General features: G+C 39.8%; 1 protein-coding gene and 1 long non-coding RNA gene across 3 annotated transcripts in view; one reads left to right on the top strand and one right to left on the bottom strand.

Annotated features, from left to right (window-relative positions):
- Positions 1–4,373, bottom strand: part of AGR3 (anterior gradient 3, protein disulphide isomerase family member) — an 11,061-nt gene extending 6,688 nt beyond the window's left edge. The window contains exons 1-3 of one of the 2 annotated variants that reach the window (XM_026104981.2): positions 4,253–4,373; positions 4,038–4,160; positions 1,167–1,311 (exon numbers count right to left, since the gene is read on the bottom strand). In XM_026104981.2, the coding sequence (XP_025960766.1) occupies positions 1,167–1,272 (106 nt within the window). In that variant the 5' untranslated portion in view covers positions 1,273–1,311; positions 4,038–4,160; positions 4,253–4,373. Of the gene's footprint in view, positions 1–1,166; positions 1,312–4,037; positions 4,195–4,252 lie in introns of those variants that run through there. The other variant, XM_064506339.1, reaches the window with a different exon arrangement.
- A 9,194-nt stretch (positions 4,374–13,567) lies between these two features.
- On the top strand, positions 13,568–56,469 carry LOC112985967 (uncharacterized). Its single transcript, XR_003259874.2, has 5 exons — positions 13,568–13,813; positions 50,606–50,662; positions 51,556–51,812; positions 55,960–56,181; positions 56,281–56,469. It is a non-coding gene; the product is annotated as an uncharacterized LOC112985967 (long non-coding RNA).
- Positions 56,470–72,089: the final 15,620 nt, after the last annotated feature.

Genomic DNA, 72,089 nt, shown 5'->3' with positions numbered 1-72,089 from the left:
GGTAGTGATACACGAATCTCAAAAAGTGAACGGTTTAGTTGCTTTCACGCCTTCCACTCCCAAAGATGTCAGCCCTTGTGCAATAGGCTCCAGACTCCCGAGTGGTGTTTCCTTTTGCTAAGGCATCAGGTGAACTCCGTGCTGCAGGGCACAAAAGCTTCTGGACCCAGACTAGGTTGAGGTGTTATTTCTTCTGTGTTGTCTGGACAGTGCTTGGACCAGCCCTGGCTATGCCGATTTAGGATTAACCTTCTCATGGGACAATTGCTTGTGACGCAGCTAGGTCTTCTCCTCTCACAGGAGAGCGATTCTGACTGCAGATTTATTTATCTGGTTGATGGGGAGACTCTGGCCTGTTGACCCACAAGTTCCCAGCCTTGGCTGAAATCAGTTGCTGACATAAGTTGTAACACAAGAGAATCAGCTGGGGTCATTTTACAGCAGATTTAAATATTTCCCTTTGATCTGTGGAAATTACACATAACATGTTCAAAACTCTACAGTATCCTCAAAGGCCAGAAACCAGGACTAGAAAACTCACACTTGCTTCTTCTGATTTTTTTTTTTTTTTTGAAATAACACCACACTCATGGAATAACCAAAAACAAATTGCAGATCACGTTTCATAAATGTAGTTTCTTTCTGATTATTCTATGAGTGTCACATGATTTTGTCTTATGTATACAATATATATAAAAAACTAAAAAAAAAAAATCAGTTCAAACTGCTGTTCTCTGTAGACATGTGTCTGTAGAAAAACTGTTCCATAGAAACAGGAGTTATGAAATTGTGTTTCAGTACTTACAAGTTACCACATGAAATTATATTTTAACAGGTATATGTAAAAAAAAAAAAGCTTTTTCACTAATAGTTTTACAAGTGCCACCTTCTCTGGGAGACTCAGTTTAGGTTATTTTCTTCTTTTCAGTCACTGGGAGCCATGCAAGTTATGCAGGCTGTATGAAGCCTTCAGCCACATCCCTCAGGACAAACCAAAGGGGTGAAAAGTCATGGAATAAGATGATGTTCAATTTAGAGTGCCACGTAACACTAGAGAAACATGCCTCATATATAAATATATACATGCTTTCAGATATATTCTAAATAAAAACATTCAATGACCTATTGGGTGAGATAAGGAGGTTAACAAAGTAAAAACACAGGACCTCTTGACAATGTCTGGGGCGTTCTTTTTTCCTTTTTGACTGCCATTGCAAGGTTGGAAGAAACTGCAATTAGCAGGAGGGACAAGGCCAATGTTGAATGCAGCATTATTTCTTTAAGAAGATCTCTTGTAACACAGCAAGGAAACTGAAAAACAACACAACAGCCTTAGTTGCCTGGATTCGTCACCTGGTACAAAGTAAATCAACTTGTTAATGGTATTCTAACAACCTGTACTGCAGAGACGGTTTTGATTATTTCTATAAATGCCTGCCTTTGAGGACAGCGCAAAAGAGGGGTACGTAACCCTGTATCATGCAACACTGCTTTGAGCTGTCAAAAATAGACTTCAGGTGATGGTTCTCACTACTATAGATCAGGGACCAGACTTCATTTCAGTCTCATTTCTAGTCACCCACATCCAGAATTTGATTATCTTGAATGAATACAATAGTATAATACTGGAGCATGAATATAGCAAGATAGTACTACTAGTTGTTTGTTCTGTTAGTTTTTTGATTTCAGTAATACATAACAGCATGGGATTTTTTTTTATGGATAGTAGATTTTCTAGTCAAAAGGTATCTCATGATAGCCCCCTTAATAAAACAGAGGAAAAAAAAAACAAAAACCAAAAAAACAACTAGTGTTTGCCTTCTGTTGCAATCCACTTTAGGGCAGCAAATTCCTCCAGAATATTGAAGTTGTCATTCAGTTTTTAGCCTACAGTTTATGAACCAGAATGTGCAGAGAGCTAGACAGATGTGAAACAAATGTTTTGATTTCCAGGTGTTTCTCACAATGAAAAAAAAAATAATATTTTTCCAATTCTTCATAGCATTTGTAAATTAATTTTCAGCTCAAGTCCTCCTTTAAAAAACAATCCATCTGTGCTCCCAGGTGTTTCAATATTCTGAAGAGATTTGTTTCTCTTCACAACAAAGATCACTATAAGAAATGCAGTACCTCCTGGTCCTGATAAAAGTTAGAGCACAAAGCTTGCAGGAAAGGCATTACAAAAGTCACATTTTTTGAATCAATTAATTTCATTTAGGTCTTATCTCTTCCTGGTACAGTCATCTTTAGGCATTAAAGCTACAGTTTTCAGGTTGATTTAAACCTGCTGCTTTGAACTAAGTTAGGAAATACAATGCACATAGCCTGGGATATCACCCAGTCATCTTGTTGGTTCTTGTCTTACAAGACATTCCAATTTTCAGAGGCTAAGCCTTAAGAGTTAATAAGGTAACTTGTTGAGAAAGTCCTTTGACTTAAATGTACCCCACAACCACACCTGCGATATCACCCAGTCATCTTGTTGGTTCTTGTCTTACAAGACATTCCAATTTTCAGAGGCTAAGCCTTAAGAGTTAATAAGGTAACTTGTTGAGAAAGTCCTTTGACTTAAATGTACCCCACAACCACACCTGCTTTAGCCTGTATTGATTAAAAAAAAAACAAAAAACAAAAAAAACCAAAAAACAAAACAAAACAAAACACAAAACAAAAACAAAACAAAACAAACTGGAATTTAATAATGACATCCAGTATGGCATTACAGCCCTGAGCTCGTCCAAAAAAAGATGCTCCATCATTCTTAGGACAGACAGTCAGGAAATGTGTAAAAGCTTTTATCTTTGCTCTAATGGATCCCTCAGTGCCACTAACATTGTTTTTATCTGTTCCATTTTGGGTGAATAAATTCCAATACTACTTTCAATACCTGGCAAACTCAACAAAGAAAAGTTCTCATTCAAGAGGTGGAAGAAAATTTGCATCTTAAGAAGAAGGAATTTTTTTTAATTTTTTTTTTAAGTATCATGATTAAAATTCCTTATTTCTGAAGAAATTTCTCTAGGTTTCTTAAAATAAACTGTATAATCACTATAATATCTTCCCTTCTCAGTCTCATCCATAATGGTTCCCCTTTCCCACCCTGTGGCATCACAACTCTAGAGCTGCTATTTGTTTCACATTTTTCCCCCCTTAGGCTTCTATGGGTTAGCCATCATTGGTTCATTTTTTAAAAAGGAGTTTCCTTTGGAGTTTCCTTTGGAGCTTATTAAATCTGCCCCTTCATTTAACAATTGGGGATTATGGATGTCAAATGAGAAAATGTGATTTTTTCCAGTGTTTCATAAAGAGAAACTAAAATTTTTATGTTAGCTTGGGGGCTGAGGAAGTTTCATTTAAGTTTTCAACATATTTGTACAGACCACTAGCTTGATTCACCAAAAGTCTACCCCTAGAGCCTAGTACTATATTCTTGACAAATGAATATTTTTAACAACTCTCTGTGAAGATTAATAACTATGCCTAGTATCAGTTTACCTATCAAATATTAATAACAACATCTAGCACTTATATTAACACATTAAAACTCTATTTAAACATTAATAATTATGGCTTTAAAATCACACCAGATGTGTCACTATAAATCAAGTATGGAATGTGTAAATCACTCCTTTCTTTCAGGATGAATATCTTGGAAAAAAAATCAAAGTATAAATTTCTCTAAGTTACAGTATTATTTATATTAAGCTTAAATTATTTATCTTCATCCTATTGAAAGCCCACAGGCTTTTAGAAGGATAACTCATGGAGCCATAGCTGGGGGTAGTTTAAACTCAATATTCTGAATTTTTGATGTTGTATGATCCAATAGTTAATTGATTTAAAGGGGGGGGGGAAAAAAAAACAGCCAGCACCATAGAAACCACCTCCATCTCCCTGTCAGAACAAACAGTTTGCTAGTTAATCTCTAAGCATCTACCATTTGTCTTTTTCTTATCGCTAAGTGCATAACACATTTATCAGCCGAAGGCTCTTTGGTACGTTAAAAGAAAAGTAGAGAAGGAGAAATATTTGCTTACCAAGGCTGACCAGCTCTCCTGACGGAAGGTCCTTTTCCTGGTGGCTAGTTAAAAATGGGTGTGATTGAAACACAGAGCACCTGAGCTGCCCAGGTCTCTGTGCAGCAACAACAGCACATTCACCTGCAGAAATGAGAGGGACCTTTTCGTTGGAAACCAAACTCATGGGTTTCCACCCACCCCCCTCCTTTTCTGCCATCCCTCCAACTTTTTACTCTTGTGAGTTCTCATGCTTGTGCACTGGCTCCTTGGTTTTCTCTTCATCTTGGCTTGTATCAGGTGTCTTGTATGAGAACTGAAAATAAATAGTGGCCTATGTGTGTCTGCTGCTTCCCCCCTCAAATAGTTTGAGTCTGGCTTATGTCCAGTGAAAAAAGAAACCACGAATGAAAGCTGGAACTGTAGGTGCTTTTGTTCCCCGTGAATGGCTGGGTTCACTGGTGCTTGAAGATTAGGTATGAAGCTAACAGGAAGACATAAGGGTTACTTTGTGTAGAGGAATGTAATTAACAAATAAAAGTAACTTTTCAGAGTGGGAAATTCTTTTTTTTTTAAAGAATATCTTTTAAAACATCTGACTATTGTTTCTGTAAGTCCTGGTTTAAAAATGGTCTGATTCTTTGGATGTGATGTTTAATATAATTTTGATCTTCCTTGAATACTAAAGGAAAAGTCCTCTATTCACTGTCTTTGCATAAAGAAAGAATTATCTGGGTGACCTTTCCCCTTCTTGGATAGCTTTTGCACAGGAATCAGATACAATCTTCTTCTGGTTCTTCCTCTCTCATGTGTTTGGTTATATTGATTTTCTGGTTACAGTTTTTCCTCTTCTTTGTGTGAAGTCTGGGTTCTTATTTATTTTTGATGCTTTGATCTGTTGTTTGTTGTCACTGATATGCATAAGATTAAGGATGCACAGTTCTTGTGTTGTGTTTTTCATATCTATTCCAGAAGTCTTTCAGCTTGATCTGTAAAATTTGAGCATAAGATGTTTTTTTCTAGGTGGTATTTTCTCTGGAATTTTCTCCCTTGCTCCTCCCCAATATTTGCTGCTACAACAAATCAACTATTTTTGCACCAAAACGTGTGAAATATGGCTTTTTGTATTTTTAGTGCTGAGTTATCTTTAACTTTTTAATGGAGAGTAGAAACTTGCATTTCCAGTTAAAAAAAAAGAAGTATAGTAATTGTATTTAAGTCCATAATACTCTAAGCGCCTAGAAAGGTTGAAGAGGAAAGAAATGTGGTTTGGTTACAAAAGAAAGGCAGGCAAATATTTAAATCAAAGTGCTATATTGCATTTTCTCATTTAAATTTTGAACAAATAAAAAAGATTCTCTGAAATCAAACAAAGGATGATTTAAAGAACAGCCAACACCCATCTATCCATCCATCCATCCATCCAAGTTCTGGGTCATCACATAGAAACTCCACAGAAGCTCTAATCCTTCTTATTTCTCAACTGACTACAGATCATTTAACAATTAGAAAGTTATAAATTTTGCAAGTGGCTTGAAGTGTATAGCTGCCCAGCACTGAGATACTGTGTTCTTCACCACACAGGTTTCCTTTCTTACTCTTTTGAATGACTGGGTAGGGATTCAATCAAAGAGATTAAAATTAGTGTTGAGCTACCTGCAAATGCTCTTATTTGACAGGACAAGTACTCAGTAATTTGTCTTCTGTGATCCACTTTTGAAAATGAGGATTCCAGTCTGTGCCCACCTTGCCATGCAGAAGATGACAGGCCTAGCCAAACAGACCTTGTCAGGGTTTAATACTGGAGGAAAATCCTGGAAAAACTCTGTAAAACCGTGCTAGGTGCCTCCTCTCTACACATCTGGCCACTGCATGGTGGATGGGAGCTTGCCAGCTCCCTGCTTTCTCCTGCATGTGCCCAGCACTCGAATCTGAACCGAGCGCCAAGCGAGAGCTCGTACCAGTGGCAGGGCCTTCCCCCGCGGCCCAGCTGCCTCGCGGTTAGCTCACTGACCCATGCAGCGGCCCTCACCAGCCAAATATCGCATCTCTGCACGTGTTTCTGTGCTGGGACTCGGGCTTTTATTTGCTGCTGGCACAGTCTCCAGGGTAACGCAGAAGGAAAGCATTTTCATTTTTTTCTTTCTTGCTAAAAGATTCATTTTGGGCATACGGGTTACCAGCAGTTAACTGTACTTTTTATGCAGCTCTCCAGGTCAAAATTAGGAAATGTAAGAATTAGCTAAACATAGGGGTTAGGTCAGAAGAAAGCAACGAATAAAGCATATAAGGAGAATAACCTTTTAGAAAGAGAAAGATACTGGAGAATGAGCAGTGTTTGGACTCAGGTGCCACTGTTTTCATGCGAGTCTCACAGAGGTAGATTTAGATATGTATCAGCTCATTTACGAAACGTGAAACTGTCCTTTAAATTTTGCTCTACATAGGGCTGCACAAACAAAACCAATGCTAATTCAGAGGAAGAAAAAAAAAAGTCTGTTGCACCCTGTATCAGTTCCCTGATCTCATTCCTTGTGTGGCCTCCTGGGTGTTTGCTCTGGTGTAAGGTAAGGGATACCCTGACCTAAGAAACAGCAAGCTGGTGGGGTGGTAACAGGACCACCCCATGTGACGTTAGCGCTCATTTATGCATAAGGTTAATTTAAAGTGATCATGGACCACTTGCATAAGAGAAACACAATTTAGGGTTCATATAAAATTTTATTAAGTAAAAAGCCTACAGGAAATACTGTCTGGGTAAGGTGCACAAAATCTTCTGTGCCAAAAAGTAATACGGTGGCGAAATCTCTGTAGACAGAAAAGTGAATCAGCAAACTGGAGCGGCTTGCCAAGGCCCACAGCACGAATCAGTGATGGCCGCCTGCCGTTCAAAGGTGAGAGTGGAGGATGAGTATCCCTGCCGAAAGTCTAGCCGTTCTCCTACATCCGTGGGCTGTAAAGATCATTAGGGCTAGGTAGTCCAACATACCAAATGACTTTTCCAATGTTTTTTGCACAGGTAGAGCTTGCTTACATGAGCCACTCACAAGAGTGTAATGAGCTGCTCTGCGTCAGCTGAGTGCAAACTCTGTGGGCCACGAGCAACAATGCAGACAACATGGGGCTCTGTTACCACGAAAACCATGTCAGACTTGTTAACCTGCAGAAACTTATTTGTCTGAGCCCTTAAGGTGTGTATAAATCTGAATTCAGTGAGTGCATTGTGTGAGAATTCACAGTATAAGAATAAAGGACAAAAGAGAGAAGTCAGCATACAGGGAAATTTCTAGGGGAAAAAATCCCCCAGTGATACGTGTTTGCTCTGTGTGTTTTGTCATGGGCTATGGCTTCTCCTCACAAGGTTAAGTATAAAATCCCCTGAATAACAGCAGGCTCAAGAGAAGGAATCTCCATCACAAGGAAAAGTAAGTGTATTCGATTTAAATGAAAATGAAAATTTTTATTTTTGCTTTTAATTATCAAAAGTCTCCTTCTTCAGTACTTGCACAATTGAAATACTCATGTCTGGTACCTCCCCTCTGCTACTCCTGCCTCTCTGGATCCCTCAGGGACTGGTCTCCTACCATGCTCTGGGGAAGATACGAAAAGGATGGCGATGTGAAGCACACTGCTGATACAGTAGTAAGAAGGGGTATTAAGAAACTTCAGAAAGCCATTTTCTGTTCAAGCATCTATGATTTATACACTTTCTGTTGGGTCTATCAGTCAAATTATCCTAATTTTATAATCATTATAGCTCGAATAGAAAGGGCAGAGCAGGCCTAGTGAAATGTTTCTGAAGGGGCCTGATGGCCACACTGCTTCTTGCTCTGCTCAGTCATGTTAAACTCTGACCGCATTTCTTTAGCAGACAAAAAGAAATGGTTTGACCTGTTGTTTTGTAAGACCAGGAGTGTCAGTTTTCTCTTTTACAACAATGCAGACAAAAGGCTTTGGGTTTAAAAAGAGAAGCAAAAATGCATTAGCATCACTAATGGAAGAAAGAAAGGGCAGTGAAGGATTCAGGTTTCAATGACAAGTTATCCCTATACAAAAGATTTTCTATTCCTTTTCCAGTGTGAACTGTTCCACAAATGTCATAACATCAAGATAAGTGTGAATTTTTGATAGTGCTGTTGCTTCTTTTAGCTTAGACCATACAGTACTGAAGGCTGGGAATTAAATAAATGTCCTGTCCCAGTGAAGTCAGTGAGATTTTGAGCTTTTGCTTGCCTGGTGCCAAGATTTTGCCCTGGAATTTTAAAGACTACTAAGTGTGCTGGGCATTGACTTCCAGGGGGCAATTGGGCAACCTGGGAATGTTGCAAAGCTGGGGAGCCCAACTCTAACCTTAGGGGATTAATTGTATTGCTATGGAAATCTGCATTCAGTGTATAATCTGTGTTAATTATAGTCAGTCTTGGGTTCACTGATACATGGAGTAGTATGAAATGTACTACAACCCCCTGAAATAATATGGCCCATGCAAGTCATAAAGCTCCTTGAATCCTGAGCACCCCTCTCACATCCATCCTTGGGCAGGCAGAAACTGAGCCTGGTTGGTTGAACTTCCCACTGCAACAGCCCACTTGCCCAGGTGGGGTTCAGCTATGCTCCTACGTGTCTGAACACATCCTCACTGGGAAAGCAGCAGTTAGAAAAGAGGTCGAGTACAAAAGTGTCATTTTTCAACATGCTGCCTAGCAAAGCACGGTGGCTGAACACCTCTCCTGCCTAGCTAAACTCCCTTTGTAAAAACAAACCCCAAAACACCAGGGCAAAGACTGGCAGAGGGTCATACTGTTGCTTATTTCACTGCCTCAGTAACTAACATACCATGAAAACTGCATTATCCTTATAATTTTAAATGCACCTGCATGAAAAATTTCACTTGAGTTTCACCTTCAGTTGTGCAAAAAGATTTATGATGAGTTAAATGATGATAGGCAATGTTCTGTTGTTTGAATCTTGGTTAGCTGCTCACCCAGCGGAAGGAATGCTGCAATGTGCTTTAACTGCTAGTTTAAAATGAAATGAAATGGAAATGAAATGAAATGAAATGAAATAACATAAAATAAAATAAAATGAAATGAAAGCTGTGCCGAGGTCTGGGAAGGGGCTTGACCAAGCCGACAGGCTGTCTTACCTGTTGTGCCCAGCAGCCCGGTTCCCAGCTTCATACATGCTAGGACGAGACCTGAGGATATGGTTTCTGCCTGTGTGCTTGGGTTTCCTTGAGCAGGCTGGACAGAAACTCCGCAGTGGTGTGGAAAGGTACTATGCAGCAGTGCGTCCTGCAGGCTGTGTGTGCCGAGAGCCTGCCCCTATGTGGCACATGCAGCCCATGCCTCTCTGGCGGCGGCAGCTTCTCCAATGAAACGTCCTTGCCAGAGGATATAAATAGGCAGTTTATAACTATCCTTGAAACAGGACACTAGGATTAATGCCTCTGCTCTCATGAAAAGCTTTGACTACAAGAAGCTTGGGAGCCCTTGGTTCTGTCTTACCTAAAGATGGTACCTCCAACTGGTGCTTTCTAACAGGAAGGCTGACCATCAGGGCTAATTCAGAGGATTAAATGCTATCTGTGGATATGCTTCCCAGGAAGGGAGATTGCTGACAGAGTTCTCGCTCAGTCCTGCTCACCCAGGCTCATGCGTGAGCAAGGGATGAGGGCACAGCTGCTGCAGCAGCCAAAATTCAAAGCTCTTCCTGAAACATCTATTGATAACTCACAAAAGACTTTTGCATGTGCCTGATGTACCTTAGAAAATGAATACAAAGTAAATTAGGGAATTACAAAACTGCAATGTCCCCCCCAAATTTATACTTAATACCATGAGAAAGCTGCACAGAAAACATATTTTCATGTACCCCTCTTGGTGTACAACATGTCTGGATCTCAGAGCATGGTCAAACGTAACAAACAGTACCAGGGCTGAGAAGTGCACTTCAGGCTCAGAGCTCTGAACATTAACTTTCACTGCCAAACAGAAACATGAATAAATGGAAAAACCCTGCAAGAGTCCATTAGGCTTAGGTTTTGAATGGCGGCCAGAAATCATTATTAGAAAATGTCTAATTCATTTCAATAAAACAATTGAATGAAATCTAGATGTGACGTGCTGGTGGTCTTCTCTGATTTTGTGTGTGTTTTCAAAATAGTCATCAATGTGGAAATGGCACTTCTGATATTACAATCTGATTCACAACACATGCACTGTTTTCTTTTCTAAAAGAAAGTACTCTAGGTAACACTCAAATGAATAAACTACTCCAGGGATGTCTGAGCTCCCAGCGGTTTGGTTACACTGGACCACTGTGCTTTTTGGCTTTGTTTTCCTGTAAAGACATTGTTATGGAATATAAGCATAATAATATAACTGGAAAAAAAAGTTTATTGAATTAGTTTTTACAGTGGTTTATACTGGCTGCAAACTGTATTCTCTGCTTCCCCAGTCAATGTCTACTCTTTCGCTTCTAAGCCTTCATCTTGTTCCAGTACTGTCACCTCATACCCCCTCCAGGGTTTTCTCTGTTTTTTTGGGGGACACTGACTCCTCCATCCTTAAACTGCCCTACAGTACAGCCCCTGGAAAACTCGTTTCCTGGCTTAATCGGCACCTTGCTGTCAGCTCCCTGCAGCTACTGTGAAGCTGTAAGCCTCTGTGAGTCACTGCTGTCCGCCTATCTGCTTCCATTTCCCAATGAGAGCATTTTCATTCCCCTGAGGCTTCTCAAACTTCCCATCCACTTTTATAGGTATCAGGCTTGGAAAGCTGTCAGGGGAAAAATAGAATTTATTATTTTTGATGAATTTTGCTGAGATTTACAGAATAAATGTGTTGTGGTGAACAGTAGGAAACCAGCTCTGAATGTTGCTGGCTCCTCCCTTCAGCTCAAAAGCACAAAATGTTCTGGACAATTTGTTTGTTTTATGCTAAGTGAGCTCTAACAGATAGAGCTGGCCCTTCTATCAGCAGATCTTTCTGTTATACTGTGTTTCTAACCATGCAGTTTTCAAACAATCTTCCAGGCTTCTGCTGAAAGAAAAGTCCTGTTTATTCAGATTCAGGTATCTTTTTTTCTGAATAATAGAGCAGAGTATTAGCAAGATTTGGAATATATCACACATGGGGAAGCCCTGGAAGGCCGCCTAGCCAACCAAGCTCCTGGTGTGCCTTAGAGCACACAGACTGCCACCCAACCTATCTGGGCAGGAAGAATGGATGTTCCCTATTTGTGACTAGCTAGATCAGAGACTGCTGTGGTGGAGCACAAAGAATTGTCTTCTCTCTGCTTTTATTTAGCCATGTCAAAAGAGCCCCTTGGCAACAGGTTTCCAAAAGGAACTAGGTTTGGTACAGACCACCAAATTGTTTCCTGTTTGTGACCCTCAGCTGGAAGCGAGGAGAGCCATACTTCCTTCACTCCACAGTCTAGAGCATAGCAGATAAACCTAGAAGCGTGGTACATACTCAGGCCTCCCAGTTTTGTTCTGGCCTTGTGAGACTCTGCCTACACACTGGGTTATGTTTGTTTTGGTGTTGTGGCAGAGGAGGAACTGCAGTGGGGGCACAGCTGGAAGGAGCCTTCTCCTGCGGCTTTGTTGTGGTCCCATGAGGAGACATGAGTCCTGCTGCAGAAGGTCCTGTTGCCACCCCTGCTCTCCAGCACTCTTGCTGGATGCTGGGCAGCCACACACTGGTGGTATCCTACCATTATGGGCCTTTCAGGGAAACGAATAGGGACCACGAAGGCCCAAGTGACCCAGCTCTGTCCACGATGCTTGAGAATGAACAACTTCATATTGAGCTGGTTCTCACACAATGATCTAATAAACATGTGCATGTCAGGAAAGCACAGGCAGCAGGCAAAAACTAAGCCTTTTTGGTCAAGTGTATATTTTCTGTTTTTTCAATCTTGTTACTTCAGCTGTGAACAAATGCCTCACCCATCCCTAGAAGCGCACACCATTTTATGGAGTTATAAATTTATAGAAATGAATTTGTAGCCCACCTGAGCAGAGAGTATAATTTCTATATTTCAACAGATTAAGAAGTCTTTTTTAAATCATAGGTTAAGAAAGAGATATCTAGGATTTACTTTTGCTTTCTAAGTTATGAATTTTTTAATTTTTTATTGTTGTAATGTCTTGTAGAGATATTTCTCCAAAAAGTGTTAGAATGGCTCAGTAACTCTTTTAGGAGCCTGAAGTAGTTTCAGATCTCACTTTCTTATTATTGAGTTTCTGGATGAAGCAAATTTTGATAGAATAATAATCTCTGTAGTGTTTTGACTCCATAAATGACTTTGTGAAGCACTGAAATCTAAAGAAAATTAAATGCAAACACCACTGTAGTTGGAGGCTTTGGGTGGGACTTGTATAGAGCAAATATGATCTTTCAGTATTTATGGTTATACAACCCTTTCAGTTTATTGATGTGGTCCATAAGACAAGAATTTGATAGCTCCCAATTCCTCTAGTTGGCAGTGTTGCATTACTAATAGCTAAAGAACAAATGTTTTTATTTTAACTTTGCTGATTCCAGTGATAAGTTCAGAACACAAATCATTTAAGCATAAAATGATTACATATACAAATTCACAAAGCTTGGAAAAACAGTTAAAATAAATTTTGAAAAATCACTTTTTTTTGGTATTTTATGTGCGCATAAACCATTTTGAAAGGGGCGACAGTAGAAGCCCAGACCAGATTTTAAGAAAGAGAGCCAGGAAATTCAGCATGTGTTTTGGAAGAGACTGAGAGCTCAGAAATATTCAATGAAACTTTTTGACTGCCACAACAAATGAAAAGCGGCTGCATTCCCCTACAGTCAGAGTGTCCCAATAAAGACTTCACAAGCAAGAATGGTCTCCAGAAACACATTGGACTACTTTGCTGCAGCTGTGAGAGTGAGTCAACCAGGCATCTTTTGAAAGAGATGTCTGTTGCTGCAATGTTTTTGTGATGTTTTCCTGCAGTGACATCACTATATCTTTGCTTTAAAATGTAATACCACATAAAAATCAAACAGCATTGTGTGCTGTAAAATGAGAGTGTTTACAGCTTCTTCTAGTATTTAAGATTTCTGCACAGGTATTCCTTTAACTTTTATTCAGGGGTCTATCCCAGGGTTTGCTTCCATGAAGGACTAACACAAGAGGGCATGAGAGCAACTCAGTATCTCTCAGCTTTCGTCTCCCTTTTTCCCTTCTCTGTTCTTCAGCCAAACCTTGATCCTGCAAGTTTTTGAGTCCTTGGCCCCATTCCAGCACAGCACTTGATATGTATTTAACTTTAGGCATATTAGCAACCCCATTGATGTCCATAGGACCACTCATATGCTTAAAGTTAAGCATGTTTTTGAATATTTATACAGGATCAGAGAATATGGGATTGATCTCTCTGGCAAGCATTCAGGAAAGCTTCTCCTAAAGAAGACAGGAAGGCGTCTCATCTTCTGATGTGGACCTGTCTTTCCGGTGCAGTAGTGTTTATCCTCAACAATGAGTTGCTAGAAAAGGGCAAAGCTGCTGTTCATTCCTCACCAGCTGAACAGACCGTGCTGCTTTCCCAACAGAAAGGTTTCAGCTCTGGCCATTGCAATGTAGCTTTCCCAACGTGAGCTCTTTGTAGAGCTGTATCCAGAGGTTCCTGCACTGAATGATTCACTGGCGTTTACCAGTTAGACTGAATCTGAGCTCGTTCCCTGCAGTTGATCCATGGAGCCATGACCATTTTATCATCAACCTGTTGTTGTCACATGGAGCATTTTTCATGCAGTCTGAAAAGGGTAAGTGAAAACAGACTTCTGTATTCTTCAAATAGAAAGTCTCTTTCACATGTGTTATCCTTCATAACATGAGGTATTCAGAAAACTTGATTTAGAAGGGTAGTTCTCCCAAATCAGTGGATTTTTTTGTTTGGTTGGTTTTTTTACTTTTATGGGTTGCTATGGTGTCCTTTTATTATGATTCACATCTGAGAAGCAGGGCAAAGATATATGCATCTGATTGAAAACAACTTGACTTTGAGTAGAAGAGAAGGAAACAGAGGGTGTAAAAGATGGGAGTATCTTGAAACATTGACAGGTACCCAGGTGTTACTTTTCTTTACCTTTGTGGCCATTAAAAGCTGTTAAACATTACATTTTGGCTTCCATTGACTAACAGTTAATTTCTAGTGTTGGGATATATTTTTAGCTCAGCCCAACTCAACCTTCCTCTGTTTTGTTTACATTTATAGCCCACATAGCTGACACAGAAACATATTTAGTTTCAGATTAGCTTCTTTTGAGCTACAGTCTTTTCTTGTTGTTGCTTTTTTAAAGCCAAGGATTAATAGGAGACAGATAGAAACATAGGACTGAGTTACGAAGTACTATCCTCCACTCCCGGAGGCGGCCACACCATAAAATCCTCCTCACAAATGTATTAAACTATCTCAAAGTTACTTTGGAATCTAGTCCCACTCTTATTTCACAAGATTGTCCTTGAAACTCATTCCTTTGAGGAAAACTTTTATTTAACTAGCCTAAATTTACACATGGCAACTTATCAGGGATGTGTTCTCTTTCCAGCATTGCTCTTTTGTTAAAATAATTCTTTTCTTGCTCTTGTAAGTATTTTTGCAGAGATATCACATCCCAGCTTGGTCTTATATCTTCTGGACTGAACAAGCAAAAGATTTTGAGTTTTCTCATTATAAGGAAAAGTCTTTATTCCCCAGACCTGGTTGTCCTCTTCTGCATCTGTTCCAGTGTAAATTCAGCTTTCCTGAAGAAAAATGTGCCACAGTATTACAGATATGGTCTTACTAGGGCCTTTACAACTATTCTTCCTCTCTGTAAATAACTTTTCGATATCTCGTAGGGTTGCATTTGCCTCATTTAGAGTTTTGTTATATTGCTTACTTATGGTCAGTCACAGCGTGACTAGCACACCCACATCTTTATCTTCCACGATCTTTTCTGATCAACAGGCCTCCAGCTTTGAGCAGAAATGTCTGACTATATTCTTTGTGAAAAATGTACCATTTTACCTTGTAGAATTACATTTCCTACCAAAATATGTATTTCATAATTATAAAACACTTAATTTTTCCAGTATGATTTCATAGTGACGTATCTAGGCAGACAGGTATAAGCCAGCAGCTCTTTGTTATTGATGATGGTGACGTTGCACAGAAGACGGTGTAACAGATTCCAGTGACCCTATGTTTTTTTTCCTTCCTTGAATAAGAAACATGCTATTGTTGCATATGCTTGTAAAATGTTGCAATGGGAATTTGGCTGAAAGATTTTGATGTGGTCTTTCAAGGAGAATGGTTTGTGGTGAGGGCACAGGTATGCAGCTACACTAGGGTTCTGCTCAGATGCTGCCACAGCATTTTTTCATGAATAAGAGAATATTAATGAACTGTCTCCCTCATTTTCCACCACTACAAATTGGACACAGCCCACAAGCAAGATGTTCAGATTAAAGGTAGTGAACAGGTATTCATATTACTTTACGTGCCTAGTGAGAAAAATACTTGGTCTAGGCTAAGCTAGACTCCTGTTCTCAACCACCTATTTGAGGGAACCCTTCTTTCTCAATTGACTGAAGGCAGATGCTGAGGACACTGGCCTTTTGTGCTAAGTGTAGTGACTAACATTAGCCTGTATAATTGCAGACTCCTCCATATTTTGCAAGAATTGTTGCCTAAACAGAAACAAATATGTTTTGGGAAAACATATGCTTGGAAAAGCACTTAGGTCATGGAAAGCATTGGAAATCATTTAGGTCATGTATTTATCTTGGATACCAACTTTACCCATGACTTTCAGACTACTTTCCATACCTTTCTGTCATTTCAACAAAAAAGAACAAAATCTGGATAAAGGGCAATTTTCTACTTTATGTTAATGGAATTGTCGTTCTTTTGTCAATGTGATGGTATGCCACCTGAAACATAAGTGCATCTTTGGACTGCATATCATTTCATCCAGAAAGTTTCCTAATAATTTTGATAATTTAAAAAAAGCATTTTGACTTCTCTTTTGTCATGGTTTTCTTAAGGGATTAAAGATTCTAATTCTAACCATACTTTTCAAGATATCAAGTAAGAACAATTCACATGGTAGCCAACAAGCATCATCGCCACTCTGTAAAACAGCAGAACTGACTGAACATTTTTTTTTTGGATGAGCATTAGTGAGGAAGAAGAAAGAAAATTTGCATATTGAGATTGAGTTTACAGGGCTGGCAGTTGGAGGAATGGGAGGAGACATTTTTACTTATTAACTGAGAAGATTGTTCATAGTTTATCATTAGAGAGGTGCATACAAATTACACACTGCTTCTGTGGCATTCCTTAAGGGATGAAGACAGAAGGAAAATTACCTAGTTTTTACCAGAGCTTTTAAGATTACAGTGGCAAGACTGTGGAATGAAAATGAATGTCTGCCAATGACTGAGTTAATTTGCCCATATTCTGGGAAAGACAAGTTCAAATAAATTAATAAAAAAGGAAAGAAATTATCTAATTACAATATTTAATTATGGCAGGAAAATCCAACACAAATGACTTAGCAAAGGCCAGTGGAAACTTGCTGGAAATAACTTCTGTTGTCTGTCATAAGAACATGAACTAGACTGAGTTCTGAACTAAATCCACAATGTAATATTACTGGAGTACTGACTGGCAAAGGATGTCATCAGTGGGAACCGGACTGCTTGAGAGAAAGCTAGTGGCTTATGAATATTTTCCCCTTCTCTTGCAAATTGATTTAATTCTAGTTCAGCTTGTCAGCAGCCATAAGTTGCATGAGTGCCGTATGGGTGCCATAGCATGATTTACCATGCTCTTGTGTCTGGCTGCAGTGAAAGACCCAGTTCCAGTCTGAACATAACCTAAATGCCATGGGGACTTTCCCTCTGTCAAAATGCAGACACTTGCAATATAGACACCTACATCTGAGCAAGTCAACCTAGATCCCCCTGCAGTCAATGGAGGACAAGTCAGGAGAGTCAAGGTGAGATTAAGTCACTCTAAAGTAGAAGTCTAAAATAGGTCAGGTGAAGTAGAAATTTTCAATTTCTACTGATCATAAGGCACTTTTATGGAAGCTGTGTTGACTAGCTCAGATATGGAAGTCTGCACTGCAGGCATCTATAGTATGTGAGAAGAAATCTACCTCATATGTTTCAGCCTGGCTGTCCATTCGAGAGAGGTGAAAGCACAGTGGAGCCTCTGGAGTAGCCAACAGCCAAGCCTAACCTGCTATTAGGGACAGAAGATGACACTGGGATCTTCCTGCAGGGAGGTCTCTTACCTTCATGGTCTCCCTCAAAACAAAGAGCAAATATAAGCAAAAGATGGATCATGACAGGAACAGGGAAAATCAGCTGGGTCTTGTGTTTTTCTGAAGACATCTTCAGAGGAACACTTGATGAAGCTCTTCATGAAGCCAGATTAGTTACAATGCTGCAATGGCTTCCAGATAACAGAATGATGCTCTAAAACCTAGCCTTTTCTTGCCTCTTTATTTATCTTCCTTTCTTCTTCATTAATCTCTTTCTTGGCCAGCAGGTCATACTATTTTGACTTATTCCAATGCATACTTTTAGAAATTCAGAAATCAAAGTTTTCTTCAACTATTTTAAGAGAAATGTATCTCCTGTTTCCTGAGTCCAAACTGGTTGATGGTGTCTAAATACAGCAACATTCAGATTGGAAGGGACATCCAGCAGTCTTTATTCCAACCTCCTTCTTAAGGCAAGGTCAACACCTAATTCAGACCAGGTTGTTCAGGGCTTTGTCCAGCTGGATCTAGAAAACCTTCACGGATGGGGATTCCATGACCTCTCTGGTTAACCTGATCCAGCATTCCGTAATCTTCAGAGAAGTTTTTTTTTCCTTGCGTCCAGTCAGAACCTCTCCCTTCAATTTGCAACCATTATCCATGCCACTGTGCACCACTCTGAAGAGCCTGACTCTGGCTTCTTGGTGACATCCTCACAGGCACTGCCAAGCTGCCATTAGGTCTCCCCTGATGCCACCCTTCACCTCTTCCCCAGGCTGAGCAGGCCCAGCTCCCCAAGCCTCTCATCAGTGGGCAAGTGCTCCAGCCTCAGCCATCTTGGTGGCCTCTGCTGGACTTACTCAAGTGTATTTTCATCTTTCTTACATTAAGGGGTACAAAACTAGACACAAGATTCCATAAATTGCCTAATAACTGCCAAGTAAAGCAGAATAAGCACTAGCAGGACTCTTGTTAATACAGTCCAGGATACTTTCGGCCTTCTTTGCTGCCAGCACACACTGTTGGCCCATTTTTAGTATACTGACAGCCACGGCCCCCAAGTCCTTCACAGCAGAGCTGCTGCTCAGCTAGTCAGTCCCCCCTATACTGCTGCAGTGGGTTAGTTCATCCCAGGTTCAGGACTTTTATTCTTTCTGAATTTCATGATGTTCCAGAAATATAATTACATTAAAGTAGGCTTAAAACAAAGCATATCTGGTTCCTCACCCCACTCAAACAATCAAACAAAAGATGAAAAGCAGAAATGGTTAGAATAGAACAAGACACAGAAAAAGACTGTGCAATTAAAACCAGGCAGGGACCTAAAGGCAATGTCTCAGTTTGATTTAGTCGTTCACAAATAAAGATTTAAAGCTAAAACTTGCAACTTTACATCCATCAACATCCTGCTTTCACAACCATGCCCTAAAGGGAAGGAAAAGTTCTTCGGTAAGAGAAGACCCACACTGGTTTTCTGTTTTGTCCATGACACTATCTGTAGGAAACTCTTAAAACTACCTTTGGTATGCTCATATGTCTCTGATATTCATAGAAGCATCTGGAAAATGAGATTTGGAATTATATATATCAAAATTTATCATAGAGGTGTATCTCAAAAGTATTTTTAACCTGACCATGCACAAGAAAACCTGGAAAAAATTATCCCAGCAGGCATAATTGAAACTAGTAGGCTAACTCTGCTGGGGGAAATGGCCTTGCAAATGTATAAATGTAGGTATTAGATGGAAAAAAAGAAAGGACTTTTATGTAGAACTAGTCATCTCAGACTATCCTGAGCATTCAGACTACATATTTATGCAACTTCATGAGTCTTTCTTGGCATCTTTTCTTGCATTCCACTATTCTTTGGTTCTGCCTTTTGCTTTTCATCAAAAAACTGTACACAATGTCTTTGGTGAGTAGTGTGCCTGAATTTTATTCATTTGTTTAGTACTGACAATAACATGACTTGATCTCTGATTTCTTAATCATTACACCCTGCAAATAATGAATATTTGCAAAACTGCAGAGAAATGGTACAAAGTAAAAATACTCAGAGGAACTTTTGGACAAAGCTACTGTATGGTAAAAACAACAGAAATACTAGGGGAAGGTCTTGAAAGTAGAGAAGAAAAAATGTCTGATACCTCTGTCAAATTTCAAATTATCTGCTGCTTCAACTACCAGGATCCCAGTACTTTGCTGGTAAAGCTGTGATCATCACAGACACTCCTAAATAATGCAGAAAACAAATTCAGAGTATTAAAATGTAGATTTGAAATAACAAAGCTGCTCTATTTCTTTCTAATGTTCTTTCTATATTCCTTCTAAAAATCATGGTTTAGGATAACTTGACTTCGGTGTATCCAAGACAGCTCTTTGAGTCTATCCAAAATGCACCAGAAAGCAGTCTGGAAACCAAAAAGGGTTCAAAGCTTTCTTTACGCTGTCCTAGCTGTCATTTTATTTTACGTACAACACTCTCCTCACAGCTGACTGTAATATCACAAGACCAAATCATAACACGAGATTAGTCTTCCCCAGTCTCTAGCCATGCCCTGTTTCTTTCAGTATGATTTTCATCCTATACCAGTGAAGTCAACAGGAATTTGAAGGAGGCCTTAAGCTGGTGATTGATAAAGTACATGTAGTGCACCTGCTTGTATGTCTGCTCTACACTGCATGAGCTTTGTAGGTGTTGCCCACTGCAGAGTGAGCTGGTGGGTTGAGGCAGGTACAGGCGATGCCATCAGTTGCACAACAGGTGAAGATCAGGCTCTGCATTTCCTTTGTTGCTGAAGTTTATCAACCAGAATCCCAGTTGTGAAAGCCATCTTTTGGATGTCTCAGAAATATCCATCAGAGGAGTTTTACAACCAATAAAGCCGTACTCAGTGAAAAGGGAGACATGTGAAATCACTGTCAAAACCGTGGTATGGATCAAGAGACTTTTTTTTGTTAGACAAGACTAGGAGGGAAAAATGTTTTCTTTTATTCTGAAACCTAAAGGATTGCTATGTAAAATCATATGAGAAGAACAAGTAAGAAATCTTTTGTAGCTGTGAACGTGGACGTGCACACTTCTTCCATGATTATTGGCACTGAAAAAGTGTACCTGCCTCCTTTGATCATCATTATCACTTAAAGATAATTTACCTCAGTGAAGGAATGAATGAAAAAGTAGCTTTCAAAATTAATTTGTTTCTGCATCTTCACTTCGAACATCTTAATAATGCTTGAACATCTTGATAATGCTTCATCCTTTTTACCTCAAAAGTGAAGATCTAAGGTAGGTGACTCATTACCAACTTCGATAAAAAGAGCAAGCAAAAAAGTCATTTAGGTTCCTTATAATTCCTTATTATGTTCAATTGTGTATTTATCTGATGGTATTTTATCAGATTTACCATTTGCTTCACAGGTTGCTGATGTATGACATCTGGAAAGTATTTCTTGATCTTTGTGTGTGTGACTTTGGTGTTTTGCTTTCCAAAGTATTTATTAAATCTGTTGATTTTCATTTTGCATTGTCAAACATTTTGCAGGCATTGCAGGCTATTGGTTTCCCTGTATGTATTTTTCATTGAGTAATACTGGCTTGAATAACCAGCTGAGTATTTTCCCCATATTTGCCTGTTGGGTTAGGCTATACTGTCTGTGACTCTGTGGTGATGCCCATTAGTCATATTCAAACTGAGTCTCAAAAGTTGCAATTCCCACTACTTTTGAACTCTCATTTTAATATATGATTTTGTAAATCCCCTTATCTGTGTTTTGGTATCACAGTATTTTTGGTATGTTTCTTCCCCTGGGAAATTTATTAGAGTATCTTATGATGAATACTATCTATCGGTTCTAATTATAATTATTTCATGCTTATAATGTTAGGTTCATCAGAGCTTTCACTGAACACTTCTAACAGATGGATGTAGAGTCCATGTGAATTTTCATAACATGTATTATTGTAGTCACTATTCAGGTAGGGCAAAGAGATGATTCCTGAGAAGTCAAAAAAATCAGCAAACATATTTTCCATATTACTGTTGTTACTGGTACTGTTATAGAAGATGAATAGCAATAGCAATTTTTCTAGTAAAGTGTTTAATAGCTTTAATTTGTTCCTTAGCATGTGAAAACTTCATCCTGAATTATTGCTTTGTATTTTCATGGCAATTGGTTGTGATAAAAACAAATTTTCTAAGTATGAATGACATAAAGGAATAGGCTTCTAGAAGACCAATGCAAGTGATGAACAGAATTGCAGGTCTTGCATTAGTAAGATGGAGACTAAATAGCAAACTATTTTAAAGAAATCTCTGAAAAAGTGCTGTCTTACTCTGGAACTTCCATGTGCAGTCAGTTACACTTCTCCCCAGCTAGCAGTAGTACTTCTTGCCACAAAAAATTAACTTGTTTGTTTGATGCTTTTTATAACTGGCTCTGCTTCATTTTTCTTTGGTTTAGAGAACAGGATGTGCAAGAGAAGTCTGACAAACCACAACCTGTATCAACCAAACTACTCATACCACAGTGGTACCTAAATCTTTTTTCAGAGGTGAATAAAGTATAGATATGTCTAAAAATGCCTAGACAGGACTTCCTTTTCAGAACTTTGGCAGTATTGTGCTGCGGAAGTTGCATTTTTTGATTGTTCTTTTAAAATTTCATACTACAAAAAAAGGAAAATTTTAAATTTTAATAAAAGATTGTAAAGTTTGAGTTGATGTGTTAAAGCAATCAATTGCTTGCAGTCCCTTCCACCTCCTTCCACGGGTAGAGGGCGTGCCTGATACTAGAGCTGGTTTAGGTCATTGTGCATAAGGGTGAGGAACTTTAAGCTACTGCTTAAGAAAATCCATACCTGTTCCTGTGGGACAGACTTCATCTTCATGGAAACTCCTTGTAATAAGACAGAGTGGGAAAGAGAGAGTTTGGAAATAGACAACGAAGAGTCTTTTGGGATTCTTCAACTGATGTAAATGTAAACTAATGCAAAGAGCATGGTAGGGCTATAGAGATCATTGTTTTGAGTTGGCAAGAGAATCCTTATTCATTCAGACTCCCTGAATTGTGCAAGAGGCTATATATAGGAAAGGGAATTTGTCTTCTTTTGTAACACCTTCACTAGGAAGCTTTGCAGATGATTTCAGCTGAACTGAATTAGCTCAGTTTTGGAGAGGATATTTTAATTTGTGAATTAGCACGGGTGAGTTATACAAATCCATGATGGCCTGACAGATTTGGATTGCATGGCACACCACAGCAAGGTTTCCTATCCCTACATCATTGCTGTTTCAATTTCCTAAAAGGATACATATCTTCCAGACCTTTCTGACTCCAAGAGTTAACTTTATAGACTGAACCACAGGGAAAAAACTAAACAACTAACAAAGAGTGTCAATATTTTGTACATGGCTATGTACAAGGCCTGTTTACATTTTCTTCAAATATTTGGCTAAATCACAGAAAACAAAAACCTCATCCAAATCCCTCATTGTCCTTGAGAGTCTTTCCATCGACTTTAGAAGGATCTCTCTTTGGCCCTGATGAAACAACCTCTATTAATATTTAGCTGTATTTGCTGGGAGTGTTGGAACAATATAAATGTAGGTCTTGTGCTGCTCTGGCCGCAGTGGTGCACACCAAATGAAACTACACTGTCCAGTACAGGCATATTCCTCAAGATTTCCATCCTTCCATTGGTAGCCTATGTGCCTGAAATAATTCTCATCATGAAACACTGTTTTATGTAAGCAGTCTGGTCTTCCTCTCCTTCGGAGACTGACATGTACAGAAACTTTCCATAACCATGAAGTCTGGCTCTTGATGTGCAATGTAACCCAAGAAGCTGCCCTTTAAGTAAGAAGTTGTGATTGAAAAGGCATCTTCATGAAATGAGTAATTGAAACTATCTGGCCTCATTCTAGACATTTATGGTAGCATACTGGATTTTTATAGGAAACATGAAGGGATGACAGGAAACATTTTCAGATGTGGTCATGGATCTGAATGTATTTAGGGAAAAATAGAGTTCATAGAGTTCCTCCATATGGAAAACAAACACATTTTTTCACGTATTTCTGTATGCACAGAAAGTATAATGCATTTTGCATCCTTTTCAAGCCATATGACAATATTCAGGAAATATAAGGCTACCAGCTACTATATTAGATAACTGTGAAAAATTCTAGTTTACACTGGGCTATTACCCATAAGACCCATTCAGACTCACTCTGTGTCCTGAGCTCTGATACTTACCTTGTGAAGTGACAGTGTGCCAGCCAGCAAGATTATGTTGGATGGCGTGTTTATTTGAAGGAGGTATGCAACCCACATGAAAGAAAGGATTGTAAGAGTTGGAGGAAGAGAGCAAAAGACGAAAAAGACTGCAGGTTTGAGAGGATGAGGAATGCAATAGAGAGGAGTTAAGTGGGTAGTTGTCCTGATAATTTGTTATTAAAAGGGGGATGAATGTAAATACATGACTTGTATATGGTATATAACAAAACTAGGTAGAATGACACACATTGGAGAAAATGGTTTGTTTTGTGTCCCACAGTTATTTGAGCTTCAGCTTATAGCTTGTGTCTAAATAATCCTATGAGCTAGTACAGTTGGAATGGACTAGTTTATACAGGCCATGGCCAGGTAGCAAGTTCTAGCTTGGCTCGCTAAGGCTGAGGTAGGAGACTTTAACTCATGCTCTTAGTTCTTACAGCAAGACCAACTCTGCCAAATGGATGCAGGAACTGCAAATCAGAAGAGCAACATCATGAATATTATAAGAGAGGAGAATCTGCCTGTTCTGTCTGATGTGGTCTCCATGGGTATAATGTATTCAGATGCTGCAGGCCACCAGAGCTTCTCAATTCTCAGCTATGTTCAAGGATTTTTGTAATTGAGGCTTGACAGCAGAGAGCTCAGCAAATGGGTTTGGCCAATATGTAGCAGCAGTTAGCAAAGCAAATAGGGTGCTTGAGTGCTGTAAATAGTGTCTATGAAATAACACAGAAAGTGTTATGGACTCAAGCAACATCACTTTGTGTGCTGATATGGAGTAAATCTCTTCTCAAGGCTCGAAGATTTTGCTAATTAACACATTTGGAGGAAAAAATAATATAAAAAATGGGGAGAGATACTGTATCTCCAGATGTTAGTAATGCTAAACACAAGGCTGGAGGGCAGGATGGCAGGAAGCATGTAGAAGTTTTTACAACAGTGGAAAAGAAAGAAGGAAGAACTGATGTCATTTATACATTTATTTAGATGTCTTCCTGGTGATTTAGCTTACACATATATTAATTTTTCGTGGCTGGCAAAGAATGAGATGAGATCTTTATGTTTGAAACATTTTGTGTAATGGGATTCCTATTTTAACTGAAGATTTGAGACAGTAGTGCAACATAAATGATAATCTGTAATAGAATGGTATACAACTCCTCTAATAACACCCTCCTTATAAATAAAAGCATGTCTTATGCAGGCACAGATGTTTGATGTTACTACAGATGTGTTTCAGTTGTTTAGATCAGATCAGCCTCATGTACTTGGTGCCTTCCATGTAAGGGAGAAATTATGCAGAAGATGATTTTCTGAGTATTCTGGTGGAAGATGGAGATTTGCTGAGAGTAATTTAATGTTCTTCAGAAGATTGAATGCACAAGTGAGAGAAGAATCACAACAGATAACCCTGCAGGCCATCATCGGTAACTATGCAAATCTGTATCTGACCAAGAAACAGCTGATGTTTTCTGTTTCTACTGAACTGTAATATTTGTTGGGTATCTACTGAACTGTAATATTTGTTGGATATCTATCAGTACTGTCAACATATTTTAAGCCTTTTTGAAAGTTTTTCTTAGATTCCATGCAATATCATTTTTGCATTTCCTTAATTAATTTGTGTGCAAGATTAAAAAAAGACAAAGCAGAAATAAGTCACTTGCTTGAACAACCAAGCAAGTAAGAGAACTGGCCAATCTGCCCACCTCTGGGGTCATTCTTCCCTCCTTCTAGTGGGCGCCCAGCTTTTTAGGTGGGTCAGCTCTCTTGCCTGACTACTGTGCTGCCTTCTTGAAACTTTCATCTCTTCACACTGCTTCTCATACTCTTTTTCCCGTGAAAAAGTAAAAAATGAAATTTAAAAGTTTGGGCAAGGGAGTGGAAAAGAAAAGAATTCTATCGATTTATTTCTAGCCTGTTCCACCAAAGAGAAAAAAAATAGATAAATGAAAACAAAAGGTGCCATGAGAATTTCATTGTTGTTAAAAGACTATTTTTCATTTAAAAATGTCATTTTGCTGAAAAAATGTTAAGAAGCTGTAATTATGCTCTTGGTGATTCAAAGCCCACTGAAGCCAGCTGGAAGTCTTCCCACTGATTTCACTGATTTTGGATGAGATCTCTTATGAGCTAACGATGTGTTGTTGATTTGATGTTTGTGAAAAGGGAATCCAGGACTTTCTGAAACTTTTCCTCAGACTCATTATTCTCCATTTGATTTTATTTCTGCATTACTTCGATGAATGTATGTCTGACATCAAAAACGACAAGGGAGAGACAAGTATGAGTTTACATTTCCCTTTCCCAGAACTTCCATGGTAACTTCATTTGTTGTCTCTTGCTTTAATGTATAGCAGGCCAGTGCTCACGTTGTTTTAAAGATGGAAGCAGAGACTTTCATTATTCTATAGGAAGTGTTTTCGTGACAAGATCCTTTGAACATTTTCTGTTCCAGACTAATGGAGAATACAAAAAAGCCATGGGATGCCATTAGAAAAGCTGATTTCATAACATTTTAAAAAGAAACCTGTCTTCTTTTTAATCAATTTCCTTGAATGCTGCTGAGGAACCCTCCTGACATTTTGTCATCTTGTCAAAAATAAATTTTCTTTTGCTTTGCTCTGATGGAGGTGGGGCCATTTTTGCAGATGGCTTGGTAAAATGAGTAGGAGCCCAGAAAAGGGGATAATTACTCAAAAATGACATTTCCCATTTCTGTGAGTTTTCTTCAACAGGACAGATACTCTAATGTTCAATTCTAATGACAGGGAAGGATTTATTGTGTTTGGAATATTTTCCTTTGTCTTATCTCCTGGGAGTGTAAATACTTCACTTTCAACTCTTCAAGCTGTTCTTCTTCTTTTAAAGTCCTCAACACATCTTACTTTATTTTGGCATTTGACTCCAATCAGTATCCAGAATCCTGAATATTTAAAGACTAACTGTCAAATTACTGGACAGCTACTTAGCTGTCTAACGTATGCCCTCCATGATATCCTCCAGGAGCACATTGTTTTAATGATACCATTTCTTAAGGTTAATTACTATGGAGTGTGAAGCAGTAGATCACACTATGTTTCCAAGTCCCTGGAGGTGTGGTGGGGGAAGTGTTTCCTTCTGGGGCTATATAAAGCAGATACACAGTCAGGGCAAGAAGGCCAGCATTAGTCACAGGTGGGAAACCATTGTGCTGCTGAAGAATTTAACTGTAGCCACTTTTAGTGCCACCTCACTTTGAGGAGACTTCCTCTACCCACACTGCAGTGCTCATATCTGACTCACCAAAACTCAGACTTGGGGACTCACTACAAGGAACATGTTGTAGCTAGAAGGAAAAATACTTCTGGTTTCTAGATACGTGCAGCTCACAGGACTTAGTGCAACTGTTTTCTCCATCAAGACATACAGATTCTAAAGCCAAATAGACTAGAGGGAAGCAGATGAACTAAGATTGAAACTTTTGGGCCTTGATCCTGTGCCCTGTTGACTGGGGGCACATTGCACCTTGGGAAAGCTTGTGGGGTTCCTTGCAGGCTGAGCAGCTTGTCTGTAGGCCATCAGTCAGATGTCTGGGTCTAATCTTTTGCTCTAATGAAAATCCTGGCTTTCTTCTTATGATTTATTATCCTCTAATGAGTTGAGAATAGCTTAAGACTCAATTATGATAAATAAGGAATAGGAACTAGGGAGCCCTATTAACTTGTTATTGAAATGTGAATTTAATGGAATAGCAATCTCCTGCATTGTCTTTCCTTTAAAAGAAATGGTATATTGAACGTTAAATGGCTCTGTGACAGATTCACAGAGGAGACTTTCCTTACTCTCTTGTGCACAAGGAATTCAGAGATCTTATACTAAAATCCTTTCTTAACTACCAGGCACGGTAGGGTCTCAATAGTTTCCAGTATCTACTGGAAAGTTATAGACAGCATTGGTAAATTCCACTGGTGAACCGTGGGAAAATGGATGCAGTCCTCTGTGTCTTAAAACCATCTCAGAGAAAACCACAGGGGCAATGTCACTGCAGATCTTGAAGGGGAACTCAGGCAGAACAAAAGAGAAATACCCACTTCTCCATTCCAAGTCTATGATTCATCTAACTTTCTTTTCTACCTCCTCTTTATATCATCCCAATGTTTTTTAAGGTAATTCTTTCTTCCTTAAAGATAGCTTAGCTCTACAGTATTCTATGCCCACTATACTGTGAATTTATTTCAATCTAATTGCTGAACTCAAGGTGCCCAAAACATTCTGTTCTCCTCATTTTAAACTTTTTTCATACATAAAGCACTTGTAGGGTTTAACTCATGTAGTGGGGCCCTCCTTCTTGGCAAAAAATGCCTGCATGATGCCCTGCCAAATGTACCATCTTACATTTGGCAAAAACATCTCAGTACAGTTTTCAGGGAGGAGCACGCTGTTGAAAAACAGAAGAGCCAGAGAGGCCTAGGCTACATTATCTCTTTGAGAAAGAGAATTTTCACCACTATTTCAAAGCCAGCTTCCTACAGGATGTGATCAGCACCTGCCAAGCACATGGAGAATATATAAAGGGAGAGTTGGAATTTTTTCAGTGTTTAGCAAAATAGCTCTTCATGAAAGGGGGCACAACGACTGTATACTTACTCCAGAAATTGGCACAGCAAAAGCATCAACAGTGCAAATGTCCCTACTGCACCGAAATCTTGATGTATGTACTTCACCACTGAGGCTGAGACATGAGCTCTGCCTTAGCGCTTGCTTCAGCTCTGGCCTCTCAGCTGACCCTGCCAGCCAAATAACTGATATCAAGTTCTTTGGCTTCATGGAAGTGCATCTGTGAGAAGCTGGACTGTTCCTACAACTATATTTCATATAAATCACAAAATTGCCAAAAAAATACCATTCACTTTTGACAAGAGACAGACACATATCAGTAACCTAGGGCAGATTATTGCTGTGTAATGTTTCATGACCTGTTCCTGCAAGGCACTAATACAAGTATTTGGAGGCATGATATTGCAGAAATTGACTATTTTTTCCTTAAATAAAATCCTTTTAAATGCAGGCATTAAGAAAGACTTTCAAGGTATATTGGTGAAGTACAATAATTCACTTTTTGCCAGCTTATCTGAGCAGGCTCTAATGTATAGGTTTGAACTAATGTGATTTTCTTTCTAAACAACTTTTTTGTTTGTAGCAATATTCACTCCTATTGTGCCTAAGATGATGTCTGTGTCTGAAGCAGTAGTGTGGTTGCTGCAATGTACCTGCAGTTGAGTATGCATTAAACTCATTAATCTGAGCGCAGTAGAGAGCAGAGCTAGACCACAGCATTGCTGCAGGCAGTCGCTGAGTTAGCTCCTACCTTTAACAGCAGTTTAGACAGTGAGCAAGCTGGGGTCCTCAGTAATTTGTCCAGTTAACATCCCTGTTTTGTGCACAGCGAGTTGCACTGTAGAGTGAGGAAATGATGTAACCAGCAGAGGGCAACGAAGGTCAGTTTTTGGAGAGATTATATAAAACAATCCCAAACTGGTCAAAAATGTAGGGGAAAAAGGTCAAACAAAAGCATGTTGTGAACGGTTGCTCTGCATCTATTTTGATTAATTACTAAGAGAGCTAAATGAACCCTCATGGTCATGTGATGTATAAACCTCCTTTTTAACAGCCATATTAAACAATGTAGTTCCTTATTTATGACAATGTAATTAATAGTCTTTTCAACATGGGGAAAAAACCTAATAAAAATGATACGGTCCTAAAATAGGGCAAACAGTTTAAGCCAATAGCCAATAAAACTGTAGCTTTTCATATAAATCCTGTTTTATTGGTCTGTTCTGGAGAGCAGTTGTTTTGTTTAACTTGATAAACAGGTCATTTTTCCCAAGACAATTAGGTGCCTGGAAGAAAAAGGAGGAGGGCAGGAGAAGTCAGGTTTTGTCCAGTTCAGAGAAAAATAGCTGCTTCTTTCACTCAGATGTAAAGCTTTTTGTCACAGATACTAATGTAACATGCTGCAAATAACATGAATTTTATGGTAGAGACCAACGCCTTTTAACCTGGGTGACATCAGCTTGGGATGTAACTCATATCTACGAACGAGCCTTTTATTGATCTGTATTATCTGCCTCCGACGATCTGGGCAACATCTGATTGGGCCTGACTGTGTCTCTAGGTGCCAGACATTTTGGAAAATGGTATATTGACATTTCTGTGTCGAACAGTTTAAAATATGGAAATGGCTGGAGTGTTAATAGAAAATGCCATCTATTTGTGTTTATTTATTTAGTGGAAGATCCTAAAGGACCCCTTTGGCACTGGGATCCTGTTGCAATTCTATTATACTGCAGAGGAAAGCTTCTGGGCACAAAAGACCTGGGTTTTACTACTGTAAATGTCACATGTCTGCTCAGCAGTCTTGGGTATATCACCTGATTTTCTCTACTGTGAGATATCCATCTGTACCGTGTTAGTAATGCCTCCTATGTAAAGTGCTGTCAGAACTGGAACTGCAATGACTGTATCAAAGCAAAGGTTGTATTTTACAATGTGATAGCAGAGTGAAAGAAATATCTGTTTTATGAATGTCTTAAGTCCTAGAGAAAGATCCTGGACTATTTGGTTGAAATGAATAGATCTTTACCTCCCCAAATTTCATCAGAAAACTGATGACTCTAAGTGTCTTAGTGAAATTCCTGTCTGACCATTCGGAGTAACAGAACTTGATGAGGAAGCTACAAGACCCCATGCAAGGAAGAAAATCTTACTCTTGAAAAAAGTGGAAAGCAAGACTTGTAGTGATAGCATGGACCGAAATTCACAGGAGAAAGAAGAGCAAAGTCCCAGAGGGAGCGAGGAGGGAGTGAGCTGCCTGGTGCTCCCAGCAGAGGCTGCCAGGCAGGGAGGCAATCCTCTCCTGCTGAGTGCCCTACTGTTCCTTTCTTTTGGCAATAATGAAAATGATAACTAAAACTCTCAGTGTCTGTGTTTACTTAACTCAGAAAGAATTCAGGATGCTACACTGGGTCAGACCCAATAAGAAGATGATAATAAGTACCTATTTGAGTAGGAAGTAACTGTTGCTGCAAGAGTTTTTATGATGTCTTGTCAGCTAACAGCAAGGAGTCCAGGTGGCGCCAGCTCAGACATAAAGTAGGATCTACCTGAAGAGAGGTAAATAATTGTCCTGGTGCTGATGACCTAGATTTCGGTAATGTTTCTCTGCTTCCTGTCCAGTGAATCGTGGTAGAATTAGTGGGTGTATTTGAACCTTGATGAGTCTCCTCTTAACGACTGTTGATTTTTCTCTTTCCATAGATCTGTCTCAGACTGAGGAAGAACCCCAAGCTTCCCAGGCAGGAGGGGTATCACAAACAGGAGTGTGCTCTGAGTAAAGCAGCTTGGTATGAACACAGAGTGGTACCCTGGAAGGTGGGGGTGATGATCAGCTGGGACTTAGACTCAGGATGGCAGATATGATAAAGGGAGTTGAAATGAAGATTAAACAAAAATGAAGTTTAAAAAATTTTTGATTTAAAGACCAATATAATGCAACCAAGAAGTTCAGTTCACATGAGCACACCTGAAGAGTAATCACTTTAGTTACAATTTCCTTCCAAGCAATGCAGACCCCACACCTGCCAGGTAGGCACATAAATTGCCACTTTCAGAAGGCTGCTCCTCATCGTTCCCACGGACTGTGGGTATGAAAATGTTGTCTTCCCTGTTTTGAGAGTCTGACTGCATGCTAGTTGGAAGCGGCACATGCTGCATTTTGACTGGGTAGATGCAATATCAGTGGCTGTTGCTTGGTAAATAGAGAGCCTGTGACACAGCAGCGCAACGGTGGTTCTGCTGTGCCGTGTGTGCTGTGCGGCTCTGCACTGGGCTCTGCAGCTGCTCCCTCGCAAGCAGAGAGGAGCCATCCCCGGGGAGTGCAGGAGGCCTGGGAGTCAGCCCCTGCCGTGGGGACTCGCTTGGCCTCCTTTTTGCAAATGCGGGCTTCCAGCTACGCTGTGGAGGGCAGTCTTGTGTTTCTGCTCTTCTAGGGCTGACTCTTCTCCTGAGTCATCACGGCCAGCTGAGAAATCAATAAACTTAAAGTTGCCCCAGTTTTTAATGGAGTGAGTGCACCGTAATGTAGCAGCAATTCTGCCAGGCTGATATACTCCACCAGTACAGATCGAGCAAAACCAGTAAGCAGAATATTTGTGGGCAAGTCCCAAATGAATTAAATGTGTATGTTTTACTTTTTTTTTTTTTTTTTTTTTTGAGGCTAAAGAGGTCAGTAAATCAGTCTCCTACGTCCCACCCAAGACAGACACTTTCACCCAGCTGTTCCTACCTCTATGAGGACTGATTTTAGGATATAAAGAAAGGTGCCAACATTTGTTGTTATCCACCTAGCTGTGTAAAATAAAAACCCCTAAATCCTTGCCCATTCAATTAATCATCAGGGGACTTTCTTTCCCTTTCCTGTGTTGAACTGTAGCAGGAAGAACAAAGCCCGAACAAATCTCCTTCTGAGGTGTTCATACATTAGAGCAGAAGTGGAAGCACTAGATAAGGAATGACTCTCTACCATACATCCCCTCACATCCATATCTTCTAGGGCCAGACCAATATCAGCTGTTTTGGTTACCAGAGAGGAAAGGCAGCTCCCAGACAGAAGGCTCACACCGGAGAGTGCGGTGGTGGCTACTGCAGGAGTCTCTCCAGCAGGACGAGGCTGAGATGGAAGGTGCCTGAGTCCCACACGGACTCATGACAATGCAGGACCCCACTAGATCTGTCATCTGACATAATTTTTGCATTGCGTACTGGTCAGATATCATGGCTGGGCTGTCCCTATGATGAAAATTTCATAAGAGTGTGTATTTTAGTAAGGTAATGAATAAAATTTTGAAGGCCTATAATTTAATGATAAAAATGTAAATATTGAAAACATAGGGAAGAGTATTGAGAGGCAACTAAGTGTGATACTTTTAAGAAAAACAAGTTTTGAAACTTGTGACAGAATCATAAATGCTTGAGATCTATTCCTGTCTCTACCGTTCTTGTTTTGGCCTTGGGGAATCACAGCCAGACATATTTTTAGATCTGGAGCATAATTTTTGGTGCCCTTGTATATCCAATCACAAAAATTCTGTGCTTACCACTTGCATTCCATCTGAAATACATACTATTAGTTTTCTTTACTCATAGGATCAGAGTTGTGCACTTAAATAGAGGCACAGAAGATTAAAGAATATCACAAATGAAATGAGTTGTTGATTCCTTTTTGATTCCTTTTGGATTCAAAGTCCTCGGAGTGAAAGGTTAATTTGTTTTGTAAACCATTTTCTCTCCCTGCAGCTACAGCAAATGACGTCTAATTGAAAGAGGAAGAATAATGAAAATAGAAAAGACTCGTTGATCAGACATGTCAATTTTTTGCGTTTTATACATTAGGGAGACCAGAAATTGACAGTTGCAAAGAGAAAGACGTTAATGGAACAGATTTGTTAACGTTATAAGTCTGACTTTTAGAATGTTGTACATCTTTAAAGAGCAAATGCTTGCTGCTGTACGAGAACCGGCTATAACATTTTTACAGCTTTAAACCAGGAAGCTGTACAGTTTATGACTGAACAAAGCAAGACGTAGAGGGGTAAAAAACTTTTATTTGTAACCACACCAAAAGATAGAGCTGAGACTTGAATTAGAGTTTTCTAAACCCGGAAATATTCCTAATCAAACAAAACTGCTTTATTTGCAGGACTTTATTTTGTGTAAAGGATTTCTCATAATCTAGTAGAGAAACTAGCTATGTATGTGTGCTTTAAAGAGAAACTGAGGCTTATTATCTCTTAAAATGAATCTTTAAATTGAGGATTTGGGTTTTTTTTAACAGTGAGTTATAATACATCTTTACAACTAAGAGCTATTTCCCACTTTCTGGTCAAAAGTAGACAGGAAATTTCCATTTTGATAAGAAAACCTTAAATAAAAAAGTGGCATGGATATGCTAATGCAAAATGTATGATGACATCATGGGCTTTTAGCCCCATTTTGTTCTGAGCTGGTCCTACCTTTTTTCTTTCCTACTCTCTCCCTTCCCATCTCTTCCTTCTTTTCCATTCTTCATTGCTCCAAACCTAGGGATGGCCAGATATGAGAGGCTGCCAGTCAGGATTCCCGAGCTTCAAAGGGATCTCTCATCAACAGACACAAAGGCTCTTTGTGTCGTTCTTGGATAGTGGCTCTGGCTGCTTCTGCGCAGAAAGAGAACTTGGGAGTTTGTCTTCACTCCAGCCTCCGACTGCACCATCTGGACCTTGCAGAGATTTTTTTTTTGTATATTTTTCTCAAGGCTGAAAACGAAGTAGGATTGCAGTTAGCAAGATGTTCTGCAGGGAGACATCATTCTACATGGATGAATGCAAACAAACCAGTCTCTGCATTTTAGCTCATTCTGCAAGGAAGTCTCTCCCCTAAAGGTGCTATTGGCCTTATGTTTTGCCAGGCCAGAGTAGTACTAAAACTACAGAGAACAAATGTTAAACTTGCACTGGAAATTCATCATCAAATTGGAAAGCCCATCTGAGTTTATGGATGTAGTGGTAGAAAAAATGTGAAAAAGAAATGTAATAGAAATAATATTAAATCTCTAATTTAATTCCACTGTGATGAGGTTTTGAGGGTCAGAAAATGTTATTGTGCTTTCTGAGAGGACTTTATAGGAACTGTCAGCTTGATTTCCCAGTGTTTTTTTCGCATTTTCCCTGTCCTGCTCTGTGAAAATGTGACTGCAAAGTTCTGCTGTGCTGACAGGTTAGTTTTAAACCCATTTACCCAGGTGCCAACAATACACACGAGTGCAAGAGCCAGGAAGAGGTGAGCCCTCTCTTTCGAGCAAGTGACACAAAATGGGTGAGAAGCCAACATCAAGATGGCCATAGTGAGTCAAACCTCTGATCTGTTGAACTCAGTATTTTATCAGCAGCCGTGGCTAGCAGGGGATGCTTAGCAAGAACATAAAAAATAGGGCAAGTACAGAAAGAGTCCTTCTGTAATACAATCTGCTGTTTAACAGGTCCACGAGCTGGGGGGAGGGAAGAGGAAAGAGAGTCACTGAAAGAGGCTGCAAAAGCATACTTACATCTTTCTGCAGTTCTCCGTTTGCCACCTCAGTCACACAACTTCAAGAACTTGGAGGCTGTCACTTCCTCCTGAGGAGTACTGTGTGGTCTGGTGTTGGCAGACTAACTATAGCCTCCTGATTAAATCAGAATTTTAAATTGCCTATGATTTACTCTCGTGCAGAAAGATGATATTTATCAATGACTTTGCAAAAGGTGAAACTTGCATTTACTTTCTCTTTGCTTTGTGACAGCTGAAGTATAGCATTACTGCTTTCTGGTGCCTGAGGGTCCTCCAGACAGGTACTATGTCATTCTGCATTTCAGCAACAGAATGCCAGTTCTCCCCGGGGCCTTTGCACACTGGCACATACCTCTGTTTCTTCCACCTCACACATCTAGAAGATCTTACCTGTGGTCAGTGGTTCATGGTATCCATTCCTCTATAAATCATGTGGTTGTATTCTTGCTGAGCCTATGGGACTGGGATTATAGGAGTGAAGTTGACAGGTGAGACAGAAACAGCTTCTTGTGTTGAGTTAGAAAATTTCTGATCACAAATAAAGCTGGGCATTTATTTTGATTCATAACAATTTCGAGAAAAAAAACCCTCCTGGGGACCTGTTGACCACTTCCTTGTGGATCTGAGGGATCTCTGAGACTGTAAATCTGGTGACCACTCAGCTTCCCTGCTAGATGAGACAACATGCAGGCGTACAAAGTTGCATGCAATAGTTTCTTGGGTTAGTATCCCATTTTTCACAGGGGTGTCATGAGAAAATATATTGTGGCATGTGCTTTCTAGCATTCCAGGACAAGGAAAACTAAGGGAGAACCTAAAAAACCATTCTGTGAGTCATCTTTTAAAAAGACTTTCTGATGTTCTAAGATAATGCTCCTGAAATATTTGACCATTGCAAAATATTATACTGACTTGAAATCAGCACAGCCTTTTTTACATGCTGTGGCTAAAAAAGGTAAAGGAGACACAAGACACGAGGGCAGAGCTGAGCAGTACAACAAGGAGAGGGAATATTTTTGCTGACTTCTTTGCACTGTATAGTGATTACAGGATGGTGTAGTCTCTGTCCTTCACTGAGCAGCATTCTAGCATATTAACAGCTTTTCTTTAGCATTTGACAAGATCATTGCTGTGCCCATATTCTTGGCCATGGCTGAACTTCTGGGTGATGCCAGCCTGACACTGTCTCAGGGGTGGAAATGCTCCAAGTATAACACAAGTGTATTGTACCTGGCAATAATGGAACATGCTTTTTCAAGCTGGAGAGTAACACACTCAGCACTGAAAAGCTGCTCTGGTGGCCCCAAGGTGATGTCTCCCAGAGCAGCTAGAGGTGAATGCACATGAGCAGTATTTTACAAAAATTTGTGAAAAGTAACAGAATGACAGAACTGGAGGCTACAGTGAAAACAGACGAGATTACTTTTTTTTTTTCTCCTGCTGCTAATGACAGTGAAATGTCTTCTGAAAGAATTTTGTTGAAACTACATGTTTTGGAGAGAAAAAATAATGATCTGATTTTATCTTTTCTGTCTCTTTTCTTCCTTCCCTGTTGCCATTTGGGGAACAGCTTCTTACCTTCTGTAAGAGGTTCTACAGAAATGGTAAAGTTGATCAAGAAATAGAGGACACAGAAGGCATATTAATTTTCCCTATAATATATCTCACTGTCCAAAGTGACTGAAAGCCTTTCTCCGTTGCTTTCACTGGGATATATTTGTAGTTGGATGCTGATGACTGCAGCATTTTGCCTACATTTTGCCTATGCAGGAAGGCTGAGGAGCATTTTGAAAGACAGCTAAGGTCACAACGTGTTGTGTAGCGTTCAGCAGTCCTTCGGAGCTGAGAAGTCTCGCAGGCGATAACTCAGCTCCTTCCAGGCCTGTGCCCTGGCCATATCCCAGCTCTGCAGTGAGACCTGGGCAGGTGCCAGCCCCAGGTAGCCAGGCCTTGTTTTCCATGGGGAGCAAACACAGATGCAAAGACTGTGAGCCATGGTATGTTACATGCTATCTGGACATGCAGGGAGGTGGTGGAGGAAAGAGATGTATCAGAATGCAAGTTAGATACAGCCTCACAGGTTTGATTCTGTTATTGTCTATAGTCCAAGAACTGGTATATAACAAAGGCTGAGGCATTTTCTCTGACAGAGTATAAAACAACAAATAACAGTTGACATTGCCAGGCAAGAGAGTCTCAAATACTCACAAGAACTCTATTATCCAAACTAGTGTGGCCCAGCAGAGCTGGACCATCCTTTCATGGATGCCATATCAAGGAGATGTAGAAAAGCCAGTCAGCCCCAGCAGTCAGTATCTTCCTCTGCATCTGCAAATAGCTGAGGACAAAGCAACCAAAAACATTTGCTCTTTTTGCCTCCACATTAAGTGGGTGGAGTGAGAGGCTGGTGGCATATAATATCTGATGCATGTGGTGCTTGGTGCAGAGAGACCAAGAGTTATTACTGTTCCAGTGGCCTGGGGGAGAAGAGGGTTATTCTGTGAACCAGCTGCAATGGCTCCTGTGGTTGAGCTATTTTGACCTATATTTAGTAAGTAATGCTTCTCTGGTGCCCAGTGTTTTGATGTGGATTTCCAGGTCTTCCTTAAACTGACTTGCAGATCTCTATCAAAAATAATGCAAGTCCCTTCCGTTTTCAGTGCAAAATGGTAGTTCAATAATCTCCTGCTGCTCTTTATTACAGGAGTGATTGTCCTGACCTAGTGATTCTTATGTCTTTGTGTTTGCCCAGGTTTTGCACACTTGAATGGCAATGCAAGCTCAAGCAAAGAGATATAAACCACTGAGTCTCTTGTATCTTTTTCCAAATGTCACATGTCATCTTGGCGTCTGCTTTTGCTCTAGTTTGTGGGACTCCTTGTGCTGTGAACATGGCCTTAGAGATTTTTGCCTCAGGTCTCTTGTGGTATTTTTGATTCCTCATTGTGTTCCTAATGACAGAGTCCTTTTTAAGATTCAGTCTGAGCTGGTGACTTCTTTTGCTTGCTCTATTCCAATTGCCTTTTAAAGGCTGACTTTAGGGGCTTGCCATGGTCTTGCTAGCTGAACGCTTTGTCCCGTGTTCCTCGGCATGATTAACAGGGGCTCGTCATGGCTCAGCCTCGCAGAGCCGCATGATCACCATCAGGGCTGACACAAACGCTTCTGCTAGGTTATGTGATAAAAGGCTGCTCTTCTCACGCTCACAGGAGCCCAGAGGAACAACAGCAGGTGAGGGAACCCAAAAAAATCCCCTGACCTGCCTACTGCCAGGCCCATCCCAGGACAGTGATCAGCCTGTAAAAGGCTCACCTCCACTCACATGCAGGAGCACAGAGGCAAAAAAAACAGGGGCAGGGGAGGACCATGATAACCCAGTCAGAGAAAGGAGCATGGGCTCCCCTGGTGCTGTCACAGGGCAGCCATCAGCCCCAGGGCCGGAGGTGGCACCTGCTACTGGGAGGGTGACACTTGTCACTGGGAGTCAGTGGGAGCTGCTCTCCGGAGCATCTCAAACACCGAAAGGGGTACTACCTAGGAGGTAAGGGACGCATTATGGGATGCAAAGGAAAAGCATTTGCGGAGTGTACAAGACTTATTATGAGATGTCTAGAGGAGGAACCAAAGGCAGGGATCAAGGCAGTTTGGGGAGCATGGGAAAATAGAGGGATAAAGGGACAGAAGGGACTGCTTGTCCGGCCATGCCCTGCATCTGACCAGTACAGTCTGTCCTGTCTTCTTATTTAATTCCATTTCTAACTATTTTCCTGGCTGAGGAGATTCTCCTCTGTGTGTTTGGAGGCCTAAGTGCCAGGAACTGGAGTGGGACCATGGGTCTTGGGGCCCCTGTGTCTGTGGTGCCAGCAACCAGAGCAAGTAAGAGGACATATGTCAGTGCGTGATTGCTAGCAAATACCAAGCCTGAGTGGCCAGTGAGCAGGAGCCAGGTATCAAAGAAGTCATAAAATATGTGTGTGTCTGTGTGCAAGACAGCTGGAGAAGTTGGGTTGCAGAGGGCCCAGGAGGTGCTGGCGAGATGTGAGGTCTGGGCATGATGGGGAGGTATGTGTCTGTGCGTGGGCTGGTCTGTGCCTGCAGCTGGAGCAGGGCTGCAGCCCTGGGGTCTCACATGACCTGGTGCCAGTGACTAGGACACTGGGGACCCAGGGAGGTATGGGCCAGACCGAGCACCCAAGGCCAGCTCCTGGAGGGATCCACGTTGTACCTGCATGTATGAATTTCCCACTAGTGGACCTTCACGGTGATCAGCCAGAAAGGCGGATAGGATGAATCTGCTTGTGTGAGTGCTGAGTGTGTCTGTGCTGATTTCTGTGGCCAGCCGAGTATATACGTGTGCATGTTGTGTGGGTGTGTTTGTGCGTGTGCCTGCTGGGACTGCATGCTCAGCCTCACTGCCGGCTGCACCAGTGGGCACGGTGCCGCGGCAGCCATGCCTCAACTGCGCTGCTGCATTCAGCAACTCCTAACAGCTTCTTTTTCTCCACCTTCTTTTAAAATTTGGTTTAACAGTTTAACCCATCTTTTTTTTATGTACAGTATGCAACTTGCTGTAATATAATTTTCCAGCTAGCCTTCTCTTGTTAACTGAAAACCGTTAAAAACTTTGACAAATAGTGCTGTAACCAAAAAGCTGCTTTTGACTCTTCCTCATTTTGCAGGCACCCACTGCTAGCAGATAAAATATGAAGTGTTATTCTAATATTCAAACCATTTCAGTGTTTCAGCTGGCTTCCCAGCATTTTCATAGCCAATTCGGTCCTAGGAGGAGGTATTAATCAGTGTTGAGTTAGACCTTAGGAGTGAGAGGGAGACCTGAGGCAAGCAGACGGGTAAGCATTGCTGAACTTCTGCATAACACAGTAGGCATTTCTAATTGGCTTGCTTACACTAAAGCTTCTTAAAAATGTAGCTTGTCACCAGAAAACTTTTTTTGCCTAGGATCCAGTAGCTTTTCTTGGTGGAGCAGGTCCAGGCTAAAAAACATTATTTAAATTTGTCATGCACCAGTCACTTCAGGGCATATAATCCAGATAAGCATTTTGGTTTTACTAGTGGGAAAGTGGGTAAGTTTGGTATTTCCCGTGCCATAATTCAAATTTATGGCAGCAGCCTAATTTGTATGCCTAAATCCTGTACAGGAGCAGTTAATTCAGTGCCATAGTTTTACTTGAAGGATGATTCATATCAGACTTAGAAACATAAGACATTATCACATCATATGATGTGATAGATGACAGACATGATATCTATCTGCTGTTCTTGGAAATGAACAAGAGTGGTGAGATAAGGACTGTAACAGAACATTACAGATTTCAGGAAATTAGCTCTTTTTCACTGGAACCCAAAATCTAAGTCTACAGACTGGGTTTATTTAGGCCTATTTTTTCCAAACATCTTTCTAGAAATTATTCTTATAGCATGTTTCACATTTGTTTTTTTGGAAGCAATATTCTGTGGTGTTGATCATGTCATACTTAAATGGAAAAGCTGAAAAGACTTAACTGCAGACATCTTTTATCTAAGAAAGGTACCTTGTAGGTGGATGGCATAAAACCAGTCAGGTGCAATGTGGGAGTTAAAATACAGCTAGACCTGAAAACACAGCTATAGCATTGCTGAGGTAAAAACAAAACAAATATAACCTTGATAGAACAGAATTGACTCATCTTGAGGCAGACTCAGGTTAAGCAAACAATCTAGATTGACATAATTTCTGAAAGTGTAGAGATTCTATCCAACTCGTGATAAGGGAACATTGAAAGAGGGAAGTTATTTTGATTTGTTTTGACTATTAGTTGAAGCACTGCCATTCATACAATAATTCATCCTAACCAGTCTATGTTTTCACTTTGGTGCATGCACAAAACTTGTTTTAGAAGAACACTGTTAGCATTTTACTTTGATATTCATTGGATGACACTGCCTTTGCCACTCTACACTATAGGAACTTTTTAAAGAAGGTCAAAGTAGGATTTTCTATGTTTTATTTCACAAAGTGATCCCAAAGGAAGAGGCCAAATTGAGACTGAGGTTATCTGAAGTCTTTCCATGTGTTTGATTTTGCTGTTTTGATGTGATGGTGTCTGTGTGAAGGTGTCAGGGAGCAGGCAGAGTGGGGCTGCTCTGAGAGGGAGCCAGAGCCGGGGCAATCCCAGCACTGGCAGGGCAGAGCACAGTCCCACCATATCTGCACAGGGCCGAGGTGATGACAGTGACAGGATCTGTCCACTGTCCAGTGATCGTCAGCCCAGGTGAGATGACACGTTAGGCTGGGGTCAACCCAGGAAGTCCAGTCGGCAAGCCATGAGGGCAGGAGATGAGACTGGGACAGGCACATACGGCATCATGAGAATGGGACTGATGGTACTAGGCTGGGCTAAAACAGGGGCTTGGGCCTGGACGCTCAGGCTATTGACATTAATTTCCTTGATTTTTGATTTAACAAGCAAGCAAGCAAGCCCAATAGGCCTCCTTAAGATTGCAGTGTTTAAATCTGTGTGTGGACCTCTGACAGAGTAACTGCTAGAGCGAGGAGGGTATCATCTCAGTGAAGCATGCTGCTTGCAGTTTTACAGGAGGCAGCTCTGGCTTGAACATCTGGAGAGGTCTGTTCTAGCTAACACCCTTCCCTGTTATTTTTAACTCATGCGCATCCTGATTTTTGTATCTTTCTCACCCTGATTGACCCTTCTACTTCCTTTCTCCTTAGCTAGCCAGGCCCACTTCTGTTCGCTGCGAGAGCAGAGCACACTGAGGCACCTTGTTGCAGTCCCGTTCTCCTTACCCAGTGTGCCCAAGGGTACCTGTCCCACCCGTCTGCCTTTGGCTGCCTGCTCCGTCTCCCCCTGGTCCCCTTGCCTGGCATTTTCCTCGACTCCTGCTTTCCTCTGGCCCCAGGAACTTCTGTCCTTGCACCTCATCTTGGCTGGGTTCCAGCAGGTATCCTTTCTCAGGCTGTGTTCAAGCCAACTCCAGCTATGTTCAATTTAATTTTTTCTCATACAACGCATATCTGTGTCCAGCTTGACTGTAATATCAAAATATCAGACTAACGAGTTGATTCTTATGGTGGAGAGAAAAAAAATTTCAAGGCAGATGTGATAGCAAGCTATTGTGTTAGTTATCTCTTAGATATGCTACAGAAATGAACTCTTTCCTAAGCAAGGAGAGTCAAAAGTGGTTGAACACTTTGTATTGTTGATTCACTCATTCATTTTCACAGAAAGGGTGGGAACCTAGAAAGGCTTACACTTTTCATGGTATTTCCTTCTGACCTTCTGCAGATTAGAACCTGTCTTGCTAGAATGACATTTTTACTATTTGCTGTTAGATTATCTTCAGCCAAATATTCGTTTTTTTTCCACTGCAACCATAAGCCATGCAACTGAAGTTGCAATAAAAACACAGGTTCAAACTACTCTCCAGACTTTCCATGCTAACTTATCTTAGAATGTATAGTACAAAATTTTTAGTATCTTCCCATCCCTGCAAACTGCGATCTTTTCTCAGATGTTTTAAATGACATCATTTAATCTTCTGGTTAGAAAGCTGATGTCATCCATGCCCAATCATGACAAACTCCACTGCAGAACGCTGGCTCAATCTCTGCTCCTTCACTGCTCTCACAGAGTATGCTAGCTTGTGTTCAAAGGGGTAAATTGAAGTTTTGTCTAAATAAAGACTTCATCTGAGTAAAAACTTCAATTGAGGACTTTAGTCCTACAATTAGGAGCATCTGTTCCAATGTAAAGCTAACATGATTATTGAAGCAACCTTTGATGACCAAAATTCTCAAGCCTGAAATAGAATTAGTCTTAAACAAATTTGGTTTGCTGTCCAGGGTATAGCTGAGCAATCAGATTTCAAATGATTGGTCTAACCCTTTATTCAGCTTGAAAAATTGGGGGGATTTAAAGGCTAACAGCTTTAAACTAAAATAGTTTACACTATTGATCACTACAGATGGATTGGGTAGTTACAAAACATCTTTTATATCTGAAGTTATGCTAAATATCATCTAATGAGCAAGGCTCATCTAATAAGCCAGTATACAAAGGAACAAATGTATCAAGGTAGCTTTGTGAGTTTTGTCAAAAGACACCCTCCGAAGGAGCACATGTATACAAGCATTGATTAGGATTTCTCCGGTGAGATTTATGCTCTCTGCTTGTACTCAGAACAAGAAATAACTCCTCTCTGATGCTGAGGTATGGGAAGGGTGGTTTTCTTAAAGGCGATCACAGTGCACTACATTTCATTGGAAAGTAGTTTTATGAAAGGATAAAGAAAATGAGCATAATATGCGCATTGCAAGCAAGATGTGTTACATCTGGCCTTTATTATTTGCACAGTATACGGTAGGGTATATTGGCAATGAGATTTTGGATAAAATGGAAACTAACCCCTAACATGAAAGATGTCTGTGGTTAACATATGATGAAAGGAATTCTCTTTTCTGGATAAGCTTAAGTATCAATTCCAGTTCAGACAGAGGCAGGAATATAGGATTGTGGATTGAGAATACTGTACACAGTGACTTCCTGGCACAAGATTTCTAATGTGTGCATAGAGCTAGTGGTATATTACCAGAAGGACTTGCACTGAAGCTATCTTCATCTCATAAAATCCTTCTACAGTCAGTGGAGGGAGAGAGAGAGGTGGTGCTAGGCATGTCAGGGGACCTACAGTGGCTCTCTCCCTGGCTTACTTTTGAAAATTATGATTTTCGGTCTGTTATTACATGCTTCTTAAAAAATATAGGACCTGAATGAAGTTCAGTCCATTGTCTCTGAAGTAATGTCTCACTAAGCAGCTAGCCAGTGTACACATGGTGACCACTATCATGTCTTCTACATGTCTGTAGCATTTAAATATTTGTTCCCTCAGACTGTCTTGGAGATATTTTCCACCAAAAATCAGGACTGCCTCCCTCAAATTCAGATGGGCAGTGAAGCTAGGTTAATGACTATGTGAAATTTGATTCATTTCTTATTGTACACTACGTAAGACTAGAAGGATAAGTTTATTATACTGGGGATTCTGTGAATTGTTTTAATCATAAAGAATATTGTTCATTGGCAAAACTGTGAGAAAGGATCTGGGGAACAGAAGAATTGTGTCTGTGTAATTTAGTGCACATTACTTGTCCCAGCCCACAGAGGATGTAAATCTTTTACATACCCACTATAGAGCCATAGCATTTTTCCTGGAAGAAGCCTAGTATCATTTCTGTGGCACATCTGTGGCACCCTGAATCCAGAGACTAGTCCTGTTGAGTCTCAGGTCTCATTGCTGGTGTTTGCACATGAGGCTGCAGTTGGGCATATGTCTGAGCTGTAGGGCTTAGCTGGAGACAGTGCTAATCATCACTGGCTTTCTGCTGTGCCTGGAGCTTGACTAAGAGAGCACTGTTCCTCTATTGCATTATAGGGACAAAAATGTGGCTTATGCTGTGCTGTGGGCACAAGGTTAGGGTACTCATGCATCTCTGCTCTCAGCAAGAGGTGGTCACCAAATGGGTGCCTTTCAGATTGCAATTTGTGGGCCCCTACCCTCTCCAAACTTAGGAGGAAGATCAGTTTTGTCATTGCACAGGGTTTGTGGACACAGAGGTGGGAGTAGAATATGTCAGCGTGTGGGGCGGGACATTAGCAGTCTGAATGATCCAGAGATCAGGGCTCAGCACGACTAGCCTAGACACAAGCCTAGCTTAACTGTTAAATAGAGCATACCTCCACTGTCACATTCATTTATATTTGGGCAAATTCTGCCAAGCATTCTAAACCAACATTTCATACTTGCCTCTGGGTAGAAGTTGAAAGCTTTCAGCTCCCATTAAACTCATGCTTTGCATAGATATGGGTAAAGCTTTAGTGCACTTTTCACTTCCCCAAGTCGGGACAAAAGGGAATAAATTTACTTGTCTGCAAAAGTATGGTGGTTTCCTAAGATGTACCTAGTGTTCAGAACCTGGGGATGCTCCACAACTTGCAGGTTAGGGTGAGTGCACAAAACCTTCCCGCTCTGCACCTTGGTTCCCATGGGAAGGGAACCCAGGTGCAGCAGCCAGGCCCAGGAGTCCCACCTGGGGCAATAGGGTCAGGACTGCAAAGCACACTGTGGTGCATGTTTGCCCTGCAGAGTAGATATGGTCCTAGGCAAAATCCTGGCAAATTACAACTGACTGGCACTTTCACTACGCTTTCCAGACCTGCCATTGTCCCTGCCTGTGGCCAACACGCTGTCCCAGAGCCCTAGAGCTACAGACAAGCTCCTTGCCTAGCCAGCTTTAATGCAGCTTTCTGTAACAGGCGTTGAAAATCACATCCACTGTCCACTTCTGGTATCCAGTGACTCCTGTAGTGATCACAGTCTTGGAGGAGCAAGCCCAAGTTTGCAGGATTTGTGTAACTGTTTTCTGGTATAGTATAGCATTACTTTCTGTTTTTCCATCGATGGACAAGTTTGAACATGGAAGTATTAAATCTGTGGGAAAAGAATATGAGAAAGCTCTTTGCATCTTTTATATTAATCACCATTACCAACCACATCATTAAAAATATTCCAGAAAACTCTGTGTTAGGTAACACTGTATGTGGTAAAGGTACGAATCCTTAATCTTTCAGTTATCAATAAAGGACAATGTATATACATAAATATTATGCTGCTAGTTGAGATTTAATAATCTATTTTATCACTATTAACTAAGTGAGGCATCAAAAAAACCCAAAATGGCATTTCTTTAACTGCAGTCTCTTGTTATTCTGCAAGATAAATAGGCTTAAAAGAGAGAACTTCATAATATTAAGTGCTCTAGAATGAGATATTTTACACATGTAAGAACCAGCACAGAGCATAACACCAGGCAGGCTTATTTTGATGAAAAGTCTCGCAAGTTGCCAACTCAGTTATAAATGGTGCGTGACATTGAACTGGTTATTTGTCTTTTTCCTTTTTTCGTTTTTTTCTCTTGGATTATTATCCTGCTTAAACTGGCATTTGGAATTAAACCAGAAAGGGGGAAAATCTACAAAGGAGAGGAAAAATACAGTTCAATTGAAAATTTCCATCTGCTTCTAAAACTCTAAAATAAATAAACTTAGGTCCAAATAGCGTTAGAAACCATGTCAACCAGATTTGAAAACACACGAGTAGATACCAAGTTCCCATTTAAAAAAAATGTCTCTCCATACAAAGCAGAGGCAGAGTATTTAATTCATTTCCTTAACCTGATAAAAGACAAGGAAATATGTGCTGCACCCTGTGACGAAAGATTCCCATTGAAAACACTTGTTCCATGTGCTGGGGATACTTTTGTAGCTAGTATCCTCAGCTGGGGGAGAAATAAAGCTACTCCTTCAAAGGGGAGTTAGTAATTACAAATCCTAAATCCCATTACCTAGAACTGAGAACAGAGTTGTTTCCTCATTAAAGAGAAATTTCATCATTGAAACTTACCACAGATTTTATTCTATTTCCTAGGCTTAGTAACACTGCTGCTCAGCGATGCTCCCTTTTCCTCAGTTTGTTTTTTATTCTGTGATGGAGTATAAAATGGGAACCTAGGCAAAACTGATAATCATATTTCATTAGAAAGCCTTTAATACCTGAGAGTCACAGATTCGAGGCCTTTTCTTCTTTTGTGATAGACAAATCAGTGGTACATTACAGATTTACGTTTCTGTTTCATGTCTATGAATGACAGGAAGATATTTTTTGAGTCATGTGTAGAGACCTAAGGAACCTAATTCTAGGCTTGAAATCTTTTTCAGAGGTGAAACAAGGAGATAATTTGGTTTTGATGATTTTTGTTACGCCGTTCCCCCTTTCTCCTGATGGAATACTCTGCTTTCCTGCTTCTCCAGCTGATCTGAATAATGATATATCTTATAGATTTCTGTTCAAGTCTCTATTAAAATGGGAAAAATAATGCTCAGGCCTTATTTTATGGCTTCTTACTTGGGCCTTTTAATTTTCAACCCATTAAAATATCCTGGAGTACACCGTCTTCTGCAAGCAGATGCACTATCTGGTCCAACCACACAGCACTTTCATAAGCAATACTTTAAAACTATTTATGCAACATCCTTACATATTATCATTCAGTTATCTTGCCTTTTGATGTGCATAGTGCGTTAGAAGATTTTGAGTAAATAATTTCAGCTCTTTGAAGTGCTAGACTTCTTTCCGTTCTGCAGATGGAAATCACCAGAGCACAACAAACAAGCACCTCGGTTACAGTGCATCACTACTTACAGCATAAATTTGCCTGAGTAAGAACTGTGTGATCCTGTGTATTCGTAGCACAGTCCAGATCCCTCTGGAGGTCTCTGGGTGCCCTCACAATGTGAGGAACGGTGTGCTGGTTAGGTATACAGTGTGACATGTAGACAGTAACACAAACACACACTCCCACCTTTTATTAATTATAATAATGACCTCCTGACCAATGAAGGCAAAGTTCAGCAACGCATTTCTCAGGTAAGCAAAGGCCTTTAAGGCATTAATAGCAACATTATTAATGTTGGAAATATATTTTATATATATTTTCTAGTCATAAGTTGTTATAGGTCAGTTTTCCTTGCTTTAACAGCAGCATAGTTTTAGAGGACTCAGCATTCTTGCTGTGGCTTGAGGAAAAAAGAATTCACCTGCAACGTGTGTGACAGTAGCCTGATCTGGCTGCCTTTGATGTCCATGGAAGAATTTTCATTGCCTTCACTAGGAGCTGAATCATGTTCCTATAACACGGTCCTTTGCCTTGAAAAGCTTGCTTACAACCTCTTAAATTACCTTTCTGGAAGCTTTCAAATTGCTCAGGCTAAGATTTTGCCAGATGTTTGAAAATAAACAAAATTCCTGGCATCATATATCTAGTAGCATCATTAATCCCTGGTGCAAAAAAAAGAGTCCAGGGACATGGTGCCACATCCTTGTTTGGCTCCATCAGGTATTTATGTAATGGGTGTGCATGATGGCTTATCGAAACACAAAAATCACTTTTCTTCAACAGATGGATGTGTAATGCTTCAAGCATTAAGAAAAAAATAAAAGCATGAGTCCTCTTATGTGCCAAATGAAAATTCTTTTTTTTTTTTAACTATCAAATGAATTTCTGAATTAAACTACAGGCTGTATCTATTATATGGTAAATAGGTCTACACAGTCCCCAAAAATGCTTCTGTATCTACAATCTCTCCTTTGTGATAACTGTCACAATATTACAGTTTGCTCCTGCAGCAGCAGGAAATGGTATTCAAATTTTGCCTTTCTGCTTAGCCCACATAGATATTTAGTCAGAGATAATAAGAAAATACTTTGCAATTATGCTAGCTGAGAGTCTATTATCCCTTCAAATCCATGGTCTGCACAGAAGAGAAACCTGAAAAGACTATTTCAGTCATTTAGGGTATATGTTTCTCTGGCACACTCATAATCTGACCAAAGCCATTATTTGGAAGTCATTTGCACTCAATCATTTTGCCTGTTAATGAGGAGTTACTGAATCCTCCAAGCATTAATCCCATTTAGGAAAACACAAAGGCAATCTGTACCTTGTATCAAGCAATTATGATTGCATTGAGCTTGAGGAATTCAGTCATTTGTTGGAGGTTGTTTTTCCCACAACAGACCCTCTAAATAGAATTACCAAGCCTTTCAAATGTTAATTTGTTAAGAAAAATATAATGGCTAATAAAGACAATTAGCTTTGTATTGTAAATACTGGACTGCAGGACTAAAGCTGCCATGGCTAAGGAAAGCGTGGCAGAAGTCTATGGACTACTAAGGGTGGAAACGATCTTCCTGCCTTAATATAGAGCATGTAGATATTAACAGCTGTCCCCAAAATATATTTCACCAATGTTACACAGGGCCAGTGAAAATCAGGTCTCATCAGAATTTTCTCTTCCACACAAATGAGGATTAGGCGAGTAACACTATATATCTGAGACTGCAAACGAAAAAGACATCAGTAATACGACACTCCCGGAAAAAAGCAGAAGTCATTCAGAGATGTGCTAATAAAAGCATCAAATATATAAAAGCTGGGAGCCTGTAACTCTTCACCCAGCGCTGGCTGTGCCTCAGCAAGTGCTCTCAGCCAGAGCACTTTGTCTGTTTCTGGGTCCTGGACTTCATGAAATATGTAGACGGCTCAGAGGTAGTCCGGAGGAGAGCAGTACGGATAAGTTTAGAAAACATTATTTACAAGGAATATTCTAGAAAAGAGATGACTGAAAGGCAGTGGTAGGGACACAATATTTGATACGTGAAAGTTGCTGTGAGAAAGATCAGTTATTCTTTTCCACTAAGACAGAAGATGAAAAAAATCACCTTTGTTTTTAACTAAAAAGATATTTATGATAGAATTTTTTCAAAAGTCTTACCTATAAAAGTAGCCAAGAGTGAAAGAGGTAACCTAAGAACAGTGGGAAGCCTCCTTCGCTGGATGTTTTTACAAATTCATTGGAGATACATTTGTAAGGATGACCTAAGTATATTTTACCTAAGTTCAGAAAGAAATTATATGATCTATTAAAGGTTTTTCTAGCTCTGTCTTCAGAGCAAAGTTGGACGAAAACATTTTTAATTGGTGTCTTTCACCTCTGAATATTACAAAAAAATCCTAGGCTGAATTTTCATTCTTTTATTAAACTGATCCCATGCAGTTACTCTCTGTTTAACAAGCAATTTATTCCCCAAGACAAAAGCTCATAGAGAATCTAAACAAAACAGAGAAACCCTTAAAACCATTCAGAAGCAAATTCAGATGTATGTCTAGATCTAATTTTAGGATCTCAGTATCTCAGGTGGTATGAATAACCACAGGGCTTTTTTGGGGGGTACATGGAGGGGAAGGAGTTGTTTATTTATTTTTTCCATCAGCATCTGGATGGGTATTTATAACACATCAAAATGTCAGGGCAATTATTCATGATTCAGCTGCTAGCTGGATTACTGCAATGCACTTTGCACAGGGCTGTCCATCCAGGGCACTCAAACTTCAGCCAGTGCAGCACGCTCTTCTGTGTTTGGCCAGGAGTGTCAAATAGAGTTATCTCTCCCCTCCTTCCCCTGCCCCCCTCCCTTTTTTTTCTATATTCTGTTATTATATACCACACAAGCTGATATACTCCCTCTACTCTGTAACTGTATATGTTTATGTGCTCACCTAGTTCAAAGATTTGCTTTTCCCTGTGCTTCTGCTGTAACTGTGGTGCTGAAACTCTCAGCCACCTGATTTAAGCAGCCATTCCTGACAGCGACTGTGTTTATTTGCACCAAAAAGCATAACAAAAAGCACAGTTCTTAAGTTTTTGCTTCTGGGTTCAGGGCTGTCAAAGTTTATCTAGGAGGGAGATACTGAAAGGTGCTCTCCCTTTCAGAAAAAAGAGTGAGTGTAGATTTTGATTTATTTCCTTTTACTGTTTTTCATTCAGAAAACAAACATGGTTTATATAAACATAGGGTAGAAGTAAAATGTAATATAATGTTTATAAGTCATGTAGTCCCTGATGTCTACAGGTTTATACCCATATTCATAACTTGTCTAGCATGGCTGTGTTACCAGAAAAGCTGTTTGCTTGTCCTTAGGGTGTGCAAAACTGGACAGAAGACTTCCAGTGCTTAGTGTTTCTGTTTCATCCAGAAATACTGTGAGAAAAGTTCTCTAGTGTTTCAACACTTCCTCTTTCAATTTCACTTGGAACTGAGGAGTACAGAGAAGTGAGCAAATGAATAATTGGCAGAAGGGCAGATCCCTGAATTGCTCTAATTCTTGGAAAATCATGCTTTATTTTCTTTGCTTGTTTTTTCCTCTCCAGGTTAGGCATTATAGGCACCTAGCTGAATGGAATCATATTTGTATTTCAGCTCTATTACAGTTGGAAAGAGGGGGAGACATCTGAGAAGAAAACAGTGCATCCTATGGTAAGGAACTACACATGGGTAGGAGGTGCCTCACTCTCTCCAGGGACTGCAGAGGAACGTTTACCCAGTGCCTAACCTTCAGGCAGGCAAAGCGAGTTAAGGTGAATCCCATTCCTTCTAGTCACCCTGGAACACCTCTAAATGAGACCCTTTCAGGATGGAGAGATCAGGAAAGAATTTGTGCAAACCATGAGATTGTGAAGCCCACCCTATAATTTCATGTATAGCCATTATGAGATTGCATTAGCAGAAGACAACTAAGCAGGACACAGCAGACTCACTAGACTCTTAAAACAAGAACTGCAAGCATATGTTGTGAAAATTCAAGCCAAATGTGAAAGCTGCACTACAAATTAACCATATTTAAATCACCCCTCCTGTTTTTCTGACCCCCACAGAGATCTCAGATATTTTTTAGACTCTTAAGTCTTTTCCAAGTCCTGCTTTGTATCGAGGCAAAGCAGAAACACTGCCAATGTAACACACGCTTATTTCAAACATCAGTGACAAAAGAGCAGCTCACTGCAGGTTTGTCAGACTTCATATCGTTCTTCCTGAGCAAGAGCAACAGGATGAGACAAAAAGGACTAGGCATGTGGCATGAGACTATTTTAATGACCACAAATAAACAAATTGAGAAAAACAATTGTTGGATGCAGGTGTCCTCCACCTCAGTGGCAAGGCTGAGCAGGAAGTGCTGACATGTGTGCATGGAGCAAGTCCCCAGTTACTCAATTAGCTCTGACCTCCAGCCGAGTGAGCTAGCTCCAATTACTGCTTGATGTAGCTCACATGCACAACTTGGGCGCTCTCTCGCTCTCTCTCTCTATTTATTTATTTATTTATTTATTTATTTAATTTGCTGCTCTCACTGACATGGTGTCTGCTTACAGAATTCACTCTGAACTCCAAGGGCATGACGAGGGCCCATCTTCTCCATCCTTTCTCTGGTGGCTCAACACCAACTCTGAGCAGTATTGAGAAGCCCATCCTGTTGGGGGAGAGCAGGAGCCCATACAGACAACCCCAGTGGCAGCGACGGAGCCCACCCCCTTCTCCTCTTAGGGCTGCTGATGTTGGCTCAGCTGTGCTTGCTCTGGCAGCTCCCCACTCATCTGGGTAGGAAGAGCAACATCTGAGCTAAATGAAGGTAACTCTAGCATGAGGAAGGAAATAACTTCAGTCTTCTTTCTTTTCCAAGAGTCTGTGGGGGGTCAAGAGAAGAGCTGACCCCATGTTTAGGCATTACTCAGGATGAGAATGGGTAACAGATACAAACATCTGTAAAATTGTAATTTACTACAATAAAAGGTCTTCTTACCAGCAGTGCTTTTCTCTGTGTACTGTGGAAATAAAATTGGCATATGTGCAGGACTGAATGCTACTTTTGGTTATATTAGGGCTCCCAGCGCCAGTCCACATGGTATTCTATAAACTTAATTAAATTAACCATCTGTGAATAGTCATTTTTATTGTCCTTCCCTCTGTATATTCTAAGGCAAATCCTCCTGTTGCTCATGTCAGATTTTTATTCATCAAGCAAGGTGTGTACAGTGCTGCTATCTCTAGTTTGATGGGGTTATACACTTTGGCTATGCATCATATGCAAATGTAATGGAATGGAGATATGAAATACATATATAAAAGTTTGCATATCTATATAAGTGCTTTTTGCTGAGATAACATTTTTTGCTATCTCTGGAGCAGTTTTTTTCCCCATTCACAATACTACTGTCTAAGATAAATAGAATTAGCTTTATAATGGTACACTCCATTATCCATTAGTGTAATACACACTCTGGAAGCAGATCTAACAGCCTAATTCTATTCCACCAGAGCTGCTGAATTCAGCAACCTGAGTTGATTCAGTCATAATTTTTGGCATCATTCCCTCCACTCCCCCGCCAAAAAAATTCCCAACCTTGGGAATAGGGATTTGGCTCAGGATAATACTATACCTATGTTATTATTCACAAAATATTTTGGACTGCAAGTCACTACTATGCACTGTTAACCAGCTTCTAAACAACTACTCAAATGTAATTCTAGAGATACTGCCTCTGGCAGAGAAACTGTGATTGACACTTGTCCTTCAGTGTTCAAGAAGTTGTTCTCTCCTGTTTGACTGCGCTTCTACTTCTGTGCAAAAGGTGTTTTCAGCTGATAGTCTTTGTTAACATTCCTATGATAAGGAAGTAACAGTGCAATGACTAACACAGGGATCTGCTTTGGCTGTCATTCACTGTAGGGCAATGACCAATGCCACTGGTTAGACTTAGTGACAAGGAGCTGCTTCAGCTTCACTGACGTCAATGGGAAGATCACCTCTCATGGCTGTACCCACATCCTCGAGCAGTTCTCGACCTGTCCTCTGGCTCTGAAGCTAAGTAATGTGGTCCAGCTCATGTCAATGTGTCTCGGTGCCTTCCCCATGCCCAGAACAGGGCAACGGCCTCTGAATAGCCAACAGAAAGCATCCCTTGTCACATGTCTGGGCCAGGAGCCATGCCTGGGCCTTGCCTGGGAGACTTAGCATGGACCAAAGCAGTGCCAAGGACTGTGCAAAGGGTTGAACGGTTTGGATGATCCTGGACCAGAACATGACTTTGTGTCCTAGATCTGTTTCATTTACTGGTAAAGACGCAGCTGATGAGAGCTAGATTAGACTGAAAGGTTGCTGTAGCCCGGAGAAAGTCAAAGCATGTGATAAACATTTTTGTTTAAGTAACATGCTCCACAGAATTATATCTATTCAGCAATGCTAAAATGGCACTACTATTTCTGCTAGCCTCCAGAGACAACATAGTCCTGGGCTGGGAAGTAGGAACTGTTCTCTCTCTAAAATAATACAAGCACAAATTTTGAAAATACAGAGCTTGCACAGCTGCTAAAAGAAAATACTTTTGTTTGCAAGTTCTTTTAAAAAAAAGAATGTAAAACCTTTCATATAGCTAACCATAGTAACTAAAGATATATATTTTAAATTCAAGCTTATTAATTTTCAGGGCTGGTAGTACAACTTTAATTGCAAAATCAAGTAAGTCTGTGAAGAACTAGTGTAGAATGAATAAAAAAGAAAGGTCAGAGAAGATGCATGCTGTGAAAACAAGTTGGAAAAAAACAGATTGGAGGTTATGATAGGAAATGGTCATATCAAAACAAACTGTCTGAGACAGTAATTGAATGGTCTGAGTTTTAAGAAACTAGAGTAAGTATAAAGCGAGTCACTGCCTTTCAAATTCTGCATGATCTTAGAGACTAGCTCAGATGCATTTTTGTCATGTCATTCAAGTCACAGAAGCTATGGTCTCAGAGGATAACTATATTTTTGTCAGGAGATTATATTTATTAATGGCTTGAAATTAATGGCTTGCTTATGGTTTTTTAAGAAGTATTCATGCTTCTATGGAAGTGATTGAGGGCAACCAAGAACAGGCAACACTGCAGTCTGCAAAAGCAGAGTAGGAGGTGGTCCCAGCTCCAAGTCGCTCACCGTCTAAGCAGGCAGGATGAACATGTGGGAAGCGAAGGGACGTGATGCACGAGTGGAACAAAGCTTGTCACGGTAGCAAACACCACTGTTTTTCCATGCTTTTCCTTCAGTTGGAGGGATTCCACCAAGCAGGATAAATGCAATGAAAAAGAAAGGAAAGCGAAAAATGGATGTGGGGGCGTGTGGGAGGACAACGGGGAAAAGGCAAATAAGTGAGGGAAAGGAGTGAAACAAACAGCCAGCAAGTTCCAGCTAGTCTCAGCTGAAGAAAGTTACCTGAGAAAAAAAATTACACCAAGAGCTGTCCTCATCTCTGTGTGTCATTGAGAAGCAGCAAATGCCTGCAGTCCCTAAGAAGAGAGCAGGGATATTGCTGTATTAGCACAGTGATTAACAAGGCCCACGCAACAAAAGGCGTGCCAGGGAGCATTCACAAAAAGGGTGTGCAGTTGCCAGCTGGAAATCCTGCAGACCAGAATGAATTATAAATCCTTCTTTTCTTGCCTGCCTTTACTTCACTCATGGCTGGAAGGAGAAGAATTTGTTTGTTTGTGATCCACGGCCTGGGCATCTCTCTCAAGTATAATGGCCTTGTGTAGTCTATTTGGAAGAAACGAGCTGGCCTTGCTTTTGTTTTTTCTTGTTTTTATTCAATATTGTTGAGAAGTTGGGGTACATATAGTGTGATATAACCATGCAGTAGATTAATGGCTAGAGTACTTGATGGGATAAGGAAATCCTGGATTGAGCAATTTCTTTAGCTTACAGAGATTCAACCTGCACATTTCATATATTCCAGAAAATGAACTAAAACCTTACTGCAGGTGAGGGATAGTATCTGTCCCTCCTATTGAAACTGTGCTTCACACTAAAAGGAGGCAGTCGCGGCAGTCCTTCTCTGGCTGGCTGTGTCTTAAAGGAAAGTAACGGCTCTCAGAGCATTTTGTGGAGAGCTCCATCAGCTGTGTGGGTAATGGTGTGCTAAAACCAGGTAGGTCCCTTCCCACATCTGCTTGTCGCTTTGCAGGAACATCTGGTTCCTGGGGCTTGGGTGCAAGCACAGAGTTGAGCAAGCAGTTCTGTCAAAACTGAGGGGCTTCAGAGGAAGCCCCAAAGTAGATCTTTTAGGGAGATAGGAAACTTTAAAATAAAAAACATCAGCAAATACTTAACTAAAATACATCAAACTGATGGAAATTGTTTCAACAGTGAAGTGTTTTCCTTGATCAGTGCCTCTGAGTATTGAGATTTTGTTTGCAAAAGGACTTGGGAACTACCCTCTAAAAGTCAGAAATTAGCAAGCACTATACACAATCTGTTATAGATTTGTAATAAAATCATTGTTTGCCGTGAAGTAAATTAACAAATAAGTCAACAAACAAAATGTTGGACTGTATACAGTATCAATTTATAAAGGGGGCAATGGGGAAATGGTGTATGGTACGAAAGAAAATGTGAATAGATTCTGAGACAACTGCTGAAATCTCTGGCATATGGAGCATTTTCAAATACTGAGATAGGCATAACTTTTGGAATGGATACTGTCAATCACTGTGGGTTATTGGTGATTCCAACAAATTGGGGAACTAATAAAAAGGTCTTATTTATGTTCTAAAATTCAGGAAAAGGTACCCCCAGTAAATCAGAATATGAAGACAGTCCCTAAAGAGGAAGTGGTCACTTCTTGCAAATTGACAGATTTTTAGCTTCCTTTTTATAATCAGCTCTTTCTAGCAATCTTACAAGTGCAGAATAGAAGTGTGATTTCCTGTGATCTACCTTTTTTTTTTTTTTCTCTCTCCAGATTGAATTGACCACAACTGCTTAAAGTTCTTGTTCTACTTTCATTGCTGATGCTGGAGAAAAAAACAAAACCAAAATAGGGTCAGCTCCTTCTATTCCACATATAACTGCATTGGAAATATTTGTGGAGTAGAGTGATCATTTGGCTCCAAACAACAAAAGAATATTTATTCTGCTTTATGGCATAATATAATCTAAAGAGAGACAAGTGAGATTTCAAAAGGTAAGGCTTCTCCCTCTCCCAAATTCCTGCTTCTAATAAACTTAAACTCAATGTGAAAGTTCCTTTCATTTCTTTCCCTTCCTCTCCTTTTTCTCTCAGAACAGGAGCTTTAAATGCTATACCAGAACTGAAAAAGAGGCTGTTTGTTATCAGCCTCTGCAGAGCACTGCCACTACATCTAAGAACATTGCCATGTTTATCACACTTGGCAGATTGCTCCTGTCACCACTGGATGCTGTTCACCTTCATTTTAATGTGTTCTTTGCACTCTGCTCTAAATAAACAATACTGCTGTTTTGTGAAGCCTGCTTTTCTTGTTAAGACACAAATGCCCCAATTACACATCAGCAGAAATGCCTGAGATACCTTTTCCAAATGTGTCTCTGTTTATCACAGGGATTATCACTTTTTCAAGAAGCACATTTTTCCCAAAATTGCAGCAGAAAGTTTGGTCTGACAGGATTTATTGATCTAAAATATTTAGTGAAATAGGAAGGCAGAAGGTCCTTTATCACATGTCACTTAGGTGTGGGTTTGCCTGTGGTTTTCCAGTGTACTCATTAACAGAGGAGGTAAGATTTACAGAGCAGCCCTGAAACTAATGGGAACAACATTCCTTATGAAGGAGCTAAATACTTAGATGAGTTGCCTGAGTTCCCTGTACCTTCCTCCTCTCTGTCTGTCATTAGGTGGTGGTTCCAGCTGAGGCAGATCAGGTCACTTCAGACCACATGGATCAGAGAGCAACGTTACACCTCCCTGTGAGCTGGTGACAGGTAACTTTTTAGTGAAGATTCAGGTGATAGGCACTCGCTTGTGTTTTCCTTCTCCTCATAAATTTGGTCGCTTGGGCAGGAGAAGGAAAACACTCTCTCACAGTTCACTGAGGAGAAATAACGGGGCACACGTACGCCCTGGGAGCAAGGGGTGCAGGCGCAAACTGCAGTGTTTGCTGCAGGGGTGCCTGGCTGCCTCCGCCTGCGGGGCTGCACAGTTCCTTGTAGCAAACCCAGGACTGCGCTGCTTGGCGTCAAGCCAGTGTTTTCTGTGCAGCCCAGGTTTACAGACTGGCTCAGTTTGGTGCTGTCCGAAGGGACATAGGCTACGTCTCTCTGAGTCCTATCGGCCTGAGTAAGCTAGTGCAGGACAAGTGCATGCTGTCACTCAGTAACTCGGGAGCAGCTCTGCAGATAAATTGGTGAATCTGTCTGAGATAAGTCTGCAACTGAAACACCACTGCTTTTCTTTTAAGGAAAGGAGAATTGCTTCCCTTTCCTACACACCTTCTCTTTAGCTGGCAACCAGGTCTGTGTCTTGCTCGAAGAGATACATCTTGTGACTTACACGTGTCTTGACTATCTCGGACCAGCCTCATGAGACGTCAAGTAAGAGCCTAGTTGGAAGAACAAGACCTGATTAGTCTACTTATTCTTAGAGGCTGGTATATACAATAACATACTATCAGACTGTACAATTTACCATTGGTTTGGTCTTGCTTTTGGCTTCTAATTTTTCCTATCCAGCTTCTAAACCTCAGATGCTGTTTCAAGTCCTGTTTTCTTCTTATGCATCTTATAGCAGTAGTAGATACTCATACATCTTAAGAGTATACAGCAATTACATTGGAAATAAATATATTATGACAATTTGGGAACAAATCAATTTTAACAATAGTTTTCAGACTTCTGCTTAAAATGAAAACTAGATCTTCCCTGAAGCTCAAGAAAAGTTTGATTAATCGCTCTTCTTCCTTACCTAACATGTCTCTTACTACATATCTTTGTGTGCCTTTACATTTTCTAGTATTGATCAGAAGCAGAAGTACAATACTGATGCATTGAAATAAATGTTACTCTGAAACTCTTTTTTTCCATTTTAATACAAATAAGGAAGTACCAGAAATTTCATTTGAAAGCCAGCTGTTGCAAAATTTCTAACACAATTTTGCAGACCAAGGGGATTAAAATACAGAAGTTACAGATGAAGAGCTATTGTTTGGGTGCTTATTCCAGCACAGGCCTTGTAAAATATCCAGTCATGGATAGTGTAATTCAAGGCTTAAGTTTTTAGAAGTTCCACTTAATCTCTACATGCTTTTCCAAACACAGATTTCAAATCATTCCTTGTTTCTGAAAATATTAGGTGTTGAAGACAGTATCTCTCTCTCAAATAACTCTGAGTGACTATCTGTCATCTCCATAATCCATGAATATTTGGAATAATCATTAGTCATGCTGGTGTGATTGCTGTGAAATTTCTTTAACACAGAATTTTGATCCAAACTGTGAATTTTATGTTGCACTTTCCACCCATAACAAATGCCATGAAATAAAAGGTAGTAAACAAGTTTGTTATTTCGAACCATTTCATGCCATTTCTGTTAACCACAGAAAAATATATTTGTACTAATGTGATAATGAGTAACAGATACATGCTCCGTCACTGCATATCTTTACCAAAAAACCCCCCTACTAGCACAAATTGCTTTTATCATAATAGGGGTATAATATAATTTCCTTAACATTATGTGTAGCAAAACTAGCATAATATTATTACTGCCTGCATGACAAATATTGCTGCCCTTCACTATATAAGAAATATACTTAAGATAAGATAGAATGGGATACCCAGCACTGTGAAGAAATTGTAACAAATCACTGAAGTGTTTACAGTGGCATTTTGTTGATTGTTTCTTGGTTCAACTGAGTAATAGTGTCTTACTTTTAATTCCAAAATACATACAATTTTTTGATGTTTTGGCTAATTCTGAGCAGCACTACAATGCCACTTTTTGAGTAATTTGTAGCCTGGCTCTAGAGCACCAGTGGATAATCCTGTATCAGACCCCACAGAGCCATAGTGCTGTGGCCTGAATAAACTACTGAACGTTGTCATCATTTTAGTCCTGGGGCCGTGGTGAACAGTAAGTTCCTTCTATGCATGAACAGCTTTAGAGAGGTTAGTCTTCATATACGCTGTTGTAAATGATCCTTGAATTAGGTCTTTCATGGCAAAGACCTGGACAGCTGAGAAATGAGGGAATAAGGACACAACCTACAGGTCATCGTAATTAGCATTTCTTGTAGATTTTGCTTTTGTGTATCAAAAAAGTGGACTCTTTCAGTCCACATCTCTTGTATAGTATTTTCTTCTGATCTTAGCCACAATATGCAAAATGCTTCACTGACATGAGAAAAAACAGGCTTGTGAAGAAGTCCCACTGTATAAGAAGCAAAACAGAGAATAAACAAAAGATTCCCCCCAAAAGGAGGGAATGCAGCAAGGAGGCATTTCTAGATTTCAAGGCACTTCTAAAACAAGAAGTGAGGAAAAGAAGATGGAAAGGAAATCTTCACTACAGTTACAGGAGGAAAAGGAAGGATAAATAAGGGTAAGATAAAACAAAGGACAGAGAAGCATCACAGTATATCTTGTTAACTTTTTGATTATCAAGGACTAGTTTTGGAAAGAATAAATGTATTAATTACTCATGCACATATGTGGGGTTGGCTAGTGTAAATAGTGCTAAATGACTTACACTAGCCTGTGATGTTACTGTTTAGTTTCATAAGAGATTGTCTGGCCTTCAGCCTCACTAGATAATCTAAATTCTTCCAGTGCACACCATGCAATCTTTTTTAATGTAATTTTCTTTTAATGAGTTTATGTGGGTGTTGTAGATGCAGACCCTGGCAGGGTGGTGTTCCCTCTGTATCCCTGTCAGATGGAAGAGCCACAGCTGTGTGCTCCCGGTACGGGGACTGCTGGGATCTGGCTTCAAGGAAAGTTAGACAGGTCCAGCTTTATTGAGTTGCATCCCTCATGGTGTTGCATGAAGGAAGAATGCTGAAGGTCACAAAATTAACTAGTATTTTGTTCCTCTTGGAGAGAACTTAAAGGCAAAGTCATCTGAATGCAGTATCTGGATTCTAGCTGAATAAATGCAGTTGGTGATCTTTGTGAGAGGACCTGAAATTCTAGCAGGGTACCTGACTTGTTGAAAATTCTTTTATCATTCATTGAGTTGTTTGTACTAGACAACAGGGGGAAAAAAAGCCTGTTTGGCTCAATTTATGCAGGCTTTTTTGCCCCCAGTAAAAACCCCTGGAGTGTGGCTTGAGCGATATTGCTAACACTCACAAAGATCAGTATACTCGGTATTTGTGATCTGACACTCTTCTAATCAAACAGCTGGGTAAGCAAGAAGAAGGCGGACAATCACAGTTCATTAGCTTTGGCTTTGATGGACTTGGAGCTGGAGCTAGAATGAAAACATTACATCTCACTAGTCACAGAGGGCTAGGAGGAGGGTACAATGTTTCTGCCTTCCTCCTCATATGGGATGCAAAATGATGAGGAACAGATTTAGATTCCCATTTTTACTTTTGTACAGTTGTGGAAAGTTGCCTTTCGATTGCCTGCTTTATTAAAGGTGGAGAATAAGGCCTTGTGCTTTTGATCACATCCAGCACTGCTCATCGAATGAGAAGCCATATATCGATTTTGGCACTATACATAGACTGTTATACTTTCCATATACAAGGAGCAAAGCAGACATTTTCAGCTTAGTCACTGTACTTCCCTTGATGCTAAGGGAGAAATACGTTTTTTGTCTGTTACAAGGTGTTTATTCTCATTTCTGAGTACCATACAGATTTTTTTCCTTCAGGTGATGCATTTCTTGCATTAAAAAATTCAATACGCATGTCCATAAACTGCCTGGGTAGTCACCGTCTATTAAATTTAGGGCCATACGTACTCTAGATATTAAAAACTAGAATATAAGAAAATATTCTTGCAAACAAGAAAGACAGCATTTTTTTTCCTAGACTCTTTAGCTTCATGAATTTAACTAATACTTACTTCATATTGTATTTTTAGGTAAGTAAGCCATTTAGCTTATTTTCCCATGTCTCAAATAGGATGGATAATTTTTATTTGCAGAAGATGCAGAATTTGAGAGGACAGGTGATGTTATTTGTCTTATTATTATCAATACTTGTACAAGAGAGATCAGGACTTGTTGAACTTTCCAAGCAACTTTATGAGACACTTTCTTGCTCCTAGCCCCACTTTACTAAGCAAATCTGCATTCATCTTGAGATATGTGCACGTATTTGTGTGTGGGTGTAAATAGAGAGAGAGAGAAAGAATATGTCCTGAAGAGTCAAGTCTTTGGCTAAGTCATTGCAGCAGACTTTGGAGCAGCAGAAAGTAACTATTGCAAGCAGCTCTTGCAGAAGCTCTTAATAGACACTTGGCAGGGTGAGAAAGATAACAAGGAACTTAAGGATGTCATCTCTGGTGCTGATCAGTAATCCGCGCTTTGAGCCTTTTTCTCATATTTTGGATGAAACATCAGACATGATTTCTTATGATGCTCTAGTACTTTCACAAGGTTAGAGGTGTTTGTTTTGGAGTCCTGGGCAAATTCCAGTTGGCGCAACACATGCTGATCCAGTAGTTTTAACTAGAAATATTATTCCTTCTTCATCTTCTGTTCTGCGAAATGTTGTCCCAGAGGTTTCAGTGCTAAGCAAAATGACCCATATGATATTAACTTTATAAATTGATTTGTAAAATGAAGTGAGTGCCTTGACCTTTTCTGGATTAGAGGTGCTCCATAAATAACCATCGTTATTACAAATAATTTTTTAACTTCACAGCCAGCACTATCACACTGCTAAATGAATTGCTTTTCTAGCCTATTAGTTTACAATGCCATGTCTAAGCACATAAATCACCAATGTCTGTGGGATGACCTTTCTCCATGGACAGCAAATGTGCGTGGTGCAGAGCAGTAACAACAGTAGAAGCAGTGGCAGGACACTGGGGAGGCCTTGAGCATGGGATGGGCCTGCTCTTACTGAGGTGGGTAACAAGTTTTCCACTGGCTTTGCAGCTTTGATCAGACCCAGTGGTTGCAGAAAAAAAGTCCTCAGGGTTGATTTTTATTAGCCTTTGCTTACAGGATACTGGTCTTTTTTTTATTTACTTTTTTTTACGGAACTAGCTGCACTTGATAGTACCTCTTAATGTTTTCTCATACCTGAACTGTAATTTTAATAGGAAAGTATTGTGATGGCTGAAAAAGAATTATCTGTGAAGAAATCAGAGGCTTTAGGATATTTAACAAAATCTCTTATGGAGCAGGCCGAGCTTAGTTATCTATATGCTGGAGACAACTTGTTTTGAAAATCAGGCAAAAAAATTAGTTTCTAATGAGCCTATAGCAAAAAAAAAAAAAAGAAAATAAAAGAAAGGAAAAAAATCCCATGTTCATTTACCTGACAAGCAGCTGTATAAAATCACAAGCTTTTTCATCCATCTTTCACTAGAAGCAGCTGGATGATCTCTTGTCACAAAATACAAGATTAAATTTAGGACTCAAGTTCTTCAATTTACCACTTCCTCCAAATGTTAGGAAAAAAGAAAAGATGTTTTTATTTTGTCTTTGTGTCCAAGCATAGCGTATAATAAAACATGTAGGCTGGTCATGCTATGATACTATACTCTTTCTTTTTAGTAATTTTTCTTCATTTTTGGTGGTTTTCCTGTTTAGCCATTACACCTAAAGAAAGGTCTTCCAGTATTCTGTAGAGAATTTATTGTCTGTCAAGAGAGGTATTTTTTCATTTCACATGTGCCAAAAGACTGTTCCTATGATTATATTTCTAATTGTCAGAGTCTAGCAACCCTTTGTTTTCCCATTTTAAGCTTTCCCTGTTGGTGGGGAGTTGGCTGGATTGCCTGTTCTGAAAATTAGTTGTCTACTTAGGCTCCCAAAATCACAAACGGTTTTTTAAAATGTAGGCCATAACTGTACTGCCTGTGATGCTTTTCAAACCATACGGTTGAAAAAAACTCACTAGATTTTCAGTTAGCTAGATAATACTAGCCAGACACATAAATAAAGTGTGGGGAATGAGCCAGTGAGGGTCTAATCTTTCGGGTTTTGTAGATTTATTATATTAAATAATCACTGTCTACAGCAGATTAACATTAGGATTCCCAGGAAATATGTGTATTAAGAAGGAACTGAGTGAATGCTGTTACTCTTTAGGATGAAAGGACTGACAGACTGCCTAAAAGAAAAGGTGATATGACTTAATATTAGACATAAGTGAAAGGAAGACACAAAAAAGATACTAAAATCACTCTTCTTAAGCAGTCTGGGTCCAGGAAAATGTAAAAATATGAGACATAGATACGATGTAATTATCTAGAATAGGGACTAGAAGGCTTGGTATTTATACAGCTAGTCATATCATCAGCAGGGTCAAATCTCTGTATCTCCAGGATCTGGGTCAGAAGTACCGTGTGCAATCACAGACACAGATTATTAATAGGAGAAAAAACATTCTACAGAAAAATATTAAAGCATTTCCTTCTTGTGAAATTTATATATGCTATGCAAATACTACATAGAAATATACAATAGCTATACATACAGCACATATATACATACATACAATATATGTAGATTTGGAAGTCTTACTAGCTGGAAAATGTTTGTCCCTACCTGGTCTTAAGTTTCTATTTTCTCTTTGAGTTTCCCTGAGACATGGAGCTTTTTACTGCAGCGTGAATTACACTGGTTACAAGCTACTTCCCATAAAGTATCATCTGAGTTGCCAAATCTGTTAAATTCTAGCATCTTTTGCTTAACAGTGTTTTCTTTACTAGATTTTGTTGATAACAACTAATAAACTTAGAAGACCACCTACCTTGCTACCATGCCTTTCAGCAATAACAGCTTTCCAAGAAACGCATTCACTAATTTATGAACACTGAATAATAGCCTATTGTGTCTGAACGAACACTTCCATTTTTCCTCTAACAAAGCACCTATTTTCAACACATGGTTCTCAGTATGGTCATTTACAACTTCAGTATTTTTGGAAGAGAAATCTTCCACAAAGAAGATAGAAGGTCGCAAGAAATTCAGTCCTTTCTCTTGTGAAACTATCCAATACTCAGGGAGAAATCTGTATAGCTGCATTAACTGTAACAGGATCAGCTCTCATTAGAAAATATGTGGTTTGTTCTTAATATTTTTCCAAATAAAATGCAATAGTCTTTATATTATGCTTTTCTTCTCTCACAGGTGAGAGCTGCTTGTGGCTGACAACAGTGCTAGAAATTTTATCAATATTAGGTTTTAGAGCAAAGTTCATAGACTCCTAAGAAAAACACACCATCTAAATAGGACCATTTAAACTTCCAACAAACAGGGAAGTGTTCCATCCCCCTTTTTAGTGAGGTGTTATTTTCTCTTAATATACAACAAATGGTGGGTGGTCAAGTCATTCAGTCAAATTTGCAAATCCAGTCATGACAAAACTCCCAGTTTACTATATGGTGAGGAGGGCTATTTAAAATAGTTCTTGCAATCCTTCTGGCTTTGACTCTTAGGCTCCCAGCTCAGTAGAGCATGAACATATTCTGCAGGCATGAGGCTGGAATCAGAGAGAAATGATATGAAAGGGTGATTACTTTAATCATTAATAAAAAGGCATCATAAAGACAAATTTTGCTGTGCGACATCGTTAGTATGCTGGTTTACCTTGTTGAAATTTTTTCAAGAAACACTTTTTCAAGATAGCTTTTCAGTATTCTGAACAAAGTGAAATATTCTAAAAAATATTCAGAAGTTATGAAATCTGTATTTGTCTTAAATATATAACAAGACACACAATGCTGAGAGAGAGAGAGAGATTCAGCAATCTTTCAGGCCTCCCATATCATGTGATAAGGCCCTAGGGCAACGTCAAGCAGCAGTGGATAAATAAGAGTCCTTATCAGAGAATTTACAATCTATGGGCCTTCTCCAAAGCTGAACAAATGCAACCAGAATCTTACCAAGGACTCAAAGGGGGTTGTGAGAGAACATCAGTTTAAAAAATTTCTGAATTAGAACTGAACAAATGATTCATTTAAAAAAAAAAATAAATAAATATTTTAAATAAACTTAAAATAAATAAACTTTAAATAAACTTAGAAGTTAAAAGAAGAAATAAAAGTAGTTTCATGGAGATTTCTGCTACTTTCTGGCTGCATGAACATTAGAAATTTTGAACCATTTTTACAGCTGGTAAATTCCTGTCAAGAGTCACCCAAAATAAAATGCTCAAAATTTTAAAGGGAACTAGAAAGTTAGAAAAATAGCTCCAGATCAAAAGAGCAAAACTCAGGGACATTTAAAAAAGAAATTTTGAATTAAAAATCACAATATTAAACTTAGAAAAATCTTGAAGTGGAATACCCTGCCTTCTGGGGAAAATTGTTCTTGTCTCTTTCCCCATCTCTGCCAAGTGCAAACCACATAATTCAGCAGAACTGACACAATCACAGAGCTTTCCAGCATCACTGAATCTGATGTTTGCAATGGAGGACATTTGACTTGTAGCTTTCAACCAATTATATTCTTAAGATATTTAATGTCTTTCAAATTATTGATGTAAAATACATCTCCTTTCTTTTCTTCTGTCTATGTTTTTGGAATTGTGTTCTCATCATTTGGGTGTCTATCTCTTTCCTCCTATCTATTTTTTGGTGTCAGAGAATCAGTTTGTGACTCACACCCTGTTCCTTTTTCTGCGGCCAGCTTTTGCCTCGGCCGATATATTTGCCTTCTTTACTATTTCCTGTGTTCTTGTTTCGGTCTCACTCCTCGCCCATTCGTCCTCTTAGCCATTCTTGACCTATAATCATCATTCTGACTTTCTCTCTGGTGAAGAAATCTTCATCAATTATCAGTTTTCCTGCTTTTCTTTGTGCCCTTCCTCCCCAGCATCTCTATTGCTCAGGTCCTTAACATTTCATCTGGAAGACCTGAAAGAACAGGCTGACACTTTGCCTCTCAGATCTGCCCTGCCTCCTGACTTTTGGGCTTTGTTGAGAGCATTTACACATTGCTGCTAGCGCTACGAGTGTGTGCCTCCAGTATTTATTAGGACATTATTCAGGGTATGTGGCAGGGAGAGCTGAAAAGCAGCTTTCTATTTAAAGTTTATATTGATCTGACATCCTGATTCAGCTTGCAAGAGTTTAACCCCCAAACACTCAAAGTCGCTGTTTGGCATCACTCCAGAGCTGTTTCTGGCAGTTTGCTTGCTGAATTCTGTTCAGTTTTGGACAAATCCATTTTTCTCACATGTTCCATGAATACATGAACATATCTTCGTTTGACCATTGGTCATGGCAAATCCCACTGAATACTTTGTATAATCAGTGTTAGCAATACTCTCTGGTTTATTTACTGTACACAAATTGCATCATGCCTCATAAGAGCAGATGACCTTAAACTTAAGTGCTGCAGTTGCTGTACTGCAAGAGGATTAAAGCACTTTAATGTCAGGCTACTGTCTATCCTCTCTACTTTAATGAGTGTATTTTATTACAGCTCTTAATATGGCTGAACTGGTGGGTTTATGAGATCATTCTAGGTACTTAAAGACTGCATCACTAATCATGTGTCTTCTTTATTTAAAAAATATCAATGTCTGATGGCAGCCTGGCAAATATAAACCTTTCAACCTCATCTAGTTTTGGGAAGCTAAGGGGAAAAATAAGCTGGCCTGTATATAAATAACATTTAAGGTGCAATTGCTGGCTCTTTAGCAAACAAACAAATAAATAAATTACACATTAGCTCTGATGAAAAGGAAAATATGGGGATGATGCTTGGACATAGGACTTCTAATAACTCTCTTGGCTCACACAAATTACAAAACTGATGGACATTTTCAAGAAAAATAGAAATGAAAAACTCTTTCCACGCCAATCCACCTGCAAAGGGATGTTGATCTCTTGCCAGGCCTCTGTGCTTGGGAGAAGGAAAAAATCAATGTCTGTGTTCTGAGATATTTTTCTGAGGTTTCAATCCTGATCTCTCCCCAGTGACTGGAGACCACATCTTCGAGTGAAGAGTAAAATGATGCAGGTGAGCATCATTTGTGGCTAGGTGGCTATCCATATGATGACCCAGAAAACAAGAGGAAAAGCAATGGGAAGAGAGACTTTTAAAACTGAAGTGCCACCTCCCTTCTCTATTTACCCCTTGCCCACCTAGCCATCACTTATCACCCTACTGGTCGTGTGCCAGTCGTGCTTCTGTTATTCGCATGAGGAACTTGATATTGCACCCTGAAGGGAAATAGGACTTTCTTGCATTGATTTCAAAGAGAGCATGTTTAGAGATCTGGATTCCTCTGCGTAGACACAGGCACAAATGCTTACAGATGTGTAACTCTCGTTACCTCATGTGCCAGTGCTGACTTTGGCCCTGAGTCTGTTTTATCACTCCATATAATTGATAACCTTCTCTTCCAGCTCAAAAAGGCCAACTGTAGTTGTTTTGAGAAGTATGCTTTTTCTTACCTAAGTATTGACTAATGTAATCTATCGCAACGTGTGACTTTTCTTGAGGACTTTTAACAGAGCTAAATTTTTTGGTCCTACTCTCCAAAATGAGCTATAATAAAGAGCATACAACTCTCATAATATTTTCTTTCCAATGTACATATAAAACCACTAGAGTATTTTAACATTTTACCTCTAACTTAAGCCACTATTAGATGAAATATATCTTGGCCACCATAGAGCTAACAGGAAAAAGGTCAGTTTACATTAAAAAAAAAAAAAGTTGGAGAGTAACATTTTGGAAACTGGGCTTTGTAACATGACCACATCAAACACATTTCACAACACTAAAACTGCTATCACTGGAAAATGTTAGCTTAACAGATGTGTTTATTTAGGTGATTTTCAGCTCGGTCTGTGAATATCGATTGCAAGTCCATGAAGAGTGGTGGAGATATTATTCTGCTTTTGTCTAGCTTATCTTGACATTTCTCATACATAAGTACTGGTGAACCAATTGAGATCAGACTAGAGCATCCGTCTAAAACTTGAATCAAAACGAAATATTTGGCTATGTTTCTTTCTGGTTACTCAGAAAAGAAAAATTTTGAATGTTTATAGGCAGTGGCATAGATTTGCTCTGCAATCTGGCCTCTTTGCACTGCTCTGGGAGCACAAAAGCTCCCAAACTCCATCCGATCTTACCAAGAGGATACCCTTCAGTGGCACCTTAAACAACACCCTGCATCTGTGGCACAGAAAAACCCCAGGCTCTTTTAAATTACTCCAGTGTCAGATGACAGGCACGACACCAGGTCAGTCAGACCTAGGTAGGAACCAGGTTACTTTTTTTTCACCTTTCAGTGGCTAATGTTAAGTTATAGGTCTCAGTTTTTTAGAACTGTACAGCTACCAAAACTACAGCTACCAAAACCCTAGAACTATTCCTGGCATATTTCCACTATCTTTGGAAAAAAACACACTTCCTGGAAAGCCTAAGATATCTCCAGACCAACCAGGTTAAGCAGTGCAGCATCTTCAGAAACATCTCAGACTGACTTGACTTAAACCATGCTGCTAAGAGCACTAGAAGTTGTACCGTGTTTTCACAACTTCTAGAGTCTGTTTCTCATTCTGTGAGTAAAACCTTATGGTAACGACTGATACGAATACACATATCTGTGGAAAATGCTGACTTGAAAAGGATTCTCAGTAATTTGCATTGCCAGGTCAGAGTAAGATGAAGAAAAATTATTGATTTGGTTTCATTTTAGTATTTGGTAATAGGCGGTTTTGGGCTTGGGCAATGTATTTATATTTTCTTTAAAATAAATATGTATAGATAGATTAGTGAAGAAAAAACAGCTGGAGTGCTAATAAAAATGAAGTTTCGTTAAGGAGGGCATCCTTACGCTAGCCCTATTCCCAAGTCCCTTGCAATCAGCAGAACAGTGTCCCGTGACTTCAGTGGGCTTTAGGTCTGTCTCCATTTGTTCTGCTTACCACACAGACTGGCTTAATGCTGTCATATAGCCTAGCACTCTCTAGCCTTGCAATTTTTCCAGTACCCAGGATTTCTATGTTTGTTCCTCAATGCTTTTTTTTTTCCATTCTGGTGTTAAGAATTTGTCCAAACTTCATTTTAAAAAAAAATCTTAAGGAAAAAAATAATCTTGCCTGAGGTTCCTTTCTTGTATTCTGAGAATCAGGGCTCATGAGAGGCTATTTCACACACTCTTTTGTTCAGGCCACTGGCTCAGTTGCTAAGGACTTTCGTAAGCTTCTGTCCGCCCACTCACCCCATCCCTTCAAAACCGAGAGCTGTGCCAATATGAAAAGCCATGAGAAGCAAGAAGTATTACCTAGCTTGTACATCTACAGTATGGGAAGACTCCTTCCTACTGTGAGCTATCATAATCATTATATGTGACCGATATTTCAGCTGTGCATGTTCTCTGAATCAGGCATTATTGGTAATTGCCATTGCTTGGTTATTGCGGCTAGGAGCTGTAAATCCTGGACTTTTAGTTAACGAGATGTGTAAAGGGGCTCTGAGGAGCCTTCATTAAGTATTTCCCAATAATGTTAGGAACCATAGCCAGGGAAGAAGCTAATTTAATTTTCCTTGTTCAAATATGCTAAGACAAGGGATTATTCTTAAACATAATTGTTCCCTGGGGAAACAGGGAGAGAAGAAAAAGACATGGATGGGGTTACATGACCCCCCCTCCTCAAACTGCTTTTATGGTGTGTGTTACTGCTTTCTGTCTATTTTTTTTATCCTGTATAACTGCAGCTGAATTGTATGTAGTCAGCCATTATCATTGATTGTCGTCATAGGCCCAAAGCAAGGCAACCACAGAGGAAGTGGAATAAGACCCAAACAGGGCAAAAAATGAGTATAAACATACATTAGTTCCTTCAGGGTGTCTTGAAGCAAAGTAGTACATGTCCATCACACTCTACCCTCATTATATCACCATCTTTTGAAGCCCTGCATTTTTTATGTTAGAGAGTGTAGTTAATGAAGATAATTACAATAGCTTTTAATTTAGCTGGAAGCCACATCTAAATTAGTAGCCTTAGAGTTAAAACAAAGAAACTGTGTAAGCACTGAAAGTCTTTGTGCAGCTCACGGTTTGTCATACAGCTTCAGTTTAGTGGTTTATTATAGCTGTACACTTTGTCTCCATCCTGTTACATGTTAGTCTGCCACAGCTCTTGCAAACTGTGCTCTACAGGGGTTGTAACTTGATAATAAATATGCTGCATGCTAAAACCTGAAACTGGGTCATATAGGCCCCAAGATCTTAACCAGTGTGTGTTTCTCCTTCCTATTTCCTTCCCCAAAAGTTTTGGAAAAACTTACAGGTATCAGATTTCCAAGTCATCAAAGAGTAAAAAATAAAAACAAATAAAGAAAGAATATGTTGAATGAGCCCAGACTCTCCTTCTCAAGTGAAAATCCCTCTCAGATAAAAAAGTTTAGATGTTTTTAATGTAAACCAACAGACAGTGTGTGATTGGTCATTTTATTTGGAAAAATCTTCTGAAAATTAGCTTTGATTTTCAAATGTGAACTAACGTGCAAGTTGTAGGTAGGGTCATTAACCAGATACTCCACAAGCATGATATGCAAAACAAAAAAGCTGCTTTTGGCCTGTCCTTTGATTTTTAAACTTTTCCTGCCCATCTGCAGGAGTGTGGCTCTCTTCCAGTCCAGCTGCAGCCCTGACTAGGATTAAAGGTGGAAATACTCTCTATGTGAACTACCACATATAAGAGCTGCACAACACCTGCAGCGTGACAGACATTATATTAGAAGATTTTACAAAAATATTGTTACTATGAGAAGGCACCCCTATGTGAACTGTCTGGAAGACTGGATGTGTGGCCTTTTGACACAAAATAGCAGCCTTCGTCATTTGTATTCAGTGACTCCATTGGTATCATCAGATGTCCCTTTTTGTGCGCTGACTACGAGAGCAGACGTAGCTATATTATGGCTCTTGAAACTTGCATGGCACTTGAGCTGTTGCCGTGCAGTTCCTTACTGGGGTACCTTGTATTCCTGGAAGCGGGGCTGTGGCAGGGAGCAAGCCAAAAAGGAGCCTGAAACACAGTTCCCAGAGTGCCCTGGGACCAAGACGGTTGCTCAAGGAGCTGTGGAGGACACCTGGAGAAGCCCTTTCACTTCTAGCCAGTTAATTCCACCTAGAATTCCCTCTTCTCAGCTTTCTAAGGTACGTAGCATGCATCCAGGGGCTTTCTGAAATGGTTTCAGGGAAGGCCTGAATGATTGCTTTCTCCTTTTAGAGCTGCCATATGTCTTTCCTTCCTCCTTCCTCTACCTTGGTGACCCAGTAGCTGAAACTTTTCATGTCACTGCAGGTTGTCCTCCACAGAAGGCAGAGTCAGATTGGCAAGACCTCTCTGGATGCTGCTGTTTTCTTTTCCGACCTCCGCATGTGCAGAAACAGCACCTTGAGGCCAAAGACGAGGAGGCTTCGTTCATGTGCCTCTTGATTATGTAACTTCATAGTTTTCAGTGAGCCACCAGGTAATGAACTTTCAGTGTAGCTATTTTAAGAATCCAAAAGACAACCTATAAAGAAGGAAAGAAAATGTGCAGGCGCGTGAGAAATAATATTATTTTGCATTAAAACACTACCTAACATTTTGAGGGACTGTTACAAAGAAGCTGTGATCAATGCAGAAGTTCCTCAGCCCGAAATATAGTTTAGGATATTCTAAATAATGCTTTTGCAGTTAAGTCATGGAGTTGGGAGACCTGACTTCTTAGCCAAGCTGCCAATATTTTCCTGTAGAAGTTTAATTTTGATTGCTCAGTTCTGTCAGTTTTTTGTGTGCATGTTCCTATAGTCACAAAGACTGTTTCTTTTCCTGCTCTTTCGGAAGGGAGCAACATATACAGCTCCATCTAACATAATACAATTTCTAGATTCTTGGTATCTCTTAAGAATATATATCAGGAAGTTTATTATTGAAGATTCAAACCAGAAATCCTTGTAGAAAATAATGAG

The sequence above is a fragment of the Dromaius novaehollandiae genome, chromosome 2 (assembly GCF_036370855.1).
Source record: "Dromaius novaehollandiae isolate bDroNov1 chromosome 2, bDroNov1.hap1, whole genome shotgun sequence".
In the NCBI taxonomy this organism is placed as follows: domain Eukaryota; kingdom Metazoa; phylum Chordata; class Aves; order Casuariiformes; family Dromaiidae; genus Dromaius; species Dromaius novaehollandiae.
Note: the sequence above shows the minus strand (reverse complement) of the source record. Positions and strands in the feature narration are given on the sequence as shown.